Below are 63617 nucleotides of genomic sequence, written 5' to 3'. Positions count from 1 at the left end.
GGTGCTCGATAGCTCGATTGCACGTTAGCACAGCTGGGAGCTATATTCTGGTAAGGGGGAGGAATTTGATAAGCTTGGGGGTAATTTGGGTATACAGAGGGAAAATTTTGGAGATTTGGGGGTGGATTTTGATATGACAAAATTTGGGCATCTGGATAAGTGGGGGCAGCATTGTAGTTGTTGGAGGGATGGGATTATGGGCGATAGGCTTGGTGAGACTTTGGTAGAGGCTTGGAGCGGTCTTGAGGGCGCGGTGAGTTTCTGGGGACCTTTCTTCCCCCGTATGAAATAGCGGCAACCTCCTCTCTCTTCTTCCTCACAAGTCCGGAAGATCCAGGCGATGCGGACACTCGGGCTATCTTCCCCGACTTCAGGCCATCTTCGATAGTCTCACCCACTTTGACTATCTCGGTGAACTTGGCTCCGATTAACAAGATGATTCTGTCGTAATATTCGGGCTCCTGCACCCGTACGAACACCTATACAATCTCCTTTTCTGTCATCGGAGGCCTCACCCTCGCTGCCTCTTTCCCCATCTGTATGCAAATTCCCGATAGCTTTTTGTGGATTTCTGCTTCATTTTCTCCAAGGAGTACTGATCAGGGACTATCTCGATGTTGTACGTAAATATATCAATGAAATCTTTAGCTAATGCACTCCAACTGGTCCATTGTCGAGTTTCGTGTGACGTGAACCATTCCAGGGCCTCGCTGCACAGACTCCGGTTGAACAACCTCATCAATAGAGCTTCATCTTTGCCAACTCCCACGAGTTGGTCGCAGTATGCTCTTAAATGCGCCATGGGGTTGCCCACCCCTCCGAAGGTATCAAACTTCAGAATTTTGAACCCCTCATGGAGGTTCAAGTCCGGGTGGATACACAGTTCTGCGTAGCTTAACCCTGCGACGTCTGGAATGCATTACAATTCTTTCATTGCCCTTTTGATCTCCTCCTTTATGTCAATCTTCGTTTCTTCCCTCGCCTTCCACTCTCTCTCTTGCTCCTCGTAATGGTCCAGCTCGGAACCGTGCACCTCATGCTCGGCCGGGACGGGGACTTGAAAGGTGGTTCTTTTTGGGAGGGGTGGGGCTATGGGAGGGCTCGGGATGTTCTGTGCAGTTTGATAGTTTTGTGGATAGTTTTGAGGGTTGGTATTTTGGGTCAAGCGGGGATGTGGCGTTTGGGAGTTGAAGGCGGTGGGATTTTGGTTCTGATTTTGGGGTGGTGGGGTTGTTTGAGTGTTCTGGGGGTGTGGTGGTATTTATGGAGGGTTGTTTGGAAGCGGTGAGGGAGTTTGATAGGAGACTGAAGCGTACTGGGGGGTTTGGGTTGTCATATCTATCCCAGACGGGTTGTGTACGGGTGTCGATGGGTGGTTCTGAGCCGGATCCAAGTTGAACGAGGCGAAGTACGTAGGAGGTCTTGCGTCGATAAAGTTGGGGCCGAATCCGAGTGGAGGCGTGTCTTGCCTTCGCTGCATCTCGACCCTCATATCTGCTATCTGCTGCATCAGTTGCGCAATTAGCTCATTTTGCTCTGCCACGGTGGGCTGAGCCACCACAACATCTGTGAGGCTAACTTCCTCATTGTTGTCTCCCATGGCTGTATTTGTGTTTGGTCTGGGGAAGGAATCTGCAGGACCTTTTTATCTGGTGAAGTAGGGGTGATCTGCCAGCTTTTATTGACACAGATCAGTTAAAGGTACCTGAGAGGTGAGACAACTCAAAGGCAAATTTGTTAGTGCATATTCAGAGTACAAAATACGTAATATCGCACAAAAAGCAAATAAACACATAAGTCGCTTTGTTTGAGGATATCTTCAACCCACGAATGGGGACGAAATATATTTTGAACAAACAGGAATTTGCTGGTTTTGACATCATCTCGGGAAGGCTGAATCACGTTGAGCTATGGTCTTCTTGCAGCTGCTTTTCGATGCCCGTTGATCTTATCTTCATATCTTCGAAACACGGAGGAGAATGAAAATTTTCAGCGATAGGGGCCGGGCCGGGAAAGGCTGCCTACGTATCTCACAAGGAGAATTCAGGCCCAACGTAGTTCGAGACTTAGGATGAGATCTTTTCATTCATTCTTTCATTGCGATTACAAGGGAATTGAAAAACAACATTGAAATTTCTAGAAGACAACATTTTGGCGATTTCTCGTCTTGTGGCTGCGTCATTCCTTTCCTCTCAAACACTCGGAAATGGAGGCTTATAGACGATTTCCTCCTCATCATCCTCTTCAATTACTTCACGGTCGGGGCCACTGTTATCAGCTCCCTGATCACCGGCGAGGTATTTTCCGCCCTTTAAGTTGCTATGGGTCGACAATTCCTCGTCGAGCGCCGCACTTCTGGCCAACAATACGAAAGTATCAATATCTGTCTTTGCTTCTCTTGCCTTTCCTTTGTGTACCTCCAAACGAAGCAAGTTCAACCTTTTTCTTAGGCTTTTGGTTTCCATCTCAACCTCCTTCTTTCTTTTTATCTGCGACGCTAGATCTTCATCCAAGGTCTAACCGCAGCTTTGTAGATTGTCGTGGTCATGTCTACTTTAAGTCCTTCCTCCTTAATCTTCTGAATTTCTCGAGTGACTCACTCGATCTTTCTTCGCAATTCATCCTCAGTGAGCTCTGTCTAGATGTTCTCGCCTTTGTCCATAGCGGTGATTCACCTTTCCTGAGATGATAGAGCGGTATTTAGGATTTGTGGTATAGGAGATGGACTTTTGAGTGAGAAACTTGAGACTTGGGAATTTTGGTCGGACATTTGTAATAGTGACTTCTGTATACTCTTTGGAATTTTGGCTAGGAGTGGGTTTACGATATCCTCATTCAAAGCAACGTAACACATAAACATTTAAATACACATATATATCGCGTCCTAAACATGCACGTGACCCTTTTGTGCTAAGCGTAGGCCTAGCAATCTGAAGGATGTATTGCGCCATTTAAACAAACAATTGTATCCCCGAAATAAGTTTCACTAAATATCATAGCGTTCAATACATAATCAGAATCAAACGGGATACATATAGGAAGGGGATGTATTGCAAGTACATATAAAATCAATCCCACGCAAGGGAGTTAAAGTGTTGATGATTCAGCTCCTCTTCTGGCCTTCTCTACTTCTTCGCGGATAATGCACTTGCTGGTGAACACGTACGGCTCAACGAACGTAGCTTTGGAAGATGCTGGTACGGCTCGTAAGGTGTTGATCTGCTCATCCAGAATAGTGTCTAGACGCATTAGACAAGCCCTTGTGTCAGCTAATTCTTATGATGTCACAGTCAAAACCCTCTGATTTTCCAGTTCCCGAAGTTGGTACTCTCGCTCCTTTTGTTGAAATTCCTTCTCTTTCTTATGAAACTCTTGCTCCCTTCGGTCCCACTCTTGCTGAAAATTGTATGCGTGAACCTGAAGCCTTGTCTGCACGTCTTTGATTTTCCGACCCGTACGTGGTGTTGGATCCACTACAATATGCAGATCATTGTGCAACCATGTCTTGTATTCGTCGACATACTCAGCTCCATACCTATTTTCGGTCACCTCCCACTTCATGTTGACACGTCCAGCCCATTCCTGGAGAATAATTTTAGCGAAAGGTATTTTGTCCTTCTCGTTGTAATCGACTATGAAAGAGCTGGCATCTCTTTGGATGGGTATAATTTGGACTTTCCCATATTGCTGCATCACTCTCATCGGGTTGTAAGGACGCAGTCCTCTGATGCTGGGAAGGACTAAGAATGGCAGTTTGACCCCTTGTGCTGCTATCATCTGGGACTTGAAGCTCGGTAACACCCAATGTATGTCTCCTTCTTACAAATCATAAAACACCCTTGCCCACGCATCCCTGGTGGTGTGAATTGGAAATTTACGGATACTCAAGTAGAACTCGTAATTATCGAGAGGACTTGTTTGACTCGGTTCGGCCAACTCCTGTGACTGGGGGTCGTCTCTTTTACATAAATGTTCCGTCAACCACCATTGGAGTAGGATGTTGCAACCTTGGAAAAACGGGAACCCATTTTTGCATAGACTCAAGGATCGGTAAATGTCGGACAAAATGACTGGGGCCAAGCAGCAGTATTTCTTTTCTTCTGATTTTCTACCGATTCCTCTGAACATGGAATTCACTACCATCACTACCCGAGTGTCGATTTCTTTTCCTTCGTCTTTAGGGAACACCATAGTTCCCAAAAGGCATGCGGAGAAAGCGATAGCTTGAGTTTGTCTCCAGGTACTGTAATTATGGAATTCTTTCGGAAATAGTCTGAAATAATTGTCGTGCCCCCATCTCTCGAAAAATCTCATTAGTGGAATGTCGTGGGTCTCTAACCAATTTGAATTCACTAGGAATAATATGTATCTCAGTTCGTTCTTGGTTGGCCTATCTGGCTGGAGAATGTGATGATTGGGACATTTTTTTCCTTTTGCCACACGTCCCAATCGAGTCAAGGCAGTCTTTGATTTCTTCTAGTGTAGGAGTTATTTCGACGTCTCCGAATCGGAAAACCATCTTCTCATCGTCCCAAAATCGAGTAATGACCTCAATAAACGTGGGCCATACCTTGAAGTTCATTATCAAAGGTAGGTGACCCAAGTAAATCGAGATTTCTCTCTTCTAACACTCTTTGAGATTGCCCCACCATACTCGCAGAATATCGGGCGCCTGGATGACCATTTTGAAATGAAGGAACTGACCCGACATCTACAAAAACATACAACCAGTTAATTTTCAACCCCCCCCCCCCGATACAACAATCAGTTAAACACGCAATACATCCTTCAAATTTACACAGCTAAGTATGAACGTCCTATCGAGCCGTAGGCTCTTTGGACTCAAGGTGGTCTTTCTAATGGGCCCAACACTCCTTGGGTGTCGGGTCGTCTTAGGCCAATGCGCTATTTTCGGAATTGGATTTCGCTCTATCTTAGTTTGACTAAGAGTGAGTTATATTTAAAGTGGAACGGGTAACCCAAGCGGACTACTTGGGCTGGGATAATTAACGATCGTTGACTATCAAGTAGTCAACTACACTCGTCAGGGTGCCCCGAGAAAATCTTTGGTTAACGAACGACTGCGAACCCGCATAATCGTCCTTTAGTGGAAATGAGATAATTGTCGTTTGACGGAAGTATGATATGTTATGCATGCAATGACAATATATAAAAGATTAAACAATCCCGCACAAACAATAAATAAAATTAAACAAGTAGTCAAACAATCAAATCTTGTGGTTAGAACTTTAAAAGTCCCCAGCAGAGTCGTCATTCTGTTTTATTTTAAAAAATACTACTAACTATTTTGGTTTTAAAATGGAAAAAAATATTGACTAGGTTTCGAAAAATCAATTAATCTTATTGTTAAAGAAAAATTGACTTTTCAAAATTATGGAGTCGCCACTTGATTTTGATAAAATCAAGAAAAATTTCAAAAGATTTAAAAACAGATTAAAATCGATTGAAAAGGTTCGAAGTTCAATGTACATCCCGAGAAGGTGTTAGGCCCTCGGGATGCCCGCTAACTTGCGGTTGACCGGCGATTTGACTAAGATGACTTTAATATATATTTTTCAATTTTTAACTTAGTAAGAAATCGTTTTGATATATTTTTTAATTTTTAAAGTTTTTGTTTCTTATTACTTCTAAAAGGGAAACATTTAAAGGAGAAACTTAAGGGGAAATGGTGATAAAATAAAACAAAAATAAGCAAATAAAGTGGTAAATTTTAAAAGAGTGAAGATTGGCTATCCTTTAGGAGATTATTAAAATTCTACCACACATTAATTAATTCAAACAAATAATAAATAAGGAGGATAAAAAAATTTGAACTTAGGCCTCATTGCCCAAATTCATTCCATTGGGCTTTAGCCCACCTGTCCTATCTAATTTCAAATGTGGACTTGGGCCCTTTCAACAAATTACAATACTGCAAAAAAACATTTTGGCCCCTTGGGCCTGTTAAAAAATTGCTGAAGGGCCCTGGCCAATTCTAGAAAAAAAGATCATGAAGGGTATACACAAATGTATACGTGCTGTATACAGTATATATTTGACCCATTTGGACCTCTTGAGCCCTGCACCTATTTGAATACATAACTTCTGTTATTTTTCCCTGTATTGCCTGCGTATTTGTACCTGTATCCTTTTTTAAACTTACTTAACAAGTATATATCGTCGCCCGATAATGTATACTAATGTATACAGGCTGAACCCTACGTCCGCATTGATTGCCTAATCCCGAATTTTAGTTAAAATAAGTGTCCCTGTACGTTCTCCTGCCAATCATATTTTTTAAGCATATCTATAGTATATCGTTCCCCTATATCTGTGTATACAGGATGTATATCTGCCTGTTTTTCAACTTTCGGAAGTTGAAAACTCCTTTTCAGGAGTGTAATTTCCCTGTCGTTAACTCAGATTTCGAAATCAGATCCATCTGTACGCCTTCGACCTGTATATCAGTGCACAACTATGTATAAAACATGTATACTGCTGTATACATGCTCTTCAAATCCCTGCAACAACTTTTCCAGCAGTTTCTGCTGGGTTTTTTTCGACCTGTACATCCTTTCAAGGGTTGGCTGACTCGAAAAAAGTATTTTGAGCCTTTATGGCTCAACGATAAGGTTCAAGGAATCGGAGTGAGGTCCGTGAGGACTCGAGAATGGTTTTACATGCGAACAAAACAAGACAAAAGAAGGGAATTAGGAGGGTAAAATTCAATATCACATTATAATATTAATGTCACTCATAAACGAAATAACTATGATAAACCAAGCGATTTACATCAATCAAACCCAACTAGAAAGCAAGTCGGAGACGAAGCGAGATATAACTTAAACAAAATCCAACAAACTTCGGCTATGCATGCTGGAATGTATGAAAGCGACAGCCTATAGCTTCATCAAAATTTCAAAAAAAATAACACTTCAAACTCAATAATGCAGAAATGGAGCCATTAAATACGAAGGAAGTGAGCTGCAAAACATATATTGTGTTTGTTTTCTTTTTTTTTTCTTTGAAAAGAAAATGTAGACAAGAAAAAATGACATGGAATAAGACAGCCATATACTCAAACTTCACGTTAATGAACAATCGTTTTCAAAACTTAGGAACCTTGATTCCACAACTCTTAGATATGAAATGACATAACTTGCCGCTAAACTCCAACAACACCTTCAAGATGAATACATGAAGACAATCTAACAAATGATACAAGAATCCAATTCGAACTTAAATACTCAACGCTAAACACAACAGCAATCAAAGCAAATGACTGTATGCGAGCAGTTCCCAACTCGAACCTAACAGAGTTGAAACATACGAGAAGAAGAAGAAGAAAAGACGACATGGGACTTCGCCCTCGCTAAAGAAACAGACTGATGCGCTCACTGATAGAACGAAGCTGATTGACACTAAACGAAAAATTAAAAAAAATTGTCATGTCACATTCCATATTCAAGTACAGCCAAACGAGGTATAATGCCTCATATTCACAATAATACGAACCCCTACTCGATATTTTAAGCAAACCACATACTGACCACGGTGATGCAATCAAATATTATTTTTTTTAACATGAATGAAACTTAAAGATAGAAAGCGACGAGAAAATTAAACAAATCACAGAAACAGATTGCCACACTTAGAAGAAGCCATCTCAGAACGAAAAAAGCAAGGAAATCGTACGAAGCAGAGGATTACCTCTTCGAGAGCAGCAAACTGGAACACCAAAGAGCTAATGACTTCACCACCTCGAATTTAGTATCACCGGAACGAGAATGCGATATCTTGATCGAAACTGAAACTGAACTCTATTTTTTTTAATATCTTCCGTATATAACTCCTAAAGCTTTATCGATTTCTCTTCGCTATAGCTTTACACTCTTATCTCTTCGTTCTTCTACAACCAACAAGAAAGAAACCAAAGTATTTTCGAGAATACGCAACCAACAGAATAACTAGAATTTCTTTTCCAAAATTTTCCAACCTCCAAATTTCTAACCAAATCCTCCAACCCCGTTTTGAAGAGGGGTGGAGTTTATATAGAAGAAACTAGGGTTTCGAGGGAGAGGGGCTGGATGGACAATTTGAGGCCCATTTCGAATTCAAATTTTAAATTCCTTTCCCTTAACGGAGCGACACCCTTTTTCTGAAAATTAGCTCCATTCCGGCAACGGAAAGGAGGGAAGGATGGTCGAGATGAGTTCGGGTGTCCTTGCGATGCGACGTGTCATCATCTTGTTATCGCTAGGACAAATATGCAGCTGCAAGGACGATTTGCAGTCGGCTGGCAAAGTTGAGCACTCCAGCCTACTCTGCTGCGAACGTACATGCGAGGGAGAGGGGGATGGACGCGTGAGGAGACGCGGGAGAGGAGAAAGAGAGGGGTTCGTGCGTGAGTTCTGGGTTGTTTGGGTTTTTTGCGTCTGGTACAGTCCAATTGTGGGAATTTTGACGTCTTCTATTTTTTTGAAAACATGAGGAAGAGGGGAAGAGGAAAGGGGGGACGGGTCGGGTTGTAGAAGAGAGTGGGCTGGGTAGAGAAGTGTATTGGGCTTGGGGTTAATTTGTGGGTGAGTTTTAAAAGAATTGGGTTGGAAGTTTGAGGTGGGCTGCTAAAAAACGTGTGGGCCTGGGAGTTGGGCTTGAATTTGTGGGCTGCTGGGAATGGAATTAATTAAAATGGGGAAGGTGATTGGGTTAATTTGACGAATAACCAATTAAAATGACGAATTTTGCATTAACCAATTAACGAGCTTTTTTTTTATTTAATGAAATAATTATTAAAATCGTAAAAAGTGATTCAAAAGTGTAATTATAATTTAAATTAAACTAGTTTAATAAAACATTTAAATGTATCTTTTTGATGGTTTTTTTTAATAATCATAAGATATACTAATTATATACATAATTATGTAAAAAATATATTATCGAAAATTATGTTAAAACGTATTCGAAGTAACATAAAATTCATGTATTATATTATATTCGTAAAATTTTTATAAAACTAATTAATTTAAATTATTTGGAAAATTTAGGAAGCTCGATAATTAACTTATACCGACACGGGTCAAAATTGGGTGTCAACACCCATAAAAATACTATAAATCACAATATTTAACAAGTTTAAAATTTATAAGACATTTAAAATTTGAATGTTCTCGAAATTCTATCAGTACCACGTAATTGAGAGAGCAAAAGTAACATATATTATTTGAAAACTACGTAAATAGTATTATAAATCACAATAATTAACAATTTAATATATTTAAAAGACATATAAAAGTTAAGTCGACTCTTGAAATTCTATTACTTCAATATAAAATTGAAAAAAAGGAAGTAACATATATTACTTGAAACTGACATAAAAAATAGAGATAAGTATTAAAACCACACATATAAATTATCCCTTTTTTTTTTAGTTTCACACCTAAACTATTGATAGTATGGGTTTCATACCTAAACTATCACTATTAGTTTGAGAAACACACTCCTCTCATTTATAACACTCTCATCATTGTGTGTAATATAATCTCTCTTTTTACATAATTTAAAAACTATGTAAAAAAACTATAAATTACAATAACTAACAACTTAAAATATTTAAAATCATATTAATAAAATAGTCCAAACTAGGACGACTAAGAACATGTTTAGCATTACTGCTAAAAACTGCTAATTTTCAGAAGCATTTTTTTAAAAGAAATTTTTCAGAGAGGTGCTTTTGAAAAAAATAATTCGTGTAGCTAATTCATTTGAAAAGTGTTCTTCATAAGCAAATTGTGTTTGGCTAATCTTGTTTAAAAAATGCTTTTGTGAGTCAAATTATGATAAAGGAAAAGTATTAATGTACTTCTAATATTAAGATTATTTTTAGAGAAAAGTTAGTTTAAACATCTATTACAAAAATTAAATTAAATGTTTATTAAATTAAATTAAAATGTTAATATTTAAATTTTCAATCAATATTATACATTTTTTTTGAAAGGTTGAAATATTTAATTGTTATTTTTTCCTTTTTCTAATCTTGCAAAAATATTATTTTTACTTTTTTTAGTTCTGCGAAATAATATGCAAAATAATAATACATAAACATAAAATAAAGTATTATATAAAAATGAAAAATAAAATTATTGAATGAAACTTAACCAAACATATAATACGTTGGTTTATATATATATATATATATATATATATTTGTTTTACTTTTCATTTTATTCCAACTTTTCATCTACATGAAGATTATAAAAATTTGTATATTTTTAGTTTAAAATCATAAGATTGAAAACTTTTCTACATTTATTAAAATTTCGTATCAAATTAAAATCTAAAGAAAACGATAAAGGAGTAAAACAAACAATTTCTCTTTTGAATATTTGTCAATTTATATAACTTTTCTGTGTGCCATCAAATTACTTGACAAAAGGAAAAAAAACAAATGCTGACATGGAATCCACGTAGACTCAGTAGGACACACTCAAAACAACCCCAACCACCTAGAACCTGACAGCATAAAACTGTCACAACTGAAGTTCGTTACTGACAATCTAAAAAACCGATCATATCAATATAATAATTTGGCAATATTTTCAAATATAATTACTACACACTTCATAATTATCAACAATTTTCTTTCTAATCCTAGAATAATCAAAAGAGAAAATTAAATTGTCAAACAAAACGATTGTTTCCTTTTTTTAATTTTTTATTAGGCTTTACATTTTCCGTTCTTTCATTTGAGGAGATATGTCAGATCCAAACAATTACAATGCAACAGGTGTACCAACACCAACCGCACCTCCGTGCTCTGTAGACACGGAGAGACAGACTCCAGCCACCGGAGGTGCACCGAGACAAACTCCTCCTGTGGCTGGCTCTGGGATGGGACGATTCATCGAGAGATGGAAGAGAGAAGATATGTTGAAGAAGGGTTGTTTCGGCTTACGTTGTATTGCTTTGTTTTTCTCATTGTTTGCTTTCATAATCATGGCTAGTAATAAGCATGGTGACTGGAGAGATTTTGATAAATATGATGAATATAGGTACATAATTCATGAAATTAGCGTTCGATCATAGATTTATATTTTGAAAATATATCTGTTTGAACATGAAAATCTTCAAATATTTTCGAGTTTCTAAAAAGTGTGTGTTTTTGGAACTTCCACTCACCAAACTTGGATTCTTTTCAAAAGTAAAATGCACATCCGAACATACTGATCAGAAACTCAAATATTCAAGTTTCAACTTTAAGATCTGTGGTTTCAACTTTAAGATCTATGGCCGAACGGGAGCTATACTAACACGCTAACTTCGCCTTGAGTTTTTGTTTTTGTTTGTTTTAAGATCTTTGTTATTGAATTGAATTTTGCGATGTTGGCAAATGCAGGTATTTGCTAGCTATAGCAATTCTATCCACATTGTATACAGTATCGCTACTGCTGATACAAGTGTACCAACTTTCAACTAACAAGGAAATATTTTCGCGGAAGAATTCAGCCCTCATCGATTTTTATGGTGATCAGGTTTGTGATTTTTCTTTACATAACAAAACTGTTAACTCTTTGAAGTGTGAACTATTCATTGATTTGAAATCGCGATTGAATTACAGTTGATGGCATACTTGTTACTATCAGCTGCTTCATCTGCTGTACCGCTGACAAACAGAATGAGAGAAAACAATGACAACATATTCACAGATTCTTCAGCAGCAGCAATCGGCATGGAGTTTATAGCATTTCTAGCTATGGCAGTGTCAGCTATCATTTCTGGATATAAGCTTTCGAAACAAACCTACATCTGATAAGAAAATATTGTTTCATTTTTTATTCTCTACATTTCCTTCATTTGTTACAAATTTATCGATATTTCATTCATTGAAGAAGTCATTCTCTCTGTATCTTGCTCTGTATTGTTCGTTTTGATAAATCAATTAGTTGAGGTGTAGACATTTCCATGAGCTTCTAGAAACATCATATGCAGACGAAGTCAAATCTGATTTTTGCATCAGTAACCAAATGTTGATACCAAGCGTAGGACAATGCTTACTGATAGATGTAACTACTCGCGTAGAAAGTGATCATTTTAATAATGCAGTTTATTGTCAAAGTCTAGAAATGAACTCTGGTATGGTTGGTGGAAGTTTCCTCTTGATTTATGGTTAAGCAAAAATGAGAAACTCTGAGGGATACGAATGAACGGTTACTTGTAAAGAATGAATATTCAACTTCACACGAAAAAAAATATATCAACTTTCAACCATGAAACGTCAGTTCCACCTGAATACTAAAAAAAAAAAATCTTAATGAGAAGTTACAGATGCTAAGAAATCCAGAGCTCGGCTCGAGACAAATAAAATAATGGACTAACTCTTATTTTGAATCGTAAAACCTAACTTTGTATTCTAGAAGGGAAAAAAAAAACTATCATAAGTTACAACGAATACAGTGACTTGAGAAAGAAATCTCTATCTTTTGTATTTTGGTATGGAGGAGTTTCAGTTAAGGAAAGAGCTGAAGAATAAATCATCTTTGGGTTCTTCTTTGCTTATCGGCTTGGAATTGTTCGTGTGCTGCATTTGATTCATGTAGGATCCCGATGAGTTACCAAATCCTGAATAACTTGAAGTTCCAGAGCTCTGTAGCATCTGGAGGGTGATTGGTGGTTGGATCTGTGTTGTGTTGAAAAATGTGTCGTTAAAGTTCATTCCCTGATTAGAATGGTTAGCCAACACTGTAGGCCTTGGAACTACTGGCATGCTATTGTTGTTGTTGCTTCCAGATGGAGGTTTATTCATTGCGTAGCTACCACTACCACGTGCTGCAGGAACATCATGGTTGTGTTTTCCTTCATAAGTTGTGATAACGGCTCTTAGATCATGAGATGCTCGTTCCACATGCTTCCTAACCGGACATCCAGTAAATGTGCACTTGTAGTAACTCCTATAAAGACATAACGAAGACTCACATTTAGACTTACTTTTCATTCAAATTTTCAAGGACATGATCTAAGAGATTTATGCTAACTGATCATTCAATTCTTTGTATAGTAAGCTGTAGTAATGAGAAAAACAACTAATGTTATATGGTGTAGGGATTGCTAACCTTGGGTTCGGATTTCCTTTGACAACTTTTTGACCATATTTTCTCCATCTATAACCATCATCAAGTATATCAATGTCACTTGTGGTTTGAACTACGATTCTAGGTTCACGTACTGTTCTACTTGCAGATGATATAACCTCGTTTTCATTGTCACCCTTCCTGAAAGGACAATTAACACAACATAACATTCAGATTTCATATCAATTAGTATCAATAAAAGCAAAACATTTGAAAGATTGTGTGTTAAAACGTACCATCTCTTTGCCTCGGGTTCATTTTCATCATTTTCTCCTGATTTACTGATAGGAGAGCCTTGATCAACATCGTCATCTCCAAAAGAAGCTGAAGAATTGTCTGTAACAGCAAAGGAGTCTCTTTGACCATTTTCAAGAAACGCGTTTGGCTGATTTGTTACATCCAAGTTGGAGTAAGCAAGGTTTTGAATCGATTGTGAAGATGATCTTCTAGTGGATTGAGGTTTGGGATGATTATGACTCCCTTTATAAACTATCTCAGTAATGTGTCCATCCAAGTTCCTTTCAACCTTCTTCTTTGTAGGACAATTTGGAAATGTACACTTGTAATAACTTCGCGGATTCTCACTTCCTTTCACTTGCTTTTGTCCATATTTCCTCCAATTATATCCATCTTCCGCCTTCTGTTCTCTAACATATTGCGATGGTTGACAGTAATGCACCGGAGCAGGATTATTCGACATGTTCTCTTGTGAAAAGCTTTGAATTGGAGCCACTTCTGATTTCACTCCAGTTTTTGCTGTTGAGAATTCAGTGGTCTGTTGTTGCCTTGTCATTAAGTCTTCCTGTTTAAGTCAATTAATTATGATTAGAGAAAGAAAAGAAAAGGCAATTTGTGGTTTGTTGGTCTAACAAGACTATTATTAGTATCTATATTTTATTGCAAATTGCAATCTTGCTTCCATGTTATGACCAAGAAATGCACAACATAACTTCAAACCAAATATTATAACTTGCAAATTAATGTTTACTATACTGTTCTGTTCATTACTTCAACTTCAAAACTTAGAATTTCGGAAATTAAAGTTTTAAGTTCAGAACTTATTAGATCAGTATTTGGCGTGAAATAACAATTCTCACTTACAACAAGTCATTCATGTCCAAACAAAATTTTTCTGTTCAACTTCAAATTCAAAACTCATTTCTAACTTCCAAATTGTTTCATTTTTATAAACTAAAAACTTTGCAGCAAAGAGATAGACATGTTATGGAATTGGAATATTTGAGGGGAATATTCTTGGACAATTGTAACTATATAATAACCGTCAATTAACTTGATAAGTTTGACATTTCTTTTAATGAGGTAAATACTAGTTTACTTGTCACAACTCAATCAATTTGATTAATTTTTGAACCTAAATTGAATCAGAATAGACAATACTTTAAATTCCAATTACAAATATTTGAAAATCTATACGAAAAATATCAAAAAAGTTCCAACCTTTTTGATATTACATCTTAAAATATCAATCAAAAATTAGTATTCGTTCCGTTTAACTCTGAAAAAACCGAAATATGACAAGTAAAAAGAAATAGAGAGAGAAAAATAAGTCGAAATTTCAAACAAGTTCATACCAATGAGTTTCTTGGAGCAGAAGATTGGAAGATTGAGGAAGAAGTAGCAGGCCTACTTTGAAAAGAAAATTCAGAATTGCCCTCTTTAGAATTCAAATTACCAAAACTCCCTGTAGTTGGCGATGAAAGAGTCTGTTCAAAAGTAAAACAAAATCAGACGATAACAAAAACGTATATTTTTGAATGGTTTATATGGTAAAAAAAACAACTTACATTAGAATTGTTGAACAAAACGGGCGAGTCCAAAAGCATAGATGGACTTAATGAATGCGGAAAAGCAAGATAAGAGGAAGGCGAAGCAGGTGATGTTGATGAGTTCATCATTGGAAATGACTTACTTCTATCCTCGCTAAATCCCCAATTCTTATTATCATTATTACTATTATTATTATTATTATTATCCGAAAGAAGATCGCTAAACGAAGAAGTCATGAATTGAGAAGAAGAAAATGAGTTAAATGAATTCATAAAAGTGTTCATATTTCCACCTGAAGAAGCCATTTAAAATTCAAACTTGTTGAAATATAATTTGAACAAAAAAAATATATTAAGAGGAAAAAAAAAAGATGAGTACTTAGATTTTATAAAAGAAAAAAATGGGGTTTGTGGTATTTGTAGTTATAAAAATTTTGGTGTTTTAGGCATTTTCTAGGAAGCTAAAAGGTACTTTTGACCGTGGAATATTTAGAAATCTTTTTTTCTAGTTTTTGTGATAGTCAAACCTTGTGGATTTGACCAATTCTCGGCGGCTCATTCAGAAGGGAGCTGAGTATTTATCCTCTATAGTTAATAACATCGTACACCCACATGACACATACATCATAACAAAAATCTTGCATATATTTATTACCACGTCGCGTTTTACAACACATCCAATAATTTAATTTTGATACATAAAGAATGAAGAGAGAATGCATATCATTTACTTATAGATTTTAAAAAATATCATCGACTTGCTTTTCGAGAGTCAAACAGAATGAATACGATTGTAATTTTTTTATTATAGAATATTTAAAATTTAAAATATTAAATCTATTTAATTTAATATAGCTCAAAAGATTAATCAAATTGATTCTTTTAAAGTGAATCGTGATAACTCTCTCTAATATATATATATATATATATATATATATATATATATAAGAGATGATCCTTTGTGTTAGACCTTATGGAGTGGGAGTTTTTCCGAAGGAGTAATTTGATGTGAACGTCGAATATGTTTATTTTATGTTCTAATTTATACTACATAATTTAATAAAATACAAAAATTAAGGAAGAAATGAAATTTGTTGTATAAAATAAACTTTAAAAGAAGGGTATCTCATAAATCAGAATCAAAAGGAACTAATTTTTTAGCCATGGATTATGCATACTTAAAATAGTAATACCTCTATCCTTTTATTCGTTGACATTTTTCATATTCATAATTAGTAATAATATTAAAATTCAAATCTTCTTGTTTGTATTTATTCTAACATTAGTGGAACTCTAGTCCATGGAATACCTTTCCTCTTCTTTTTTTTTAAAAGCATATTGGATCCATTATCTTTGTAGATTAGCTGGGAAAAGTCCTTATTATAAGACATGTGAATTATTGTTAAATATCAAATAGTTTTATTTTGTTACATTTGTTGGGAACAACTCGATCGGCCACGTAAAAGTCATTCTTGGTCTTAAAAAGTAGTGTGTCTTGTTTTAATTTATTTTTAAAAAATTTGATTAGACATAGAAAAAATATAATTTTAATATTGAAAATTTAAAAAGGTACTTCACACGGAATTTCACATTCTTGGTCTTAAATCCGTTTATTTTAAAACATATTATAAACAAAAAGACAAAAACATTACAATAAAATGAGTATAAAACATTAGTAGTATATTAAGATTAATGTAAAAGTAAACAAATTATTATATGGCAATTCTCTAAATATAAAAAGTTTAAATAATTGACCTCAACTAGTTTGGAATAAACTCGTTATGCTGTTATACTTTTTATGAGCTAATACTTCAAATAATCAAATTAGAAGAGAAATTAGTTTTTGTCCAATTACTTATCTTGGTGAAAAGTAAGAAAATAAAATGTTAATTTTGTGGTTACTTCAGAGTCACTACTCAAGTGTTCTTCAATATTAATGACCAAATAGCTAATATAATATAACTTTTAGCTATTTTCTTAAATTTAATTTTGTTATCTTATAAAAGATGAGACTGGAGTAAGTTTGTGCTTATGGAAATATAAATAAATAAATACATCAAGCTCATTTTATATTGCATATATCCTCTTTGCCCCCTTTTATTTTGGCTTGACTATATATATATTATGAACAAGTTGAAATATATGTTGGTTAATTATATAATAAGTCGTGAGCATGTGTGGTCTCATAAATTAAGGGTAACGTGCATACTCGTTACAAATATTAATTATAACTATCATTTTTGAGTCTTGTTTGGAATTCTTAAATTTTAGCGAAAGACGGATACAATTGTAAAATTAAAAATTTTATTAAAAATATTTATATTTGATATCAATTTTTATATAGAAAGGATAATATTTCGATGAATAGGATTCTATTGATCACCTGTATACCTATGCTACTTAATTGATTTTTTATAGGAAAAAAAAAAGGTAAATAGTATATAGTAGGTGGACCAAACAAACCTTATAGTGTGTACGGGACTGCTTGGTCAAAGTCATTTCTTAGGGTTTCAGTCCAAATGGTACAATACAGATTTTAAGTTTAAATAAATAAAGAACCTACAATAAAGAAGAAGGTATCTTCTATTTTTTTAAAAGAAAAATAAAAATATTAAAATGACAAGTGAGCAACAATAATACAATGTTTTGATAAGAATGTGTTGCTATCATCCCCTCTAAGGTCCAACTGTTCAATTTTATTATATTTTTTTAGCATTTGTAGTTCTAGTTTTGGCTGTTGGATGTTCTTATAGTTTATGGTTAATGTGTCCTTTCATTTTGCCAAATATAAGATTTGCCATTGTACTTTGAACCTCTTTTTTTACCCCTTCTCAGGATGTTGTTACATCTTTTTTATTTTTTGATAATTTAAACTTGTAACTTTAAGATTGAAAATGAGGATCGCTTAGCATTCGAGCGATTTCATTTTTCCAACTCTTTAAGATCATTTCCGATTCAACACCAAATTTTATATCAAATCACAATTTAGTGTTTTGAGCTCCAACTCATACCAATTTTTACATCAAATTTGGTGTGAATAGTGTTACATCAAATTTGGTGTAATATTATTCATCACACCAATTTACTTTTTGAATATTTTAATACTATTTTATCATACAAAATTTTAGTTAAAATATTATATATAAATGGTATGTTTTAATAAAATCTCTTGTATATTTAATTATTTTTTATGTAATATATTTATAATATTAATGTTAGATATAAAATTAAATTTTTTTTATAATTTTTTTTTTCTATATATGACTTTTTTAAAAAATTAAGAAGTGACACATGATATAATTAACTTCATGTATTATAATATACAACATGATAATTGGGGATAAGCGTGATCTTAATGCACCAATTAAAGACGAGTCAGAAGGCCCAGCTCCGACCGTAGAAATGGCAAGAGATGAAAACTATCAATTTCAACAATTTCTAACTCGATATAAAAAATAAAGGACAAAGAATTTCATTCTGAACCACCTAATGCGTTAATAGATCATTTATGCTAGCACCATAGTGATCTTAAAGTTGAATATTTATGTATAATTAAAAATATTTTTTTCAATTATGTAATATTTATTTAATTTTATTTCATTAATGATTTCACATTTATCTATATTATCCAGTATTATGTATAATGTATAATATTTGCTAGCAATTTATATTATTTAAAAAATTATTGTACAAAATAATTTTATAAACAATTATAAAAGGAAATAATATGAATTATAGATGGTGAATGTTTTAGAAAAAAATTATTTTATGAAATAAGAAAATATAAATGAAATAAGAAATAATAATATAATAATAAAAAGAAAAAAAATATTTTTTTGGTGCAAAATTTGGTGCAGTTTGGAGCTGATTACACCAAAATAATACTGACATCAAATTTGATGTAAAATTTAATGTTTGAATTAGAGATGCTCCGAAAGCTAGAAATATGAACCTTATTTTCACACCAATCATATTTTTTCCATTTTCATATTCACATTACACCTTATTTTTTTAGGATAATTTTACTATAAAAAAACTTATTTGAAAACGAGGCAAAAACGGGGTCATGTGGAGCCACCCTCCCCGTTGTCTTAACCTTAATACACTCACCCTTTTCCAAAGAAAATTAAAATAAAAAGGAAATTAAGAAGTATTGCTATGTGACGGCCAAAAAGATATAGTAAGTCTAACTTCGAAACTAAATTAGCATAATCACTAGTATTTTTGTTTAATAACTTAAAAAGACGGAAGATATTTAGTTATTCTCGTAAGTTTGAAACTATTCAATTCACAACTTAAAGGTATGAAGTACTTAAGTTATATTGTATGTATATGAGACTAACATTTAAATCTTTCGAGAGTTAAATCGATCCAAACAAATTCCAAAATTTAAATTAAGACCTGAAAATAAATCTTGATTTTTTAAAAAAATTAAGACGTTTGAATTATTAGTTTTTGTGAGCCAATTTTTCTAATTTGATATTTTGTTTATAATTCAAGGTGTTTATTTCATTCGTAATATTCTATGTAATTACACAATCTGGTCATTTTTATATGAAACAAAATTTTCTAACAAAAACCTAAGAAAATAAATTTTATAAATAATTTTTTATCCTTATTATCTTGTTCTCATTTAGTGACAGTCAGAAATTTTATCGAGAAGTATATATATATATATATATATATATATATATATATATATATTTCCATAAAAATGTTATCGTCGTAATTATAGGTAAGTAAGAAAATGAAGGCCAAAAGGTCGTACTCCTAATTACTTGGGGATTAAGTTGATTTAATTGCCTGAAGATGGGGAACTTTCTACTTGCCTCTTGAAGAATAAAAAATTCAAATTTCACAAAGAAATTGTAGTCAATAATTATGCCAATTTCTTTGCCAATTGAGATGTATGTCACTATTTGCAAATTAGCAATAGGCATAATACATAAAATTTAATTTAATGTGATTTAATTTAACTGTAAATGTTATTTATGTCCTTTCAATTTTATGTGTATTAATAGATATTTAAAATAAAATTAAATGAGTAAACATAAATTTCTTACATGATATAATATATGTAGGATACTATATATAATATATCGCGTAAAATATAAATTGTCAATATGTCAACTTGTTCATTTCTATATAAGTTAAGTTGTCTACTCTGCTCAGACAACGTTGAAGCAAATAAATGTTAGGTAAAAAAGATTTTAAAGAACATATTTATATATCATATCTATTATCGAGATGAGAAGATATTAACTCGTGCACGTCTTATTTTTATATTTTTTAAATCCCTTTGCAAGAGCATTCATCTTTTTACCTTCTTGATAACTCAAACTAACAATTTTAGAATTGAAAATGAGAAATACTTATCATCAGAGCAACTCCCTCTTATCATCAAAAGATATCAAAAACTTTGCTTCAATACCAATTTTTTAGATTCACTTTCCCAGAAAAAATCCTATAAGAAAGAAAAGAACATAAACAATAAAGTGAGGGAAGGGTGAAAACAAGTCTTATTCATGTAGTAGATTAGCAAGACGCTAATAATATGCCCACGAAGTCGCAAACGAGAAAAAAAAAAGTAATAACGAATAAATAGAGGCGGAGCTATAGTGAAATTAGTGTATTCAATTTGAATACTCTTCGTCAAAAATTTATGCCAAATATACAAATAAAATAATATCTTAAATGACTACTTAATTTAATTTGAACACTTTGATCTCAACAAGCATGTGTGGTCCAGTGATTCTTGGGGTTGAAAAAGTAGCTCATAGGAGAGCAGCCGAGCAGGGAGCGCAGGTTTAATCCTCACCAACGACATTTGTCCTTTATGCCATTTTTTATATTTTTAAAAGAATTTATTTTAATTATTTTTTAAATTTAAATAATAATTAATAATTATATTATTTGAAATAATTAAAATTAATATTTTAAAATAATAATCCTTGATTAGATACAACTTAAAAGTTAAGAAAAAGAAATTAAAAATCTAGAAGCCAATTAGAATTTTAATTGATTTGACTTTGACTTTTGTTTTTTAAATACAACTTATATTTTTATTAATTTAAGTTAATAAACAATCCTAAAGTTTCATATAAAAATACTAAAAGCTAAAAAGGTTCCATATAGAATTTTTTTTTTTTTTAAAAAAACTTGTTTGATTATACTATTTATTTTACGAGATATTGTCATTGTCGTCGTCGCTTGAAGCATAAAATTCTCTTTTTTCTCTCTCTTTTTTCCTTAAATCTGATCATGTTATATTAAACTAAATATATACATTAAAATAAGTATTATGTAGTTTAACTTAAAATTCTTTTGTACTTATTCATAAAAAGAGATTTGATTATTAGTATTACGTTCTGATTTTAAATTTTTAGTACACCAATTCGTCATTTTTTTAGTTAATGTAATTTTTGGACACCTTTTGTAAAATTTCTAGCTTTGCCACTGCGTATAAATATGTTTTTTTAATTTGTTCTTATTTTATATTTATGTCCTCTAATTTTAGGTATATACAAGTTGACACTTAAAATTGTATATAGTTGAATATGAAAATATATAAATCTTACTTGACATAATACACGTCGCACATAAATTGTCACATAGGATGTTGTGTCTATTTGTTCAATTTTATAAAAAATTTAAGTCTCTACTTGTGTATATCCAAAGTTATAGGGCATAAATATAAGTTGGAGTCAAGTTAAATAACATATTTATTTATTATGTCTTTCAAAAACTTCTCAACAGTTTACAAATTGGCATAATAGATAAATATATCTTTTAACTTGATCTTTACAGACATCTATGTTCTCTAATTATAGGTGTACATATATAGATACTTAAACTATCTAAAAGATAAACAATATGTCCTGTGTGGCATAAATAATACACATGAAAGGTATCAATTACTATTATGTTACATTCATCTTAAAACACAAATCCCTCTTATAACAGCATTTGGATTAAATTCATGGTATTGCTTGTCCATATTCTTTTGCATATATGTCAAAATTATCAAATCACGTTTTCGTGCAAATTCAAGTATAATATTCAAAATGATGCCAAATTCTTCAACAATTTCAGTTTGACCAAAATAAAGCACATAAATAAAATCAGAATCCCTAGAAAAAAAACTGCACGTACTTAGTATGATGATCCACCACATCATCGTGTCACTTAAGCGTCACATAACATAAGATTGTCCATATAAAAACTTATTTTCTCGGTTTATTTTTATTTATTATGTTATATTTTTTAAAGTTAAATTAACTCACTTTGAAAATTAAATTAAATTATATTATTTTGGTATTTTAAACTACAAATTTAGTTATTCAAAATTTATATGAAAAGTACTATAAATTAATTTTTTTTACATATCAATATGATGAAAAAATATATATTAAAATGTTAATCAAAGTTCTTATAGTTTGACTAAAAATAAAAACCATGTCAATTAAATATGGACGTAGGGAGTACATGACATATATTTATATAAAGATTTTAGAGTCACGAACAGCTTCTTGAAAATATTCTAGAATATCTTGGAATAATTCTTGAAATGTCTTAGAATATTCTAGGTAAAATTTATAAAATCGAATTGAAAACTGAACCAAATCGCAAATCGAGTCAAATCGAAAAAATAATCCGACTAATGGTTTGATTTGATTACTTGATTTAGTGTTGGAAAATAAAACCCTAACTATATTTGTGTTGGTTTGGTTTTGACAAAAAAAAATCAACACGAGATAAATCAACCCGACATTACACAGATAATTTTTAAAATTTATTTTATACATAAAAATATTTACTTTGACATAGTTTCTGAATATATTTTATACTTTTTCATAATTTTAATATTTCAACATATTATTTCAAGTACTTGAGACTTAAAATTTTGAGTGATCCAAAAAATGTTACAGTCCATAAATATTCGTAAATCTAAGAAAACTCAAATTTAAATCAAATCGGTACTAATGCTAACAAAAAAAAATTAATTAAAAACTAAGAACGACAATAATATGTTGAAAATTAGTTTTTTCTTTGATTTATACATTTAAACTACATAACCTAATTTATTTTTTTCTTTAATATTTAATCATGTAATTGATACTTTGAGCCTTTTTGAATTGACTTTTGGCTTATGACTTATAAGTCAAAAGCCATAAGTTAGAATTTTTGGCTTTTGGCTTATTTTTGTTATTTTAGCTTCAAAATAAGTGCTTATAAGTACTTTTTAATTTTACTCAAACACTTTAAAACTCTTCAAAGTTATTTTAGCTTTAAAACACCTAAAATAAGTCAATCCAAACGGACATTTAAATGTTGGTCAAATTTACTTTTGAGTCATTTTTAGCTTTAGAAAGTGTTTGACATTCAAAAATAAAATAACTTTTTTTTAAAAAGTTAAAAGTTAAAAATTGGTACGCTCCTACTTTTTATTTTTTTAAACTTAAAAAGTTATTTAAAGTTTTGACTTTGATCAAAACTACTACTAAAAGAACTATTCTTTTTAAAGTTAAGTGCTTATAAGCACTTTTTAATTTTACTCAAACACTTTAAAACTTTTCAAAGTTATTTTAGCTTAAAAACACCTAAAAATAAGTCAATCCAAACGGATATTTAAATGTTGATCAAATTTACTTTTGAGTCATTTTTAGCTTTAGAAAGTGTTTACATTCAAAAATAAATTTAAAATAACTTTTTTTTAAAAAAGTTAAAAGTTAAAAATTGGTACGCTCCTACTTTTTATTTTTTTTTAACTTAAAAAGTTATTTAAAGTTTTGACTTTGATCAAAACTACTACTAAAAGAACTACTCTTTTTAAAGTTAAGCCAAATGGGCTCTTATTAGATTTATTTTTTTATGTTATTTAGTATTTTTTAATTATGATTATTTTCACTGTGATTTATTAATGATGGATTTAAATAACATGACAAAATAAAATTCAACACCTTGTTTGGATGGTCGTTACTCGTTGTATTGTATTATATAGTAAATTTAAATACAATATTTGTTTTGATTATTATTTTAAATTCTATTGTATCATGCCTTTTAAATAACAATAAAAAGTCTCATTTATATAACAACCAATTTAGAGTGATCGTATCTATAACGACCTGTTTAGTCGTTTTGAGCAGCAGATTTTATTTCTGGAAAAACAGGCTGAGATGACGGAACCTACGGCGGACCGTCATGGGCACGGCGGACCGTCGAGGGGTTTCGTTTCAAAACACTTAGAAATTTTGAAATTGGGTACTGAAAATCGACTCTCTGAACTTCGTGACGGAATGGCAGGACGGACCGTCACAGGCGTGACGGACCGTCACAGGCGTGACGGACCGTCACAGAGCCTTCAATGAAAATCCATTCTCTGAACCTTGCGACGACCTGCAGGACAGACCGTCGCAGGCACGACGGGCCGTCGAAGGTTGCGTAATCCCAGTCTGGGTCGGATTTCTTTACACGATTTAAAGGGGCGTTTTGGACTATTCCTGTGATAATTATATATTTCGTGGGTTTATATTAATAACTCAATTTCTTGGGGGATAAAAGAGGTAACCTTAAGTTAATTAGTGGGTTATTATTGCCATCTTTTATTCTTAATTATATACTAATTAGGGTAAAAGAAAGAGGGTTTGAATAAAGAAAATAGAAAGAACAAGAGAAAGAGAGAGAAAGTCGAAAGAGAGAGAGGATCGAACAGGGAGAGAAGAAGAACAAAGCTTTGGGAATTTGCTTGCTTGATTTCTAATCTTCGGTGGAGGTAGGTTATGGTTTTCATGCTTTCATAGTAAACTCTCGATAGCGAATGATATGTATTGATAGTATTGTAAACCCTGCTATGTGCTTAATTGTATGCATGCATGAACGTGATTATATAATTGTGATTATATTAAACATGATGAAGTTATTGAATCCCAAATCTTGATAAAAACCTAATCTCTTTTTAATGATGATCCCTTGGTAAGGGAGAAGGCTTGATGAACTAAAGTAATGAGATTGATGATGCCTTGGTAAGGGAGAAGTCTTGATGAGTTGATAGAATGAGATTAGGGGATCGGGTGTCACGAACCGACACGTAGAATTAGGGGATCGGGTGTCACGAACTGACACGTAGATTTAGGGGATCGGGTGTCACGAACCGACACGTAGATTTAGGGGATCGGGTGTCACGAACCGACGCGTAGATTTAGGGGATTGGGTGTCACGAACCGACACGTAGATTTAGGAGATCGGGTGTCACGAACCGACACGTAGAATTAGGGGATCGGGTGTCACGAACCGACACGTAGATTTAGGGGATCGGAGTGTCACGTTCCGACACATAGTAGTAGGGGATCGGAGTGTCACGTACCGACACAAGAGGATTAATGAATATGAGGGAGCGGAGTGTCACGTACCGACACAAGAGAAATAAAGATAATGAATCTTGAAAGATGTTAATATACTCAATCTAATGAACATAATTCCCAAATGAATATGGTATTGAGGCTTGAGTCCTCATGTGTGAACTTGATGGTAATTGTTAATGATATAGTACTTGCTGTTGCTACATGTTGAGTATCATAGTTGATTTTATGATATTACTTGGTATATATTGTTTTCTATTTTAAGTTGGCCGATGATATCTACTCAGTACCCGTGTTTTGTACTGACCCCTACTTTTATGTTTTCTTCTTGTTTATTTGTGGAGTGCAGCAAAAGTGCCGTCGCCTTCAACTCAACAGTAATTCAAGTCAGTCTTACTACATCGGAAATTCAGGGTGAGCTAATGCTTCTAGCTTGGACTGGATCTTCTTCTTCAAGTCTTGATGCCTTGAACTTCGGGCATAGACTAGCTTCTTATGTATTTTTAGCTTTTAGAATACTCTTAGTTTAGTCATTTGATCGTAGATGTTCTTGTGGTAATGACTTCCAGATTTTGGGGATAATAATAGTTATTGATTTTATTAATGAGTTTAAGTCTTCCGCATTACTTTATGTTGATATTACATTGAAATGATAAGGTTTAGATTGGTTGGTTCGCTCACATAGGAGGGTAAGTGTGGGTGTCAGTCGCAACCCGGTTTGGATCGTAACAGTATCATTACCTTAATATTTTCTTCTCACTTTGTCTTTATAATTTATTATTTAATAATTTTATTTCATCTTTCACTCTATCTTTTAATTTCGTAGTAGTTATACCTTGTACACTTTTGTTTTGTAGGTTTATCATTTAAATTATGAATAAATGCACATTATGAAATGATAGAGTCCAACAATCTATCCAAATTATATTTATTGAAATAACATAGTATAATATATTACAACACAATACAATATAATACAACGTGATGTATCTTGAACATAACAACCATTCAAATAATCAAAACAATCATTGCAGTCAAACCAACAATACAATGGGTAACAACCATCAGATTCAATCGGACGACGAATTCTTACGTGGTCCAAGGAAATAAAAGGTCCGCTTCCACGAATTTCATCTATATTTAATCTCTTAATATCAGAATAGCTTATATAGTCATGATTCAATTCAGGTCCATCTTGATTGATTTCTCATTTTTCGGATCTGATTGTAACAATGGAGAAGTAGGAAAACTTTGGCGATGTCAATGTTTTTTTAAGAAAAAAAGAGGTTACTCCCTTTCTTTTGTTTCATATTATATGATATTTTGAATTGATATACTTGTGTCAAAATCACTTATACCTACAACAATATGTTTTCATTAAATTCTTGTTATTAAATAATATCAATCTAGTATAATTTGTTAGTTTGCTAAAAATTCGATTATCTAAATAAGATGAAACTAAAAAAAAAAAGTAATATAGTTTCTTAATTATATAGACACCATTATATAAGTTATATATTAAAAATATCATATTGTATAGGCCGAACTCACCGAAATGAGAATTACATATTTCCATTCTTGACTTATCCGACTAGAGAAAATGCAGGCTGGTCTAAATAATTAGAAATTTAGCATTAACCTTTATATTTTGTTAGTATTTTATTTGGTATACTATTTCAATTTTATGCAATGATTTATTGGGGTTTTAACAATGTAAGGATTTTTTGTGCATGTATTGGCATGGATTAAAAGAAATTGCCCTCAATTTTTTCATATTCTTTTTATCATACTTATTAAAAATGTACTCGGGCGAGATTAATAACTCAACATATCCAAGAAACATATGATCTTCCTTTGAAAAGAAATTCCAACAAAACTATATGAAGACAAGATTGTATGCATAGCTCGACTAAGGGATGATACATCAAAGGAGACAGAACAAAACATATTTCACTAAAATTCTTTTCTACTCCTCGTCTTCGAAAAAAGGGTGAAACAGAAGCTCACTAAGGCATTAACAACTCCATCCTTTGAAAAGCTAAGATACAAGATTGAAAGTCATCTACGAGATATTAACTAATGTTTCATCAAGGGGAATCAATACTCATTGCACTCTTTTTTTCTTGATCAATATTTTGTCTCACTGAATTTTTAAATAAGATTTTAATCAGGCAACGAATAATACATATTATTATACGTTTCTTTCACTAGAGTTTTTTTTACATAAACATCAAAAGATAGTGTTGTAAAATATGATGTCCACATATTTTTTTCTTTGTATCCTATAAAGTACAATATGAGAGCCTGTTTGGCTCAGCTTAAAAGCTGGTCAAACTGACTTAAAAGCTGGTTTTTGACTTATTTAACTGTTTGACAATACTCAAAATAGCTTATTTTAAGTTAAAAAAACTTATTTTAAGTTAAAAAAACTTATTTTAAGCCAAAAGTTAAAAGCTGGGGTAGGATTGCTTTTTTTTTTTAGCTTATAAACTGTTTTAAGTTAACCACATTTTTATGTTTTTTCCCTTAATATTTTTATACAATCTCCAAATTACCCATATAACCCTAACATCTCTTTCTTCTATTTTTCCCTTTTCACGTTTGACATAACAACTTCAGCACTTTTATCCAAACGCATAACTGCTTATTTTAAAAATAAGTTTCAGCACTTTCAAAAGTACTTTTTTAAAGCTGCTTTTATTAAGCCCATCCAAACGGGCCCCGAGTCCCTCACTTTTTTTAGCCACAGTATATTTGACTTATAGATAGCCCCTTATTGTAGTGAAAAACGTGTAAGTGAAAAAATAATTACCCATATACTCTTCTTGATTCCCCTCTCTCTCTCTAAGCATGCTTAGGATATTAAAGTTAATACTCTATTCTAATTTATACTCCCTCTCTCGTTTTTAATTACTTGTCAAAATTTTCTTTTTATTTATCCATTTTAACTAATTAAGGACAATTTTTTTTACCTATTTTATGCTCACTTGATTACTTTGAAAAGGATAGAACTTCTTAAAAAATTTAATTTTCATCCACCATAATCAAAATGGTAAACTCATTACATCAATTATTATTTTTCTAATAAATATATCAATTTGAACAAATGATTACGGATCGAGAAAGTAACAATTTTGGGGACAATGCAAATTAGAGTTGTTTTTGAATTCTTACGAGTAGTTTGAAGTGAAAAATGTGAAAATAACTCTTTAAGAATTTCCAAATTCCGAAAAGAAAATAAGAAAAAAAAAGCAGCAGAATTGAAATCTCGAAAACTTGTATAACAATTCTACGTCCAAACAAGTTCCTGGAATAAAACTCCGAAAAAAGTGAAAACTATCATTGACGAAATGGATACTGATTGCATAAGCTCCATATCCAGCAGGATAAAATATTTTCCTGTGAACATTTTCATATGCAAATGACAAATGCTTTTCCATATTTACTCCCTGCCAATATTGATGCAAGTTGAAAAAAGCAATTGGAGATTCCTTCATTCATATCAAAGTAATAGAGAGCTGTCATCAAGTCCAGGAACCTGGGCATAATATCAGTATTTTTATACACAACAGAACTGTTCGATTAACGTATACAATAAATTTCAACACTTCCAACGTATATACTCTTGTCAATCTTGGACAAATCAAAGCCACTACTATATTGTAGATACAAAAATTGACCAGACCCTCTAAACTAAAACTAGTAAACAAGAAATACAATATATAGCTAGCTACCTTTACATGAAAAATGAATGGCAACCCGCTTGCACGCAATCTCATGATTGAATATACTTACCATACTATGACTTGGAGACAACACTGTCAAATATCAATTGGCTACATGCTACAGACAGACACAGAGAGAGAGAGGAGGGGAAGAGTATTTTACAGGGGGTGGGAAAAGCAATGGAAAATTATGTGAAGAGAGGTCGAGATTCTTCTGAATCCATGGCACTAGGAATGTGTCCAACAACTTATCATAGTGCTAGATTTTTTATGAATCACTCCAAGAATCCTCGTCATCCTCTTCATCACTTCCAGCAAAGGCCTGTAATAACAAGGAAAACCTTAGAACCAATGATATGCAGATGCTCATTTGATTTCCAATTATGCCTTTGTTTGTGTCCACGTGCGCACACACATATCTAGAGAGAGAGAGAGAGAGATCGACCTGGCGAATTGTTTTTGCTTTCTCCAAAATTGCAGCAACTCTCAGATTAGTCTGAGGACCCTGAATACTAGGCCTTGTTGCAACCGTTGGTTTCAGATTGAATGACTGGAAAACAAAGTAGGTGTTTTCAGCTCAGTGAAATACTTCACAACTAATAAAATGGAACACATAAACTTAGAATGCAAAGTCAAATAATAATAAAATTGATATGTTACCTTTTTCCTTATTTGTTCCAAGAGAGAATCTCTTTCATCAACCTTCGGTATTTCAGGCATAGCCCGCTCTGTAACCTTCCTCAACTGCAAGAGAGAATCTTTTTCATCAACTTTCTGTATTTCAGGCCTAGCCCGCTCTGTGACCTTCCTCAACTGCAAGACAGGATCTCTTTCATCAACCTTCTGTGTTTCAGGCCTAACCCGCTCTGTGACCTTCCTCAACTGCACAACGGATCAAATTTCAAATTTTAGAGTTGTGAAGTTTACCAACACTGCAATCTCCAAGTTTGACCAAAATGAACCAAAACTTACTTTGCTTTTGTCATGCGCAGCAAGATCATCAATTAATGGAGTCCGCGGTCTTTGTAGTTTCACTATACGAATCTCATTAGTGTTTCCTTCCTCCACAGCTGGCCAAATAATTTCTGCCTCTGTAGTTGGACCGCTATTATCAGGCTTCGCATTTTCTGTATATGATGGTATAACAGTACCACGAGTCACCACATTTTTTTCCAAACTTGTGAGGGTCTCTTCAAGATTGGATCTGTCTAAGCAAGTCTCCGGTGCTAACTGATGGAGAGGTTGATGCTGGGGCTGGGATGGTTCATGGAATAACGACTCAGAAGCATCTGTAATCACTATATCTGCAGGAAGTGCTTTTGGCTTTATTCCATCACTAACTGGTAGCGGCAGATTCCCTTCCAAATGAGCAGAGCCTTGTTTCTCCAGAAGCAATTCTGGAGCGACTTGGTTCTGTTGTTGGATGAGTTCTTCACTTGAACCCAAAACATCAATAGAAGGTTTATCCAGAGAAGTTACACCTGGGATCCAATTAATAGGCTGTGCCACCCCCCTTTCTATAGCATGCAAACTAGGCAGCTGCACCTCATGATATTGACCTGCCAATGGAAAGTGAGTTTTTGTATAGTGTTTATAAACTGGATCAATAAACCTAATACTACTGTTTCCACCAAGAACTGTGGGTGGCAAAGTTAACAAACCTGATTGTGCCACGCTATCAGCAGAATACAGATCAATAAGTTCTGAACTCTCTGTAGCTACAGCTGACAGCATGTTTTGATTCACAGGTCGAGGATCCTGATCAGTCCTAGATGCCAGACTCGATGGATTGGCACCTATATAATGCTGTGTTGGATCCCCGTCCAAATCCGGTGAAGCCTGTAGTTTCCCCATCCTCCATTGAATTGGAGGAAGAGGAGGCAATGGGGGCATTTCTACCAGGCTGGTCTGGGCTTCATCGGGAAGCAGGGCAAAGCCAGGAGAGGTAGGAGTATTCCCCATTTCAAAAGGATTGACATTATGACTGCTGAGAGATAATGGATTTGAAACCGGAGATTGACTAGGAACGTTTGCTATAAATGGTACTGAAGACGCATCGAGGGCTCCTACTATGTCAACATGATTGGAGAGGCGTGCCTCTTCAAATTGAGGTAACAGCACCTCTTTAGCTGTATCTTCATCTATCAATCTCTCTGTATCTGATACTTTAGATGCTATCTCTTCGTCTTTTTTGTACAAAGATGACAAACTATCTTGGTTGCTCTGTGATAAAAGCTCGGGGAATGAAGGATGACTGGGGCGCACTGTTTGTGAAGATATTGAAGAAGCTTCAGCAGATTGTTCAATGTCAAAGCAATCCACCAGTTGTGACTGGGTTAACTGAGGTAATGGCTCTGCTTTTGCCTCACCACTATCCAGCACTTCCCTTTTAACTTGCTCATGAATTGCTGACTCAGCCGTCTCTTCTGCACAGTAATCAGTTAGCAAAGGTTCAGAAACTAGATTGCTGTTGTGGGCGAGAACATCTGGGATTGCATCTTGACTCGGAAGGTTTGCCACAAAAGATAGGGAAGACGCATCAGACACTTGGTCAACATGACTTTGTATCTTCTCCAGGAGAGGTGATTGGTCCAAATCAACTTTGTGCAGCAATTCCTCATTAGGTTGATTGTCTACTAATTCATCCTTTCCTTCTTCCGGAGAAATTTGCAAAGATGAGGCATCTTCAGTCAAATCGGCAACGTTCCTCCTTCGGGAGAGTACCTCTTCAGTATCCAAGCACCATTTTTTTAATAGCGCTTGGCTTGGAGCAGCGCTCGAGTCCATAGTGTTTTCAGCATCAAACGAGAGTTCACTTCCAGAGGGAGTATCAAGAACTGCTGACTCGGGATGATGACAGTTGGATGTATCAAGCACAAAGGAGTTAGAATCTGGGGTATTAGCTCTCTGTGTCATAAACTTTGATTCTGCATGACTATTAGATAGATCAATTTCCAATTCTCTCTGGCTGGAATGTCCAATTGAGCAAACAGATTCTTCTGAAAATAATTTGTGATCTAAAGATGAGCTTAGATCATCAAAATTTTCCTTATCAGCCAACGCAGCAAGAAGTGAAGCTGTCTCATCTGTGACATCAGACTTATCTATCTTATTCACTGTCTCATCTGACAGTATTCCTTTATTGGTCAATGATTTGAGATGTCGTGAGGCAATTGAACCAGTGGACACAGTTCCAGACAAAAGCTCACTGGGAGCAATACTACCCTTCTCGTCAATTTTTGTTAAACTCGAAACTTCAACAGGATTTTCCTGCCTAGAACATGAAATATTCAATTCTCCAGATTCAAGTGACTGAATATCATTTGGAATTTCTGAAGTCTGAGAGTTCAGCACATCAACAAAATCGAGGCCATCTCCCCCACAGTTTGTACTGAGGTCCCCTGGCTCAGACATAACTCCATCGCTGAATGCCCCACATGTATCTTCATGATCCTTATCTGCATCACCAGCTTCAATATCTTTAGTACTGATGTTATGTGGCTTCATGCATGCATCTTCTGCAATTTCATCATGAGACATGGTAAAGTGTTTGCCACAATCTGTATCAGAAGCACCCAATACATCCAGTATCTGAACTGAACCAACAGAACTACCATTTAAATTCTCATTGTCTAGACCATTATCCACGTGGTTTGGATGGTTTACAGCCAACAATGAAGGTGAGGTATGACCTTCTTCCGATGAAGGACAATTAGGAAGATTATATAAGGAGGCTGAATCATCACCTACCGATGGATCCTCACCATCCAAATTGGGTAACTGCTGATAATCAGCAGACAACACTTCATGCCTGTCTTCAGAAGGAATGTTAAGGAGCTCAGATGTAATGGGAAGATTGTTAACCAGACTCGCATCATTATATAAATTGCTCTCATGCTGGATTACAGGAGATTCTGACTCTGGCATGTTATCTGTGGCGTGGTAAGGAACATCAGAATGACTTGATGCACAAGACACATTTTCATCTAGCTTCAAATTTTGATCAACCAAACCATCTGTCAGCTTGATGTCAATGGATGCTCTAGATGGTGAATCATCTCCATTTTGTTCTGGAGCATCAAGGATAACAGGAGCATGGGGTAGACTGACATGCAAACTTGATGCATCTTCTGCAATGGTAGTTAAAGGATCTTCACTCTTGCCATGAGTGATGAAATTTTCATTTGTTTCAGCTCTCATCCCTGCAACTTCAACAAATATTTCTGTATAAGCATGTATCGGCATAGGAGATGAATCTGTAAAGTTTAAGGTAGCAGTTTTCTCACCAGAGTCACAACTGCCACTGGGTTCCCTAGCTACTATAATGCATTTTCTATCATAAACACCGCCTTCTGGAGGCTGGGGTAATTGAGTCTCCTCATTAACAGATTGCTGCTCACATGAAGTATCAGAGGTCTTAGCTCCCTTACTAGAAATTTCGCTCTCCAAGAGGACACTCTCAACAGAAGTGCTAGGGGAATCAGAACAAGAAAAACTAGATATTTCTTTCTTAGAATAACTATTCCCATCATCAGATAATGTAGAGTTCTCAATTGAATGGGAATCTGAAGATTGAGTTTGAAGCTTTTCACTGCTAGAAGACAGACATAACACTTGCTTTTTGCTGTTCAAGAAGGGCAAATCCCTTCTGTCTCTCTGCTCAGAGTCTGTTTCTAATTCTGCCTCCATTGTAGTTAGGGCATCAACGTAATTATCTATTTCACTAGCAACATCATCAGACTCATAACCAATACCTTTTTCTGTTCGGCTTTCTCCATCCACTGTTATTTCCTTTTCATCAACCAAGCTATGAATAGAAGGCAAGATATCAGTTGTTTGTGATCTATGGCTTCGTCTGGAAATTCCTCTTACTCGATAGCAGGAGAGATCCCCATTGACTTCATCTAAGCATGGTCTTAGACTATTATTCTCTGCACTTTGTGGTGGAGATGGCGATAAAGATGCTCTCTTGTTTCTCCGCATCACCTCCTTATCAGGACTCGGTGGTCTAATATCTTCAGTTTCCGCCAAAGTTTCACAGGCATCAGTCGATGGCAATCTCAAAGGTGATGAGTCAATACCGACTTCATGGACTACTTTATGTTCTGGTGAAGAAATCTCCAAGAACTTATTCATATAGCTTTTCCCAGTTCTCGGGTCAAATGGAAATCCATTCAGCTTTCTTTTCAATTTCACACGATGTGCAGGAACATTTATACCGTTTTCAATGCGTTCCTCCAAGAACAGCTGATGGAGTCTGTAGAAACGTGAGGAACACAGAATAAGATACTCGACTAGAACCATCATAATACATATTTTATACACTAGGCATCAAGGATCTCACTTGGCATGTGATGTAGGCAACACTTCAGGTGTCTCCCCATTCCTCCAGCGTGAACCTCTCTTCTGCAACAGCAAGATGAAAAAATATTTTGAAGCACCAGAAAGATAATGCAACTTCATCATCACTGATATTATTACTAAAAAGAAGCTGCTTGCTGATGGATGAAACAGTAAGAACCCTCCAGAAACAGTAGCCAAGATGGAAAGACACTTCTTTAGCAAACCCCAATTTCCTTTCGCAAGAACTTCTTATTAAGAATGCAGGTTTCGCTACTATGTTTAGTGAAAGTCATCGTTCTGCCTATATGCTAAAGCTAAAAGAACTCCTCTAGTCTATAACAGACATCAGATGCCTCATAGCTGAAAAAATAAGCATATTAGGATACACAACTTTGCTCAACTAGCAAATAATAGATTCACTTCTCAGTAAAGGTGTCAAGTTAAAATTAAACATTTTAAGGGGCAAGATCAGTTTGCTCCTTTTTCCCTTACACTTTTCTGGATCAAGATGGAGATATGAGGGGATGGTTTCAGAAAGCTTCAAGATGGAGATAGACAGAGACTCAAGCACATAAGCACATGTTACCATATAAAGAAATAAATGTTCAAGTAATTGGAAGAAAGTATCAAGAACTTATCATAGTACCACTAATAACCTTCCCCAATTGTAGCCCGAAGAAAAAGGAAAAAATGTCATCTCAAATATGAAGCCATTAAAAAACCACTAAATCAACATGTCACTCATATAAATTCCAAAGTAAACCAAAAGGTAGCAGAGAAACAAGAGTAATAGTTTCTCTTCTTTTAATTACCTTTGTCTTGCGAGTTTTCTTTTCCCTCTGAACATCTGAAGTTGTGAATGCATAAGAGGATGTCTCGACTTTAAAGGATGAAGGGTCTGTATAACGTTTCAGACATGCTCCAGCTCCAGCAACATCAAACCTGTTACAATACCATTAAGTTTGACAAACGCTGTTCTAACAAAGTTTAACACTCTATGCAACTAAAGCTGTCAAAAACAGAGCATACTTGTCTAGCAGAAACAAGCGAGGTGGACCTCTGCATTCTTCATATGAATCCATCACAAATCGAGGTAAATCTCCCCTTGTAACCATATTTTGGTCGATTCGCAGATTAGGATGCCAATCAGTACCTGAAATAACATTTGTATTACGAACACTTTCACTAATAGGTTATTACGAACACTTTCACTAATAGGTTATATCGGAACTCAATAAATTGCTTAAATACTAATATCCATTTTTTTCAGATGCAGAAACACTAATATTCATACACACCACATTCTATGTTCAGGAAAATAAAAAACAAATATTCCTTTCTATGCTCTCTCTTCCTCTCTCTTTCTCTCTCTCTGCACACACACACATGCACCACAAACATGTATAAAACAGTTAGGAAGGACAGTTATCTTTTGGTACAGAATTAAGAAGAAGCAAGAAGAGTTTATCAAAGTGCGCGAAAAAAGCAAGTATACTAAGTTGTCCAGAATTTGTATGGTGTTATTGGCCAATGAAATACTCTTAGCACTTACCAGCATTATAGAAGAAAGAAGAGTGATCGGTCTGTGAGAGGAATGCGCTCTCAATCAAAGGAAAATCAGCTTCAAGCTGCTTGACCCTGACCGTTAGACTATGACCTCTTGCAGCAGTTGCCATCACTTCTTCATGCAAGTCATGGAATATCTCAGAAGCAAACCTTCAATTTTACAATAAAAAAGAAAACCAACATTTTAGTCGCTACCACAATTAAACAGAACAACTGTAGTACATTCTTTACAAAATAAAGTGATCAGGAATCACTTACAGGGAGAGTGTATAAGCAAAGAGACCCATATTTGGCACCACATTTTAATGATACTACCAAATTTTTATGCCTTACAATTAATTGATCAGCAACTCAATAGATTAAGCTCTACATACTCTGAACATTTTTTAACAAGCATACAACAACAACATACCCAGTTAAATGTACAAGTGAGGTTTGGGAAGGTTAAATCATAAACGTATGCAGACCATACCACTACCTCATGGAAGTAGAGAGGTCGTTTACAAAAGACCATTGGCTCAAATGCAACAAATCCAGATACAAAGAAGAAAGAGACAATGAAAAGAATATAGCAGGTAACAAGGAAACAATGCAAAGTCTACCAAAAAGGAGCCAAAAAAAACAATTAAGTAATGTGATAACCGAAACACAATAAATAACATACTAGGATAGATTGCAAACTACAATAAACAATGATAAAAATTTTTAAAAAAAACAAGAACTACAATAATATAACTAGTATCATGGCAAACATCAGTCATCCTAAGCAATACAACAGTAAACTCTACTCACCTTCAGCCCTAATAGATGTCCTCCACACCCTCCTTTCTAAGGTCATATCCTTGGTAACCTAAAGCTACAGCATATCTTGTCTTATCACATTTCCCAAATACTTCTTCCCTCTCTTCATACCCTCTATTTACACCTCTTCACTGGGGCATCTACACGTCTCCTCTTCGTAAGTCCAAACCATCTCAATTCCCTCATCTTCTAAGAAGCATAATCTAGATTAAAATAATAAAAAAAACAGGAACTCCGTATGAATTTACCCAGAACAGAACTACTTGTAAATGCTTAATCAAACAGCCGAAAAAAGCAACAAATAAAAAAAAGTAGTCACATTATACAAATGCAATAATTGTCAAAAAAAACAACAAAAAGAAAATCTACAATGCAATCAAATAACATTTCAAATAATGGACTCACAAATTCAACTTTCCATTTTCAATAACTACAAAGCATCTTCCAACTACCAAATTTCAACAGATTTCAATACTGATTATCTCAACTCGCATATTTAACTATATCGATCCAAAATTACGAAAATAAAGGTGGATTGAAACATAAAAATCCAGAAAGCATTCACTTGTAAAACGACAAAATTCTAAAATCAGCCAATTGAAAACGAAAAACGCATCAGATAAAATAAAAGCAAGAAAAACAAAAAAGGAGATACTGACTCGGCGAGGTCACCAAGCTGACGCAAAACACCAACAAGTCCAGCCATGGCAACGCCTTCAAGTAGAGCTTCTGGATCATCTTTATCAGCAGCTTTGTACAGTTCCGGATCAGCCAAACTGTACTCGTTCCGAATCTGATACCTATTCACAGGCATTTTCAACAAAATCTAAACCCTAATTCATCAAACGTTCTCTTCAGAATATCAACATTACATTTTTGCCATTGAATTCATGCACATGGAGTATCAATGGAGTCTCTGTAAAGCTGTATCTTCGTTGGTAATTGTAGCTATAGAGAGAGAAAGAGTTGAGGCGAATGTGAATGTACAGTTGAAAGAAGAGGTGAGGACTCAACAGAGAAGAGGGTCGGTTGACTATATTAAATACTCGTTTCTACTGCTCTTTTATCTTATATATTGTTCATTATTCAATTTGTATAACATATTTTTTAGATGGTTATAATATTGAAATATAAATATCGAGTAAATTAATTGATTTCAATTTTAAAATAACAAATAAAAATTTCTTAACTGATAAAGTAAGTTGATATACCTGTAATTTCATAATTATTGTTATATAAATATTTAATCTTAACAACTTATATCATCAATTAAATTACTGAAGTTGAAATTAAAGTAACTAATATTATTATAAAAATAATCAATTACCATTATTAGGAATCACAAATTTTAAACTTTTTAATTTATAATTATATATAAATATTTTATCTTAAATTTTTTAGTTTGAATCATTATTTAAATTGTTGAATAAAAGTGAATTTATACCACTATAGTTAAAATAATTTAGAGAAAATCAAAACAATCAATTATATTAAATTAAAGAAAATGTATTCTTTCAATACACATGTGATAGTGATAAACTGAAACTACACGTTAGCCAGTGGAGAAGCTTTTGCTTGAAAATTATACGATTTAGTTATATTAAAATTTTAATCATATATGAATATTATATATATTTAGTGGAGTATTATTTAAAATTTTATTTTCAACAAAAGTAAGAGATTTGGTTCGAATTCACCAAATCTGGTGCAAGCTATTAGATAAAAGCACAAACTTTACCTATAAAAATTACAATTTTCATGATAAAAATTACCTATGAACTTTTTTTTTGGTTACTGATTGTAGATGAAAGTTTCAACTACTATTCAGTTTAATTTTAATATATCTGGTTGGAGACTTAAAATGTTTGTTTCACTAATTATATTTTTTTAAATGGTGTTAATAATTTAATTCATATTTTATACTTGTGTGTATATTTTTAAATATAACCTGGGAATTTTCGGAAAGACTCAGACAAATAAAATACGGTGGACAAACGCGGCTGAGCTTGTCATGCCTTTCATTGTGGGCCTCCTTAATTCTATACTTCTTCTTCTGTCCGCTTTTAATTATTATGTCATATATTATAAAGTTAATTTATAATTTTTATAATTAATAAGATTAAATAAATTTATATTTTAAATAAAAATATATATATTCAGAAATTATATAAAAAATAATACAAATTATAATTTTTATATATATTAATATGACTTAAAAATATATTATAAAATATTAATAAAATGATTTATAAATTAACTCTTGAAAAAAAAACTATAACAATTATAAATACACGGTGAGACAGTGAGAGCACTTGTATTGGATCCTGCACCTATTCACATTGTATAATAATAATTTATTTATTTTGGTGTATATTTCGTAGCGTATGAATCCACCCAAATTTAAAGCCTCGTCTGAACCTTTTTTTTTCTTTTCCTTTTTTTACCAACAAAAAGTTATCGTAAAATTTCTATAAATTAATAATTTTTTAAAAGTGTAAATATATTTAAGATAATTTAGTGAAATATAATTTTATTTGTATTTTGTTATTTTCTAAAATTTAATACCAGTTGAAGTTTATCTCTAAATTTTCTTATTGCATCCAAAAGTTCTATTGTTGTTCTTTTGAATTGAACCATAAAATTATGAAGAGTTCTAGATTCTATAAGTGTTCCTTATGCGTAAATGGTTTCAAAGGTATATAATATCATCTTCAACTTCATCATCAATATCATTTTTTTCGATGGTATCCATAATTTTTTCAAAGCTTTGGACCTCTGAACATGTATCACTTTCACATGAATAATCTAACAGGTTATTGACATTCATTTTGTTGTGATAACCGAGATCATTAATCATGATCTCGATTTCATGAATGACATTTTCACAAGTGGGTTCATTCAATTTAAATTCTATGAGATTGCATCTCCAGAACGAATTTACACTATCGAAAACAATTTTCTATTGTCTTTTGCTGAACATTTGGTGTCCAAGTAGGGATTACAAGACTGATAGCATCCAAAACATTAATCTTTGTTGAATCAGTTTGTTCCAATTCATATTCTTCTAATATTCTACGATGAAATCTATTAGGATAATACATCTTGAGAACTCTTATCATTTCAACATCACAAAATTGAAATTAGTAAAATGTAATGATTTTGATGAATTTATCAATAAATATGATATATAGAAAAATATAATAATTTTGATATAATCAAACTTTCATTAAATTTCAAATCTTTCTTTAAATTAATATTTATTAATTTATCAATTAAATAATTCTCCGTAAAATAATAGAATTTTATGACCCCCTATATTAATTTGTAGAGATTTTACGGTATAAAGGTTAAAAAAAGGGAAAATGTCAAATATTTCTAGCCATCTAATTTAGCTTGCATGAATGTTAAATGGTGAATAGAAAATGATATGCAAGAAAAAATTTTAAATTGTTGTGTTCGAACCTAATTACGATCTAAATTAGCGGAATTTGTATTGTTTTCTCTTATTTATCATTACATTTTATATTGAAAGTTTGTTTATGATTTACTCTCATGTAAAGGCGGACTTACATAATTGAATTGTACATCCACTCGTTAACTTTAAAAGAAATTATTTGTATATATTTTTAAAAAACTAATAAAAATAGAATATATATGGAGTATTAAAAAATAAATAAAAGAGTGCACCTTTAGAAGGAATAACATTGGTGTGAAATGCTTAATATCAAGCGTTAGTTTTCGTTGAAAAAAGCCGCTAATATTTAAATTAAGATAACATTGGTGTGAAATGCTTAAAATAAAATTACATTGGTGCACTTAAATTTTTCAATATGTTCGCTTTTGCTCTTATCGTGTTTTCCTAGTTGTCCTTCTCTTTGTAAGGATAATAAGCTAACATTTTTTTTTTCAACCTGATGTTCACAATTTATATTGAAGCTTCAATTAAATTTAAATTATGCTTTGTAGAATTTATAGGATTTATTCAAAGATAACGCTCCCAACATAATTATTTGGAGCAAACATATTCACAAAGAGATTGTAATTTTTAATTTCTAATTATTTGGATGACAAACGGTAGGAAAGAGATTTAGCACAAGTTGAGTATATGGTGGGGACCAAGCGTGAATGTTTTGGCTTTCATAAGGATTGTCATGGCTCCCATTATTTCATTAATTAAAAAGGACATGTTCCAATGCGTGATTTATTTATTTATTCGATTATTCTTGATGTATAATTTTATTTTATCCTTAATACTTAAAAAAGTAAATATTTTAATGTTATATGTTCATCTTGATAAATTATGAGAGTTTTATTTATTGTTTTTTGTTCTTTTCATTTGTTGCTTTTAATAACTATGTAAAGTAGTAGCTAGTAATCAAATTTAAAAATTCCAAAGCATTATTAATAAAATTAATTTGATAAAAATATACCTTTAAATAATCAGAGTGCAAGTTAGATTAGGAGTTCGAAGGTTCTAAATTTCTTTCTTTTTTTTTAACATTAAGTTGTCAATCAATTCTGTTAGGAGTTTACTTGTCATTACTTATTTTTCTAATAAAAATATAAAATCTCCGGAAAAGTAATTGGGTTCGTCCAAACCCATGAACTCCACCTAGCTCTACTCCTATTTTTAATTGATTTTTTTTAAAAAGAATATATCAAATCAATTTAGATCGAATTTAGTGAATATTATAATTCAGTCAATGAAAGAATAAATCACTAGGGCTAACGTATTTGATTTGCTATACTCACTCATCAATGACCTAGTGAATAATATATGTAATTAAAACTTTTGGAATTAGAATTCAAGTCTTAACTATAATAAAGGGCCTAAGGGATATAAAATTATTTGATACTTTATTGGCAAAAAAAATAACAATTACTTAATTTTAAATATTTTATAATCCAGCCATTATATTTATAAAAAAATTTAATTTCTTATTAATAAAACATTTCAATATTTAAATCTTTTTCAATTAATCGTAATCATTGCAAACTACTGAAATAGTAGTAATAAAATAATGTCTCTTTGTTTTTGATTTGACAATATTTATAAATGTTTTATGTGGAGGTCACTAAATTTGCTTTTTGTGTTTTTATCGGTATTTAATTTTAATACTAAAGTTTAATTAATTTAGATTAGTGTATTACATAGTTTTGAGTGATATTTTAATAAAAAACTTTTTATTTTTAAATATTTAAATACAAAATTAATTAACAATGAAAAAATTTCAATCATCACGCTACACATATTGATACTACATTTATAATAGATGGAAAATTTGTAGTATCAATATGTGTAGTGTTAATTTAAGGTTGGTTGAATGTTGGTGGAACATACTTTGACGAAAGATAACAGAAATGAATTGACTAGCAAGCTGACATAAAATATTGAAAAATAAAAAATCCAAGACAGAAGGGGAGTACATGCAAACCTCTTAATTTATTTATTTTTAATAACTTTCGCATCTAGCAAATAAAAAATTCATATTTATATGCTATAACAAAGTTTATATAATTGTGCTACATAGAAAACATAGAAACTGTATAATTTGCTATACATATACAGTTGAAACAAATTGTATAAAACGAAGTGTATAAAATAAGAAAGAGAAAGACACTTGGCAGAGAACTGAGTAAAAACGAAGTGTATAAAACGAATTGTATTATTATAAGTGTATAGACCGATTATATACAATTTGAATTTGTATAAAATAAGAAAGAGAGAAAGACAAAAGAGACTTGATAAAGAATATACAATTGAATCGAATTGTATAAAACGAGAAAGAGAGAAATTAGATACAATTTGAAAACTGTATAAAACGAGAAAGAGAGAAAGACAAAACAAACTGGGCAGCGAATATTTTTATTGTATAATTATAAGTGTATAGGACAAAAATATATGTACTTGCATGTGTATATACAATTTTCTCACGCTTTATACAAACAGACACACAATACATTTCTCTTCTGTTTGTATAAGTGAGAAAGGCGAGGGTGGCAAGCGAGATTTGGGAGAGTGGCGAGCGAGATCTGGAAGACGGGAGAGAGGGGAACAAAAATATATGTATTTATACAATTTTCTCTGCTTTATACAATTGAAAACAATTTTTTGTATAAAAAGTGAGGAAGCGAGCGAGAGATTGGAGGTGAGTGGCGAGCAAGATATTTGAGAGAGAAGCGCCTGACAATTTTTTGCAAACGTTTGCTATGGAGCACAATTAAATCAAACCCTAGCTACTCTATTTATTTTAGGTTATTAATTTGTTATTATATACAATTTTCCCTCTTTTTTCCTCTTTTATTTACAAGGACAAATATTATTTGTGGTTTTAACTCGTAGTATATAAATGTGTTGTAGTTCCTATAATAAGAAGATAAAATTTATAACATCATTTATGTATGACAACAAATTTGATTAAAAAAATAATTTTTTTTAGAAATAATAAACATAATAAGCATAATAACATTCAATAATTAAAATTTTTGATAATTGTGCTTTATGATTATAGTTTTGTTTGGACTGCAATTTGTATATTTCATTTGAAAATACACAAATAGGGTAAGTATATACAAATTATATATGTATTATATTTTTAGAATTTTTCAGAACTTCATTTGTATATTTCACTTGTCAATATACAACCATGTCATTATTATATACAAATAGCTACGATAACAACATATATAAAATTTTGAATTTATACACTTAGGAATCAAATTATACGAATTCCGCATTTATACAAATCAGACCAATGACAAGAATTGAGAAAACTATAGGCGCAAATTACAATTTTCTTAGATTATAGCTACAGTAGCTAATATAGGTTAAATATTTGTTATTCTGTCTGTGGCCTTTTTTTGATAATTTATTGTAACGACTTGATTCCGTCGTTACGTAAAAGTCAATGAAGAAAGAATTGAGGCCAGAAAACTTTTTGGTGGTAACTTGAAATTTACCAACCTAGTCCAGATTTAGAAAAAATCGGAGGTATCAAGGTGTAGGAACATCTATTAATTAATGAAAAATCTAATTGTGAATTTTACATGAGTAGATAGCTAAGACGATAAGGAAGTTGTACCACTTTACGAAATCGAATTGGGCGAGTAGAATTTTTGAAAATGATCTTTTCGTGAATGAGTACATTTTGTCTCAGTAGAGGCCGCTGGAGCGGAATTGTGGGCGCTGGAGTAGCGTTGTTGTAGCGGGATGGATCCGCTGTAGTGGGCCAGACGCGACTTAAAGTAGCTAATAAACCCCTAAATAATCGTATTTAGTATTTTCTCGAGTTATATGGCTAAGGAGGCGACCCCAAATGAGTTCTTGATAGTTTTTCACCATTCTTGAGGCTAAAGGTAAGGTTTTAACATCCCAAATCTGTTTTGGATCTGTAAAACTATTTTGAGTTATTATCGATAGGGGAGGGTTTTGATCTAAGAAATATGGTGGAGAAAACCCTAATTGGGGTATTAGGATCTTGGATAGGTATAGGGCTATTGGGTTTGTTATAATCTGAATAATTAGACATTTGATTGTTGATCCTTGCGTATATTAATTGTTGTAGACCTAGAACAAGTGGAAAGAATTTGGAAAGGAAAAATCCAAGTGCCTTAGGGGATTCAAGCTTGAATTTGAGGTAGGTGATGGTTACGATTTCATGTTGATGTGATATATGTGTGTAATTGCTACGTTATAATGCATGTATATATGTGAATATTGCATTATTGATCACCCTAATCACCTCTTGTTGTATAATTTTGATGATGTACTTGTGATTATGATTGTATTGTTAAGATTGAGTAGGGGATAGACAATGATTAACTTAGTTATGAGAATCAGTCCAAAATAGCTTCCACATGCAACTAAGACCCGCAAAACTCAGGTGAAATTTGAAGTTAAAAGAAAAGTTCGACTTCTACAACAGGAAAAAATAGACATTGGTTTCCTTTATAAAGAGCTTCAACTAAGGGTTGTAGCTTAATTTTCGCAAACAATTTTAGAAATTGTACCATCATTATTGTAGTGTACCTTGCTGATTTTTCTCCAACAAATCAGTTCTGCAATGAAACTTATGATTCACTCTGATTAAGTATTTGAGTTATTCAGTGCCCTAGGTAATAGAATAGATGGAAGACATGTTATGGTGGAGAAACATATGCATCCTTTCGTAAGGGTGAGGGATTGACTGTGGTTGTGGTTGTGAGTGAGCATGAGCATCTGCGGAGAAATCAAGATCAGTTCTTTGTTATGTGTTCTTATAGAGGGGTGGGGGTAACGTGAGATCATCAGTAAGGGGTGGGGATAATGGGAAACCTATAGTAAGGGGTGGGGTATAATAACTCTCTTGTGAAACATAAAAGGGAAAAGTAAAAATATGTGTCAACTTTTAATTATTAACGTTCGAATATAAAAAATTTTAAGGTGCAAATATTGTTGCCTCGTATATACTACATTAAAATTGTCTTTTAACGACTGGAATAAAAAATGGAAAAATGCACAAGTACCCCCTCAACCTATGCCCTAAATTTTAGAGACACACTTATACTATACTTAGGTCCTATTACCCCCCTGAACTTATTTTATAAGTAATTTTCTACCCTTTTCGTCCCACGTGGCACTAGCTTGAAAAAAAAAGTCAACCAACTTGGGCCCACAAGATAGTGCCACGTAGGCTGAAAAGGGGTAGAAAATTATTAATAAAATAAGTTTAGGGGGGGTAATAGGACCTTAATATAGTATAAGAGTGTCTCTGAGATTTCGGACATAGATTGAGGGGGTACTTGTGCATTATCCCATAAAAAATTGACGTTGTAAATATACCTATAACGGCCAGAATTATATTCTTTAATTACAATTGGTTCGTTAACAATACATTTTCTTGTAGTGTTAAGACTGACTATGGGATATACAATGATTAAATTAGTTATGAGAATTAGTCCAAAATTGCTAAGGAAAATAGGGAACCTTTGAAAAAATTAGAAAAGAGAAAAACCCCAAGAAAATCAGTTGGCTTAGGTTCAGTTTTTGTTTCGGCTGCTGGAGCAGGATTATTCCCGCCAAAACGATGATGTTAGAGAGAGATTTATCCCGCTAGAGTGGGACAGGGCGAGATAGAATCTCAACACTATCTCCCTTGTTTTCCAAGTCATAATTATGGACCCCACATTTTACCTCAGTATTCAACAATCGAATATAAGTTATAAGGTAGGTACAAATTGTAGAGGACCTGGGCATATGAGGCTCAAATATAGTGATCACAAGTATTATAATTGTTGTGACTAAATGGCTAATGTGGTGTTTGATCTAGATTCTACTTATTTATACGTGTCCGTTCAATTTACTTGGGACTTGATGTGGTTTGTGATATACTTGATAACCCCACCTATGTTTCTACCCTAGTTGAAGAGTCAATCATAGTCACCCATGTATATTGTGTTTTCTTGTTGTATTTTGAATTTTCAGATTTGGGTTGATTTGGTTATGCTATATATGATTGACTTGGTATAATCTTAGGCATGACTTGGTTAAACCACTATTATATTGGACTTAATTGTAATGCTAAGTCGATAACTCTAGAGATCCCCGGTAGGAAAAGATTAGAGTGGAAAGGAATGTACAAGCCTAAGCTAGCTAAGATCATATTCTTCTTCCGGGCTAGGAAACTGGTAGGGCAGAATTGTTTGGCGTGATTGGCTCATATTCAAGATATTGAGGTTGAATTCCCATCTATTGAGTCTATTCCTATGGTGATTATAATTGAGAGAGATTAAGGTTCAAATTCAAGAGTTTCTTGATAAAGGGTTCATCTGACCTAGTGTTTCCATGTGGGTTGCTCCTGTCTTGTTTAGTAAGAAGAATGAGGGTAATATGAGGACTGATGATTTTATCGTAAGCCATAAGAAAGTGCATATAAATTAGTGTTAGTCCTTTGAATTTGTAGAGTGTACATGAGTTTGAGGTGTTTTGTCGATGGAAATGTTGACTTGTAACAATAGTCAGGGCTGACTGAGCATTTTGATAATAGAATTCGTAGTAGGTTGTGAGAGGATGCAACTATATAATAAGATTGTGGATAAGCGAATGTGGTGTAGTAATTATGACTTTCGAGTATCTAAGGTGATTTTCTAATATTCGATGAACAACGTGGTTGTATGAAGAGTTTTAAGAGATAGTGGAACACCACTTGAATAGAATTTAAAGAAACTAGAGTCATAATTAAGAAAAATAGTGGGAGGTAGTACAACTTTTAGAGAGAGGTGAGAACAAAAATATTTAATTGCAAGGGATAAAGAGGTATCCTTAGAGGTGTAAATAATTGGGTTCAAAGACGCGCGATTTATTTTGTTTTGTTGTGATTATGGTAATAGTGTCACAAGTCTGTCATATTAGTTAAAAACTACTCCCTCCGTCCCATTTTATGTGGCAACATTTGATCGGGCACTGAGTTTAAGAAATAAATAAAGACGTGAGATTATACCTTTATATACTTACTATATAAGAAAATATGACATTTTTTTTGGTACTGACCAAAAAGGATATTGTGACACATAAAATGGGACGGAGGAAGTATTAAAAAGGGATGTGAGACAAACATTAGCTCGAGAGTAATGATAAATGCTTTGTTTTGTTTTGAGTTTAGTAATGAGTATAATTGAATCCTAACAAAGGATATCGTGAGATTGATGGGGATGCAATCAATGATAAGCAAAGAACTATGAATTCATTAAAAAAAAAATTGAGGTGTAAGTTAATGTTGATAGATAAGGGGATTGTGTTATACAGTTGGATTTATAATTCAGATTTTTCATTGTAAATCTACATTTGTGGTGATATATTTTATTAAGGTATAAATTTGCAAAGGAGTGAAATGGTCATTTGTATCAAGTAATGAGCATTTAAAAAGACTTATATTTGATTTAAGTTGTAAAATTTGTTACTTTTGATCGTTAAAGTAACTAAGAAAGGTTTTCATTTTAAAAGTGTTGGCTTAGAGTAAGGGAAATGGCCCAGAGTGCCCATGATGGTGGTTAGTATTGAGAGTGTGAGCTTCAATGAAAAATGTGAAAAGTATGTGGAGTCAAGTGAGTAAAAATATTGGTATCGACTCCTCAAAGGAAAACTTTCGTGTTATTCGATAAATTCTTTTGTGACCATCTATTTCAATTTATACATGGTTGTGAGTGCGATGAACTACATCCCACGTGTATTTTCCCTTTTGGGGATGGGTCCCTAGCGGTGGATCATTTGTATTGATCCTGCGATGTCCTTTTGGTTGAGTGAGATGATTTGGGAAGACGTGGTTAATTCAGATAACTTACGTGGTAGGTTTTGGAGTTGTTAAAATATTTTAATGGTTCTACTTGTACTACCCTGCTTGTGAGAAGTTATAGAAGAGCTACCTTGCGTATTGATGGTTGTCTGACAATCTTGATTTTTAGCTTGTCGTCAACGTCATATATCGATTAGGTGTGGTTGAATATGGGGGATTTGAATCAAAGTCTGTGGCTTTTAAGAGGTTATCTACAATTACTAAATCTAACTGTCGATAGTGTTATTAGATGGTTTGTATGGTTGGAATATCTGATGTCTAAAGATTGAAATTTGTGTAACTTAAGCTTATAGGAATTTATGTTGTTGAATGGAGATGTTGTTAAGAACTATGATTATTTAAGTATCATAAGCGTGTGGTGTTTAGTTTAGATTCACCTCTAATTGTGGCGAGTCTTGATTTAGGATTTTATCATGATTATGTGATAAAGTATTAGTCTTGATGTTTGTGTCAAGTCGTTGATAATAGGTTGCAGACATATGTACGATCAACATTGGTGGTTGTTGGATTTTGTTGATTAGTTAAGTTTACATACAACAATATGTATCACTTGAGTGTTGAGATGACTCCATTGATGCTTGTAAGGGATGACGTGGAGATAATCAATAGGTTGATTTGAGGTTGAAGATAAGAAATCCTTAAGGGTTATGAGATTCGGTAAGAAGGGAATGTGAGACAAGTATCCCTAGTAATTTGACATTTTAGATACTACTTTATCTTTATTTTACCCAAGTCTTTCCTAGTTGATCACTCGGGGACGAGTGATGGTAAATTGGTATCTATTGTAACAACTTGATTCCATTGTTATGAAAATGTCAATGAAGAAATAATTGGGGCCAGAAAATATTACGGTAGTAACTTGGAAATTTTCAACCTAGTCCAGATTTGAATGAAATCAAAGACATCAAGGTGTAGGGAAATCTATTAATAAATGAGAGACATAATTGTGAATTTTATTACATTAGAGGATAGCTAAGACGATAAGGAATCCGTACGACTTTCCAAAATCGAATTCAGGTGAGTAGAATATCCAGAAATTATCTTTTTTGTAAATGGGTACACTATGTCTCTGTCGAGGCCACTAGAGAGGGATTGTAGGCGCTGGAACGGCGCCGCTGGATCGGGCCAGACGTGACTTAAAGTCGCTAATAAACCCCTAAATAATCATATTTGGTATTTTTTGACTTTTAGGGCTAAGGAGGCGACCCCAGACGAGTTCTTGACAATTTTACACCATTCTTGAGGTTAAGTGTAAGATTTAACATTCCACTTTCATTTTTTGATCCGTAGAACTTATTTTCTTGAGTTATTATCGATGGGAAAGGGTTTTGATTTAAGAATTATGGTGGGAAAACCCCTAATTTGGGTATCTGGATGTTGGGTTGATATAGGATTATTAGGTTTGTTATAATCTGAACAATTAGACCTTTGATTGTTGATCCTTGCGTATATTAATTGTTGTAGACCTAGAACAAGCGGAAAGAATCTGTAAAGGGAAGATTCAAGCGTCTTAGGGGATTCAAGCTTGGATTTGAGGTAGGTGATGTTTGTGAATTCATGTGTGATATATGTTTGTGAGTGCTTCATTATAATGTATGCATATATACCAATGTTGCATTATTGATCACCCTATTCGTAAATGAGCATATTTGAATAATTGTATACCATGAATCACCTCTTGTTGTATGATCTTAATTATGTACTTGTGATTGTGATTGTGGTGTGTGATTGAGGATTAGATTTCCACATTCCGGCAAGCTAACTTGAATCGGGTTGCCACGTTCCGGCACAACTATTGAATTGTGTTTCCAAGTTTTGATATAACTATTGGATCGGGTTGCCACGTTTCGACACAATTATGAAATCGATTGCCACGTTCTGGCATAATTATGTGATCAAATTGTCATGTTCCGGCAAACTAACAATTTGGATTACATGAGAGGACCATTCAATTGGATTCCGTCAGAGAACCATTAAATTGTGTTGTGTAGCTACTTGTGAGGATTTTACGTTCATATCTAAGATGATTAATATTGAAAGACTATTTGTTGCTTTAAAATAATTTAATTATATATTGTTGAGAATTATGAAACTGATCGTTGATGTGAATGATGATGATATTGTATATGTTTGGTATATGTCTATTTTGTAATGTTGTGGTTACTTATATATGTTTCACTTAGTGGGATACCCGTGTGATCCTTTCAGTCCAATGTGGTTGTATATACATGTTGCACTTGCTCTTATTTTTGTTGAGTACAAGGCATCTCCCACTGGTTATTGACAAAGCTCGTATAGAAGATCAGTATCGTTTCTGATTCAAGAGTGAGCTAGTTCTTTCGGGTTGCCTTGAGTTTTCTTTTGTTTAAGTCCACTCTCTTAGGACTCAGACTATTCATCAAGCTGTAATTTAGTTTTGGGGTTGTACCCCTTGTTCTTAGACTTGTCGTTAGTAGAGTTTTGGTACAATGACATTCAAGTTCTAGGGATTGTATTTCCGAATTGTTTAGTTGTTTAGTCCCTAAATAAATAATTTAATTATTTAAAACTGCTTTTGTATCTTTAAATGCCTTAGTTTTTAGTTTAGTTACTTGTTTTTATTGTAGTAGTAGTTCTCCACTGTAGAGTTAATATGGGTGTCAATCACGATGATTTGAATCGTGACATTTATTAACATGGCATGTATTTGACCTCCTTTTATTTGTCAACTTTTTGCCCATAATTTCATTTTTGAAATTGTTTTCTTTGCATATCAGATCAATAAAATGGAAAATGATTGCAATATAAAGTTCGGCTGCAACAATTAGTGATTGAGAAGTGGACAATTATGAGAAAAATATAAATGAGGAAAGTTAAACATTCTCAAAGTCATTTCAAAATTCAATAATTAAAACTTTATCTAGAAAAAAATAGACTTGTCGCATTACGCTCTCTTGAAGTAGATGAATGTGTGGGGACTTGCAATATAATGTTTTAAAAAGGCTATGTTTGGTAGTGGGATAACAAAAACAAGTTATTCATATATTGATTTATATAACTATATGATATTAATAGTTAGATAGGAAACAAATTATATATATATATATATATATATGATTTGCTTGACAATTTAGAAATTCGTATAACTAACATATGTATAAGTTAGTGAAGAAATATATATAATATTTTATGCGGGAAGAAAATGAAATAATTAATGCATGAATATTGACTATCCAATTCTTGCATAACTTACTTTTATAAATTGACTCTAACTAATTTTTATATTACTAATATTTGTATTACCCTAACCATTAATCAAGCAATCTCTTATCGGTTTAATTAATTGTACTAGGGCTGTGCAAAAAACGGGTAAAACCATTAACCCGAACCGATTTTCGGTTTATTGGGTTAACGGGTCGGGCTATTGGGTAATTGGGTCGGGGACCGGTTCACTAATTTTTTTAATTGGATTAACGGTTCGGGTGACGGGTTTGGGAAGGAAATATCCCGGGTCACCCGATTACCCGACTATTTCCCCCTATTTTCTAATTTTCTAATTCACATTTCACAATTAGGTTACAAGTTAGAAACCTTCTCCTTCTGCAGTTCTGCTTCCGCCGCTCTCCACTTCTCCAGTCTCCAGTCTCCATTCTCCAATTTCCAAACTCCGGTGAGGCGAGGACGGAACTCGACTAACCAACAAGTTACTCAGGCGTCCGGCGAGGCGACAACTAGGGGTGCATATCGTTCTCAGTTCTCACAAGGTAACGACCGATCTTTATTTTCTGTATTCGTTGATTTAGTTCTATTTATCATCATTTCATGACCTTCTTCTGACTACTCAGTTTCCGCCGCTCTCTCCAGTCTTCAAAGTTTCTCCAATTGCCAAACTCCGGTGAGGCGAGTCGGTGACGACTAACCAATGAGTAACTCAGGCGTCCGGCGAGGCGACAACTACTCTCTAGTCACTCAGGCGAGGACGGAACTCACGTCTCACAAGGTAACGATTAACAATGACTTGTTTTGGGTGCTACGAGTTGTCTGAGTACCCTACTATTAATTTGCTGTAATGTTGACATAAATCCTTTATCTGCTCCTCTCCAATTTTCAAATAATTTTGCTGATATATGGTGTTAGTTTTCTCTGGAATATGGATTATAAATTAGCCATTGTATAGTGGGAAACTGGGAATGCTTACACTGTTGTTAGTTGTTACACAGTTTATTTCACTATAAAAACTAAAAAGTGAAAACTTATCAGTTAACACTTAGCATTGGGCAAGAAATGTACCTTTTCTCCCATTAATTCTTGGATTTAGGGGTGGATCACTCGAAATTCCATGCATAATTTCACCAGTATTCAGTTCTGTCATCTGTGTCAAAAAATCCTATGTCCTGTCGCAAAACAACTCTAATAGCCAACTGATTGTACTTGGTATTTTTTGCTTGAATAAAGCTGCTTACTCTTTTTTTAGTTCCTTCAAGGCTTCAATAATTCATTGCTTCATCTAAATCTTATAAAAAAATAGTTCAATAAATGATTATGGCATATCTTTTCGCAGTTTTTGGTGAAAGTATCATGGCTGAAAATGTCATAACTGATAAGGTTGTTGGTGAAAGTGGAGCTTCTAATTCAAATGCAATAGATCAAAGTCAAACTGTTGATTCTCAAGTAAAGAAAGGGAGGAAAAAAGATCTCGTGCGTGGGATCATTTTTCTCGTAAAACTGATTCTGATGGAAATGAAAAGGGTGTTTGCAACTACTGTAAGAAAGAGTATTTTGCTGATACAAAAGAACATGGTACGGCGTCAATGCTTACTCATATATCCAAATGCCCTAAGATGCCTTATAACATTGATATTAGACAATCAAGATTAGCATTTCAACCAATGATAGGTGGTAACAAGGGTGATGTAGTTGTTGTTCCATGGAAATTTGATAAGGAAGAGTGTAGAAAGGCCTTGTGTCGTATGGTAATTATTGATGAACTTCCTTTTAGATTTGTTGAAAAAGAAGGTTTTAAACAATTTATGAAAGTAGCACAACCTTGTTTCCACATTCCTTCTCGTACCACTGTGACTCGTGATTGTTTTAATCTTTTTTATGAAGAAAAACATAAGTTGATGGTTGTTTTTAAGGGAACAAAACAAAGGGTGTCTTTAACCACTGATACTTGGACTTCCATCCAAAGAATTAATTATATGGTCATTACTGCTCATTGGATTGATAAAAATTGGACTTTGCATAAAAGAATTATCAATTTTTGTCCAATCACTAGTCATAGAGGTGAAGATCTTGGAAAGTCTATTAGTAAGTGCTTACATGAGTGGGGATTGCATCACATTTTCACTGTTACAGTTGATAATGCTGGTTCAAATAGTGTGGCAATAACTGAGTTGTCTAAGCAATTAACTAAATGGGGGACCAACCTAATGGGTGGTAGTCACCTTCATATAAGGTGTATGGCTCATATTGTAAATCTTATTGTTCAAGACGGTACAAAAGAAGCAAATGTATCTATTGAACGAGTTAGGCAAACAGTGAGATACATCAGACAATCTCCTGCTAGGTGGAAAAAGCTTCAAGAATGTTGTGAAGATGAAAATCTTGCTAAAAAGTCTTTATGCTTGGATGTTCCTACAAGGTGGAATTCAACCTACATGATGTTGAAGCGGGTAATTGAATATGAAGGTGCAATTGTAGAGTACGTTGATCGTGATATTGGCTTGACACTACATCTTAAGTTTGTTGATATGGTGGATAAAAATTCTACAGGTACACTTTTGAGTAGTGATTGGAGGGCGTAAAGCGAATCACAAAATTTCTTGAAATGTTTTTTAATCTTACTTTGAAGATATCTGGATCACGATATGTTAAATCAAATCTTCATTTTCTTGAAATTTGTCAAGTTGGTGTTTACTTGAATCAATTGATATCAAATGAAGATCATGTTTTGGCTAAAATGGCGGAAAATATGAAGGAGAAATTTGATAAACATTGGGGTGATACTGAAAAAATGAATAAAATGGTTTTTATACCATGTGTTTTGGATCCTTGTCACAAATTTATCACTCTTGGCTTTGCACTTAGGAAGATGTTTGGAGAAAAAGGGGCTGCTTTAGAAATCGGTGTGCGAACATACATGGAATCTTTGTTTAATGAATATACAAAGCCTGTTGATTCTGATAAAAATGGCCAATTTTCTTCAACTGAGGTGGGTACTTCTGATTCAAGGTCTGTTGATTCAAGGTCTGGAGGAGAATTTGGAAATTTTTTTGAGGAATTACAAAAACATACATCTGAAAAAGGAGGAGCAAGTTCAAAGTCAGAATTAGTTAAGTATCTTGATGAAGAAATTGAAGTTGGAAAATCAGATTTTGATGTATTGCTTTGGTGGAAAGTTAACTCCCCTAGATTTCCAATTCATTCTGAGATGGCTCGAGATGTGTTGTCTATTCCTGTTTCAAATGTGGCGTCTGAATGTGCTTTTAGTACTGGAGGACGCATACTTGATTCATTTAGGATTTCATTAACTCCTAAATTGGTACAAGCTCTAGTGTGCCTTCAAGATTGGCTTCGAAGTGAGCCACAACCCATAAGTATTGAGGAAGATTTAGATTTTCTTGAGCAACTTGAAGAAGGTAAAAAAAAGAACCTCATTGATGTAAAACTGTGAATAGTTTATTCTATATTTTTATTTTTTAAGTCTAGAGCCTTGACTTGTTATATTTGTCTTTAGATTTGGCAAAACTTGAAAACGGACTTTGCATTGATGACATGTAAAATTGGAGGTTTCCTTCACTAACTCTACTAAAGGAAAAGGAAGGTAGATGTCTTACTATTGAGGTGGTCTCTTATATTACATCATACATGTGTTATTTATTATCTTGTCTTTATGCATAATTTATGATTGACTTCTCTTTTCTGATGACTAATGAGTAATGAGTATGTAATATTATGGTTGATACAAATCTTTGTGCAAAGCTCCCAGTAGAATTTGGTGTTCTGTATCAGTTTACCACTTTATTTTGACTAATCTTTCATTTTAATCATTAAAATATCTAATGCTTTCTCTGTTACTTCGTTCATCAGATTTCATCATGCCTCAACTTCATGGTTCTAATGCTCGATCACCTATTTGGAATCACTATGAAAAACTTGAAGAAAAAGAAGATGGATCGTGGACAGTGAAATGTATTCATTGTGGTCGTGTTGCTTATTATCGCACTATAATGGAACTGCCTCCTTAAGAAATCATGTTAAACGTTGTTTGGAAACAAGAAACCAGAATCGTTAACTCGCAAGAATCGATTACTAGCTATTATTTTATTTACTTGAATGTGAAATATTAGTACTATGTTTGGACTAAATTTTCAGTTTGTGTGACTGCTATTTTGAATTTTTGAAATTTTGATTGCGCCTGTGTGAGCTGTTGGGGATTTGTTGACTGTTGTGGCTGTTGTGTCGAGTGTTTTCTAGTATAAAATGTTGTGTTGTGCTGACTGCTATAGGCTGTGGCTGTTGTGTCGAGTGTTTTCTAGTAGAAAATGTTGTGTTGTGCTGACTGCTGTGGGCCTATGACTGTTGTGTCGAGTGTTTTATAGTAGAAAATGTTGTGTTGTGCTGACTGCTGTGGCTGTTGTGTCGAGTGTTTTATAGTAGAAAATGTTGTGTTGTGCTGACTGCTGAGAGTTGGGTGAGCACTGAGTATAAATGCATACTGTGAACTTCACTGATTCCGCATCAAGTGCACTTGTAGCTTCATCAAGGAGTAGTATTCTTGGGTTCTTTAAGATAGCCCTTGCTATTGCAAGTCTTTGCTTTTGTCCACCAGATAGTTGGGTTCCATGCTCACCTACCATAGTATAAAAAGGTTGTGATGAATATTGAATCATGTACTGTTTTGTTTGTGTTTTAGTGTGTGACTTTGTGCTTTATCAAGTAAAAGAAAGGCAGTGTAAGTGTTTGCTAATTGCTAGTATGTTGTCACTTTAGTTGCACCGTTGCAGCCTGCAGGACCCTTTGCCTGTTCTTCATGTGATTTTTATTTTTAAAAAATGTGTGATATGTTAACGGTTAACCCGATAACCGAATCGATAAGGATCGACAACTGATTAACCAATAACCGATTAACCGATAACTTAATGGTTCTTTAACAGTTTAGCTAGTCTACAAACCGATAACCGATAAGCAAAATCAATAATGTTCAAAATCGAACCGAACCGACCGATATGCACCCCTAAATTGTACTATGTACTTGCATCATTAGTTAAGCTGTGGTCCTTTTTTTTTAAGTGAAATATTAACAACAGACAAAGTCAATTATATATACATGAGATAGAAAGTTTGTTTTTACTTTATAATTCAAAAAATAATTATTTTGGTACGGCCGCAAATCATCAACTGTATTTTTGGTCAGTTAAATTGCTAATGCTAATCTGTTGTGAAAGTTAATTTCACTCTCTTCTGGTGGTACTACTACATTTTTTGTTAATAAAGGAAATTAATGAATATGGTCCAAAAAATAAAAAACTTATATAATACTAATAAAAATGAATATGGTCCAACACCACCTATATATATGGTCTTTGGAGAAAGATGTTAGAATTAGAAAGTAAAATGCTTTCGGACAAAAGAAGGGGGACTCGAAAGCGATTACGTTCTTAAGGAGATTAGAGTCTAAAGTCTTCTAATTAAAAATAAAGAAATATTTATTGTTTCATCATAATTTTTGTTGATTTTTTGTTATTTTTTATATAGAATACTATTATTTTGATCCGTTTGACTTGACAATTTGTTAAGAATATTTTAATTACATTTATATATTAATATTAATTTGATTACTGATGGTTTGAATTTCTAAATTTGTCTATTACTTCTTCTATTCATTTTTTTGTCTATAATAATAAAATACTCATAGTAGTCATTGAATATATCAAGTCTAAAATGGATAAATAAAATAAACAGAGATAGTATTACTTTATGTAGTTATTTAATACCCAAAATATAAAGTAAGAAATATGTCAAATTTTCTCTTAATTTCATAAATCGGAAAAGGGCCTAAAATACTCTTGAAGTATTGGAAATGGTACAAAATTACCGTCTATCCACCTTTGGCTCCAAAATACCCTTTCCAACCACCTATTGACTCCAAGATACCATTATCATCCACCTTTGGATTCAAAATTGACCACTTATTTAACGGTTTTAAATTTAAACTATTTATATATATTTTTTTAAATATTTGGCACTCAACTATTTGTTATAATTTAACTTATTAGTATAATTTATATATCAATCCACTATCCACTCGTTACTAATTAAATCCCACCAAATTAATATACCCGTCACATTACTAATGCAACAACAGGAAAATTACTGTCAATGAGTGCTTTAAAAATTTGAGGTGAAAATATCTATAGAACTAAATTATCATACATTCAAGTGTCTAAATAAAAATTATCAATAAACTTAAAAGTCTGACTATATTCATCTTAATTATTCTTTCATCTCAATTATGTGATGTTACTTCATAGATAACTTTTAATATATTATAGGTTTTAAAAAAAATCATAAATATTTATAAAATTATATTTAAAAAAAGTGCATGAATTAATTCAGGATATACTACTCCTTTAACTTTAATCATAAATTTCGAATTCAAACTTGAAAAAGAATCCTATGAAAGTGTCCTCCTAAATAAGCGGCTCAACTTAAATTTAATTGGAGTTTCGATTGACTCGAATAATTTTGAATGTCATTTTCAGGAATCTATAATTTCGTTGTGTTTTAGTAGTGTTTATGATGATTTTGATATTATAATTGATTTATTAATTGAGTGGGGTTTAGTTAATAATGAGTGGGTAGTGGGTTGATTTAAAAATTATATTAATAAATTAAATTATAACTAATAGTTGAGCGTCAAGTATATTAAAAAATATTTAAACAACTTAATTTTAAAATTGTCAAATAAGTGGTCAATTTTGAGCCCAAAGGTGGATGTCAAGGGTATTTTGGAGCCAATAAGTGGATGAGAAGAACATTTTGAAACCAATAGATGAAGGATAATTTTGTACAATTTCCAATACTTAACGACCGAATAATATGAAATGAAAGGAAGTACAAAATTGAAGTATTTTTCTGCATAATTAGCTGCTAACCACTTTATTAATGATACAAATTGTCGATGTTACATTTGTTATTGACAATGATAGATAAAGCATAAAGATTTTCAACAACCCACTACAAGATAAGAGACATCAATAGAAACAAAAATCACTACATCCACTATTCCTTCATGAACTTTACATAATAAAGTTTAAAAAATTATAGCCACAAATATCACGAAATATTGAAGATTACAAGTTATAACTTTTCTAATTAAATTTTATACTAAGTTAGATTATAAGAAATAGAGTAAATATTATTTATGAACATGATAGTGCTCAATGACTTCTTTAAGAATCTTACTCTTTGGTACATGTGGAAATAATCATGTAATCTTTGCTTTAAAGCTTGGTTTGAAGGTTTCAAAGTGTAGATAATAAGTAGATAAAACAACAATGGTATGGTAGATGCTTACCATATCTTCAACTACTTTGTTAGACAATTGTGTTTTCTTAAAGTAAGAGCTATCAATTTTACTCCCTCCTCTTATTTTACCTGACTCATATTCATTTAAAATATATATCTTTTAAAAAGTATTATTTTATTAATTGGAATAAATTAACACTGTTAGTTACGTTGTGAGAATTAAATTCTAGTACTATTACTTTGCTATTTAATCATAAGGGTAGTACTAGAAGTAAATAATAAATTTCTCTTGATTTGCTAACTAGACACGTAAATGAAAAAAATTCTATTTTTGTATAATGCCAAATAATATGAAATGGAGAGAGTAGACTTCTTTTTTTTCTTCTTTCCTTAAGGGGTCATTTCGATAGAGCGTACAAGAATAATGTTAAATTTAATATATTAATAATGCTTGTATCTTTTATACTAAATATTAATTACATCGAGATTAATTTTTATACAATATTTAATTTGGTGTATTAAAAATATATGCATTGCATAATTTCTATTAAAAAATATTTATAAAAATATCCTCCACAAATATAATGAAAAGAATGTGGAAAAAGATGATGGCAATTTATTTCTTTAATCATATTAATGCAAGCACTAAAAATCCTGCTTCACCTGAATCCTCTATTCATTCAATCAAAGCCAGGCACTGATGGAATGTAATGGGTTATTACATCTCATGCGATTAGAAGAGCACGAGAAGGAAAAACTACTAATTCTTACATTATTATATATCATAAATTATCATTATATGAATTAGAAAAAAAAATTAAAAATGTTTACCTAATAAAACATTAATAATGTAGAAAATTAATACACATTATTTTTTCACAAACATCTTACCAAATAACCCCATTTTCTATGGTGGGGATAAGTAGGGGTAAGTCAATGATGAAAATAGGTAATTATCGCTCCGATCTGTATTATACGATACTTTTAGTTTTTATTTAATTCGACATAATATTACTTATATAATTAATTAAGTAGATATTAGTTTTTTTTTATTTCAGCTTATTTAGATTAGTGAATTATTACATACCTAAAAATTCATACTAAATTGATATTATTTAGTCACAGATAATTTAATTGAAACATTTTTTCTTTTTTTAGGTATAAGTGATTTTCACAAAAGTATGTTTAAATTAGAATACCATAGTACTTGTATGAAACGAAGGAAATAAACATTTAGTGACCCACCAATCATTTGAAAATTAATGATTTCTGGATAATAGCAAAAGCCATCTTATTTCCGAGTTCCAATGCCCAACCTTTAATTGCCTGGTCCATTTGGTACTTTGAATATATTCTGTAGAAAACTTTTTGTTTTGCCAAAATATATGATCAGAATGATTTTTTTAATGTTATTTTGGAAAACATTTAAAAATAATTAATTATTCTCTATAGTTATAGTTTGATAATTATAATTTGTAACTATATGTTATTTGAAAGAGAGAGACGAGAGGAGAGGCGAGTGAGGGGGAAAAGAGTAGCAAAAAAGTGAATTGTATATGTATATTGGTTAGATAATTGTATATTGTACATATGTAATTGTATATATGGCAAGAGAGATTGGGAGAGGGAGGAGATATACGAGCGAGACTGGGAAAGAGAAGAGAGAGGCGAGCGAGATCGATAGAGGGCAGAGAGTGGGAGAGATGTGAATTGTATATATATATATAATTGTATATAACTGTATATTACATATATATTTGTATAAATGGCAAGCAAGATTGAGAGAGGGAGGAGAGAGGCGATCGAGATTGAGAGAGGGAGGCGAGAGGTGAGCGAGAGAGGGCAGAGAGTGGGAGAGAGGTGAATTGTATATGTATATAGGCTAAAAAATTCTATATTATACATATTTATTTGTATATCCTGGCGAATTATACTCATACAAACATGATTAATCATACAAACTCGAAGTCAGCCAACATAATTAATGTATAATTAGTCGTGAGTGATAATTATAGCAAACTATATTTATGATGAGTAATTAAATAGTATAAGTTTGCTTATCCGCGTAATTTTTCCTATTTTATATTTTAAACCTTTTAACTTTTATACATTTTAATTAAAAATAGAAAAAAGATCAGTTTATTTAAAATAAAAAAATCTTATAATTATTTTAAATTTCTAACTAAATTCTGGCTTAATTTTTTAATCATTTTGCACTTTTTATATACGGTCCATTTTGAACTTTACAAATTTTCAATGAGATGGCGATGCTTACACTCAGTCACCCCATTCTGTTCGGGAGTGTATGGACAGGAGGTTTGATGATAATTCCCAGGGATTGCAGAAAGTGGCCAAAGATGTTATTTACATATTCCTTTCCATTGTCACTTCGAAAAAGTTTAACATGAGAATTGAATTGTGTTTTGACCATTTTTTCAAAAGTGACAAAGGTGGTGTATGCCTGTGATTTGTATTTTAGTGGGTACAACCAAGTGTATTTTGTAAAATCATCCATAAAATAAATATAATAGCGAAAACCAGCAAATGAAGGAACAACAGTAGGACCCCATAGGTCAGAATGAATAACTTGAAAAGGTGCAATTGTACGCTTCTCAAATAAAGTAAAAGGTAATTTATGAGATTTAGCAATTGAACAGGAGTCACAATTGTTTACATGAATGGAATAAAACCTAATTGAGACATTAAAGAATTTATTATTTGAGTAGACGGGTGACCCAGACGACTGTGCCACAACAGACTGTGGCCATCAGCCGAAAGATCCACCGGAGCCACAGGAACGCTTTCTGAAATTGGGTGGGCAGACGAACTTGTGCCAGGAAGAACGTACAGACCATGCTCACAGGGGCCCTGAAAAATCACCCTCTTGGTAGTATTATCTAGGATCTGAAAATCATTAGAGGTGAACAAGAGTGAGCAATTATTGTCTTTTGTGAATTGGTGAACTGAAAGGAGATTGGTTTTAATAAAAGGGGCGTGAGTAAGGTTACCTAGGTGAAAGATAGCGGTGGGGGTTTTAATGGTACCCGTGCCAGTGTGAGAAATATTAAGGGACTCACCTTTGCCAACAGTAATACCATTGGAGCCATGATATGGATTTGGAGCATTAAGCTTGGATAGATCAGAAGTAACGTGCATGTTGGCCCCAGTATCCAACAACCGTTCAGAGGAAGGGCCGGCTTGAGATGCATAATTGGCACGGTTATCACTATTTCGGCTCTCCTCATACCGAAACCAGCAACGAACAGCGGTGTGTCCTATTTTCTGACAGATTTAACAAGTTGGACGATCCCGCTCGTAAGTGCCCTGCCCGCCGCTAGAAGATGACTGCCCGTCGCTGCCGAAGGAGTGCAGGCTGTTGTTGCTGCCATGCTGCTGACCGTCGTACGGAGGACGACTGCCCTACCGACCGTCGCGCCCGCGGCCTCCGCTGTTTTTGCCGTAGCCGCCGCGGCTCCCCTGCCGACCGCCACCACGTCCCCCGGGATAGTTCTGGCTTACGGTGAGGGCGGTGGCCGGCTCCATAACAGCGGCTTCTCGGAGAAGAAGTTTGCTCTCCAGATCCACGTTGATTTCTTCACTTTTTATCCACGAGGAGAGAGTAGTCAGGTCAACGGGCGTTGGACTGATGCGAACCGCCTGTTTAATAGAGGAGTAAGCTGATGGGAGACCCCGAACGATGCATATGACGAGATCTTTTTCGGGAATAATTTCGTTCACGGTGTCGAGGGCTGTGATGATGGTGGAGACCTCGTCTAAATACTCCGCCATAGTTTTCGTGCCTTTGGTAATTGTGTGGAGACGATCACGCAATTGAAAAATATGAGAGTGAAAAATTGATGCATAGCGTGTTGCGAGGGCCATCCACAAGGCTGAAGCAGTTGTATAGGATCGGACGTGTTTCTGAACCATGCGAGAGATGACCGCAATCAAACATGATCGGATCTGGCCATCCATGGCTTTCCAGGCGGCATGGGCCAGATTGGTTGTTTCCGATTTGTCCGTGGCGGTGATGACTGCCGGCGGCGGTTCTGTGCTTCCATCGACGCATTTGAGAAGGTAATTGGCCTCAAGGGCTGTAAGAACGATGATTTTCCATGTAGGGTAATTTATGTCTGATAATTTTTCGGGAAACATGGCATGAAGATGCCTGAGAAGGAGTTTAACGCCAGAAGGAAGTGAATCGAGAGGATCCACCTCGGTTGTCATGGCTGTCGCTGCCCAAGAGAAGAGAGGGAACGATCGGTGCCCTAATGAGAGAGAAAAAAGACCTAGAGAAAAGAAAATCTAGGTTTTCTGGCTCTTGATACCATGAAGGAATATTGATTGTATTGAAGTGTTAACCTAATAAGGGAATACATGGGAGATATATATAGGAGATATAGGAAGGAGTACTAATCCTAATAGGACTAGGATTAAGGAATACTAATCCTAATAGGACTAGGATTAGTACACAGAAAATACTAATATTATTTAATACTATTTATTTAATACTATCTGTTATTAACAGGACAAACATTTTTAGTAAGATGCCATCTAATATGAATGCCAAAAAAGATGATGACTAGGGGTGAACATGGTACGATATGAAACTTTGCTATCGTAATTTCGATATTCGATTTTTAAAACTATTATACTATTATCATACCAATTTATTTCGATATGAAATTCGATTTTAGTAATTTGTTCTATGGTAAAACGGTAATCATAGTTTGTTCAACTTTGACTAATATATATTTGTATAATAGAGTATTATGACTTTGATAAATCAAGAAATGTCTTAATTGTATCAAAACATTACACATGTAGACATATATAATCAAAAGAACGTATAAACAATTCATTTTGTTAGTCAATTACATTTAATATACATTTCAATCAAAATAGAGTACTCACTCTTCAATTTCTAAGCATCTAGTTTATGCCAATAACAGGTTTGCATATTTGTTAGTATTTGAATAATATATGTTTATTTATGTAACTATATATAAACTTCGGTATGCTATTCGATATTTTGGTATGTCAGTTTTAAATACCAAATACTACAATA

At 33.2% G+C, this 63617-nt stretch overlaps 4 protein-coding genes and 1 long non-coding RNA gene across 6 annotated transcripts; 2 read left to right on the top strand and 3 right to left on the bottom strand.

The window, feature by feature from the left end:
* Positions 1–6710: 6710 nt before the first annotated feature.
* On the bottom strand, positions 6711–8471 carry LOC138338180 (uncharacterized). The gene is made up of 2 exons (XR_011211598.1): positions 7711–8471; positions 6711–6905 (listed from the first exon to the last, which is right to left on the bottom strand). It is a non-coding gene; the product is annotated as an uncharacterized lncRNA (long non-coding RNA).
* Positions 8472–10553: 2082 nt separating this feature from the next.
* LOC101259363 (CASP-like protein 4B1) lies at positions 10554–11905 on the top strand. Its single transcript, XM_004246776.5, has 3 exons — positions 10554–11051; positions 11396–11531; positions 11618–11905. The coding sequence occupies exons 1-3, from the start codon at positions 10756–10758 to the stop codon at positions 11807–11809; spliced, it is 624 nt and encodes a 207-aa protein (XP_004246824.1). The 5' UTR covers positions 10554–10755; the 3' UTR covers positions 11810–11905.
* Positions 11906–12233: 328 nt separating this feature from the next.
* Positions 12234–15549, bottom strand: LOC101268787 (WRKY transcription factor 33B). Its single transcript, XM_004246260.5, has 5 exons — positions 14933–15549; positions 14720–14851; positions 13364–13929; positions 13110–13268; positions 12234–12947 (listed from the first exon to the last, which is right to left on the bottom strand). The coding sequence occupies exons 1-5, from the start codon at positions 15218–15220 to the stop codon at positions 12503–12505; spliced, it is 1590 nt and encodes a 529-aa protein (XP_004246308.1). The 5' UTR covers positions 15221–15549; the 3' UTR covers positions 12234–12502.
* Positions 15550–28811: 13262 nt separating this feature from the next.
* LOC101259665 (protein SCAR2) lies at positions 28812–37753 on the bottom strand. Of its 2 annotated transcripts, none has more exons than XM_010327476.4 (11): positions 37367–37753; positions 35893–36056; positions 35370–35493; positions 35153–35282; positions 34342–34403; positions 33284–34254; positions 30659–33205; positions 29970–30556; positions 29658–29879; positions 29443–29547; positions 28812–29319 (listed from the first exon to the last, which is right to left on the bottom strand). In XM_010327476.4, the coding sequence occupies exons 1-11, from the start codon at positions 37519–37521 to the stop codon at positions 29266–29268; spliced, it is 5121 nt and encodes a 1706-aa protein (XP_010325778.1). In that variant the 5' UTR covers positions 37522–37753; the 3' UTR covers positions 28812–29265. The 2 variants fall into 2 exon arrangements, with proteins under 2 accessions (XP_010325778.1, XP_010325779.1); XM_010327477.4 differs by having other exon boundaries at positions 30659–33199.
* A 16225-nt stretch (positions 37754–53978) lies between these two features.
* Positions 53979–55266, top strand: LOC138338345 (zinc finger BED domain-containing protein RICESLEEPER 2-like). The gene is made up of 2 exons (XM_069289299.1): positions 53979–54657; positions 55109–55266. The coding sequence occupies exons 1-2, from the start codon at positions 53979–53981 to the stop codon at positions 55264–55266; spliced, it is 837 nt and encodes a 278-aa protein (XP_069145400.1).
* The last annotated feature ends 8351 nt before the right edge of the window (positions 55267–63617 follow it).

This window comes from Solanum lycopersicum, chromosome 9 (genome assembly GCF_036512215.1).
Source record: "Solanum lycopersicum chromosome 9, SLM_r2.1".
In the NCBI taxonomy this organism is placed as follows: domain Eukaryota; kingdom Viridiplantae; phylum Streptophyta; class Magnoliopsida; order Solanales; family Solanaceae; genus Solanum; species Solanum lycopersicum.
Note: the sequence above shows the minus strand (reverse complement) of the source record. Positions and strands in the feature narration are given on the sequence as shown.

Excerpts from the sequence above, each read along its gene's own strand:
- LOC101259363 (XM_004246776.5), top strand. The coding sequence starts at position 10,756 with ATGTCAGATCCAAACAATTACAATGCAACAGGTGTACCAACACCAACC. Across the intron at positions 11,052-11,395 it reads GATAAATATGATGAATATAG|GTATTTGCTAGCTATAGCAA; the intron begins GTACATAATTCA and ends TGGCAAATGCAG. Across the intron at positions 11,532-11,617 it reads TCGATTTTTATGGTGATCAG|TTGATGGCATACTTGTTACT; the intron begins GTTTGTGATTTT and ends ATTGAATTACAG.
- LOC138338345 (XM_069289299.1), top strand. The coding sequence starts at position 53,979 with ATGGCGGAAAATATGAAGGAGAAATTTGATAAACATTGGGGTGATACT. Across the intron at positions 54,658-55,108 it reads TCTTGAGCAACTTGAAGAAG|ATTTCATCATGCCTCAACTT; the intron begins GTAAAAAAAAGA and ends TTCGTTCATCAG.
- LOC101259665 (XM_010327476.4), bottom strand. The coding sequence starts at position 37,521 with ATGCCTGTGAATAGGTATCAGATTCGGAACGAGTACAGTTTGGCTGAT. Across the intron at positions 35,283-35,369 it reads CGCTTGTTTCTGCTAGACAA|GTTTGATGTTGCTGGAGCTG; the intron begins GTATGCTCTGTT and ends GTATTGTAACAG. Across the intron at positions 33,206-33,283 it reads CAGTGGCAGTTGTGACTCTG|TTGCAGGGATGAGAGCTGAA; the intron begins GTGAGAAAACTG and ends TATTTGTTGAAG.
- LOC101268787 (XM_004246260.5), bottom strand. The coding sequence starts at position 15,220 with ATGGCTTCTTCAGGTGGAAATATGAACACTTTTATGAATTCATTTAAC. Across the intron at positions 13,269-13,363 it reads GAACCCGAGGCAAAGAGATG|GAAGGGTGACAATGAAAACG; the intron begins GTACGTTTTAAC and ends TTGTCCTTTCAG. Across the intron at positions 12,948-13,109 it reads AAAGGAAATCCGAACCCAAG|GAGTTACTACAAGTGCACAT; the intron begins GTTAGCAATCCC and ends ATGTCTTTATAG.